Source organism: Garra rufa, chromosome 1 (assembly GCF_049309525.1).
Source record: "Garra rufa chromosome 1, GarRuf1.0, whole genome shotgun sequence".
Classification (NCBI taxonomy): Eukaryota; Metazoa; Chordata; class Actinopteri; order Cypriniformes; family Cyprinidae; genus Garra; species Garra rufa.
In genome coordinates, this window is record NC_133361.1 from 32,283,106 (window position 1) to 32,338,596 (window position 55,491).

At 36.0% G+C, this 55,491-nt stretch overlaps 1 protein-coding gene across 1 annotated transcript; it reads left to right on the forward strand.

The window, feature by feature from the left end:
- The first annotated feature begins 4,068 nt into the window (after window positions 1-4,068).
- rnf216 (ring finger protein 216) lies at window positions 4,069-41,759 on the forward strand. The gene is made up of 17 exons (XM_073833163.1): window positions 4,069-4,173; window positions 4,976-5,116; window positions 5,207-5,343; window positions 6,280-6,876; window positions 6,984-7,060; window positions 7,150-7,252; window positions 8,060-8,221; window positions 10,179-10,293; window positions 10,388-10,524; window positions 10,665-10,715; window positions 10,981-11,118; window positions 14,655-14,803; window positions 15,298-15,376; window positions 33,642-33,739; window positions 35,486-35,708; window positions 41,044-41,119; window positions 41,205-41,759. The coding sequence occupies exons 2-17, from the start codon at window positions 5,050-5,052 to the stop codon at window positions 41,495-41,497; spliced, it is 2,502 nt and encodes an 833-aa protein (XP_073689264.1). The 5' UTR covers window positions 4,069-4,173; window positions 4,976-5,049; the 3' UTR covers window positions 41,498-41,759.
- Window positions 41,760-55,491: the final 13,732 nt, after the last annotated feature.

Consider the following 55,491-nt stretch of genomic DNA (forward strand, 5'->3'; position numbering starts at 1 on the left):
TTACGGTAGGAAATTTACAAAATATCTTCATGGAACATGATCTTTATTTAATATCCTAATGCTTTTTGGCATAAAAGAAAATTTGATAATTTTGACCCATACAATATTTTGTTGGCTATTGCTACAAATATACCTGTGCTACTTAAGACTGGTTTTGTGATCCAGGGTCACATATAAAGGACTAAAGGAAATCTACATTATCTCTTATTCTGATGAAAGCCTGATTTAGGAGATCCCACCTGTTAGCTAATACATCTGTTGGTTTCCCTTGTTTAGTAGCTTGGCAGTTATAATTGCAGGGCTATGATTTCAATGATTGACATTTCAATAGATTCTCCTGCTAAGATGCTGGAAATGTCTAAACGTGATTGACGACTAACTGGGTGAAACCATTTATAAGAATTTTAATGAATAGCTGATATGTTTGTGTAGTCATTTACAGATGAAGCATTCAATCTGGAACAGAAATCGCTTTTTTAATGAGTATACAACAGCGTTTAGCATATGGCACATGAGTTGAAGCCCACAGGTGCTACATACCTCGCTTTGAGTTGGAGAAGTAACGACTGTGCTAGTAGTTTACGTTGGTAGGATCCCATGTTTAGATTTCAAGTTCATTCTTCCATACGGCGACAGTCGTCGCCATCCGATGCATGCTTTTCAACTTACACTGACCTACTTTGAAATGCCCTCATCATTTTTGTCATTTAACTATAGTAACCATGATTTTTGGTTTGATTTGAAGTAAAACCATGGTAAATTTTTGTATGGAAGGTAATTAGTTTTTGGCTAAATCTATCTATCTATCTATCTATCTATCTATCTATCTATCTATCTATCTATCTATCTATCTATCTATCTATCTATCTATCTATCTATCTGTCTGTCTGTCTGTCTGTCTGTCTGTCTGTCTGTCTGTCTGTCTGTCTGTCTGTCTGTCCTTCTGTCTGTCCTTCTGTCCTTCTGTCCATCCGTCTGTCTGTCTGTCTGTCTGTCTGTCTGTCTGTCTGTCTGTCTGTCTGTCTGTCTGTCTGTCTGTCTGTCCTTCTGTCCGTCCGTCTGTCTGTCTGTCTGTCTGTCTGTCTGTCTGTCTGTCTGTCTGTCTGTCTGTCTGTCTGTCTGTCTGTCCGTCTGTCCGTCTGTCCTTCTGTCTGTCCGTCTGTCTGTCTGTCTGTCTGTCTGTCTGTCTGTCTGTCTGTCTGTCTGTCTGTCTGTCTGTCTGTCTGTCTGTCTGTCTGTCCTTCTGTCTGTCTGTCTGTCTGTCTGTCTGTCTGTCTGTCTGTCTGTCTGTCTGTCTGTCTGTCTGTCCTTCTGTCTGTCTGTCTGTCTGTCTGTCTGTCTGTCTGTCTGTCTGTCTGTCTGTCTGTCTGTCCTTCTGTCTGTCTGTCTGTCCTTCTGTCCTTCTGTCTGTCTGTCTGTCCTTCTGTCTGTCTGTCTGTCTGTCTGTCTGTCTGTCTGTCTGTCTGTCTGTCTGTCGCCGTAAACATTGTAAGGAAGAAATGTCCCCCAAATTGTTTTTAATACAGAAATAAGTCGTTTTTTGTGGGAGACTTCCGGTTCATTAGCCGCTATAAGCAAATAATAACAAAGTGCAGTAAACGGTAAAACGTTTTGCACAAACCAGTGTGTTCATAATTAAGATAATTCATTAAAATAACATGGTAAGGCACGCCAGTTTGCAATATTACAGTTTTTTACAGACGCTAGGACACATTTCTCAATACTTAGGTCACTTTTGCAAAACTCTTCACACAGTGAGCACAACAGAAGTCTATGTGGGCTAAACTGAGGATCAATTATCATTGTTTTGGCACAAAATGCATTCAGTGACTACATCTCTCAAATTTCATGAATTCTTTTCTCACTCAGACACAACAACTGACAAAAATCTTTGTACGTACAGGACATTTCGCACATGCTTACATACTGTTTTCAAAACTGTTAAACTTATGTTCAAAACAATAGCATAATGCAAAACTGAATAAGACAGCAAAATTCAACAGCAATATTTTATTGAAACATATTTCAAATCTAAAAATGCAGTAGATTAGCATTACTATTGTATCTGTAGATGGTGTGTATACACATTTTTGTATTTTGGAATTACTTAGTGCAAAAAAATAAAAATAAATAAACAACATAAAATATTGACAAATTCTGCATCATGTCTGATTCATTCCAGTAACATACATTGCAGTTATAAACAATATATGTTGCAATTATAAACAGAGATGTGTCCTTGTTTTACACAAGAAAACACTGTGTAATGCTACATGTTGTTAGTGTTTTTTAGGCCATTGTTTTGTGGGTGACAAAGTGTGTTTGTCGGCTGTCAACCTTTGCTAGTGTTCTGGAAGAATGAGTTTATTTGAGACCTGAATAAAGTGTTTTGGTAGTTGTAGTGCATTTTGAATGTGAAATGAACTGCTTTGCCAAGCTGAAAGTCGGTTAGGAGAATTGTAGTATTGTAAATATTGAGAAATGTGTCCTAGCGTCTGTAAAAAAATGTAGGCAACAAAACGAGCTTGTACAGCTAAAAATAACATAAATTTACAAATAAGGTGTATAGCTAGCTGGCTATCTTAATAAATGAAGTACAGTACAGTACAGTACAGTAAAATTTCAAATGTGGTTCAAAATGTGTCGTTTTTTGCCTCAAAAAAACAAAAACAAACAAACGAAGGACTGATAACAGTACTTCTATATTTTCACCTACCCTGTCTTGTGGATTTAGGAACAGTGTCTGGAAAACAATGACGATAAAGTATTACATCCATAGATAGTGTTGCTCAGTAATTGATGTCAATGGATCTTACTATCCTGAAACTTTCATTGGCCTATCAATCATGGAATATAGTCTGTCAGTTTCCATAAAACAATGAATTCAAAGTAATAAACAGACAGTCAGATGTATTTTTTTGTTTCTTTTATAGCACTTTATCTATTTGTGTCAATAGATTTCAATTACAATACATTTTTTTATTGCGAAAATGTACATACTCAACAAAAATAATATACATACAACATTATAGCAAGAATAAGAAAAAGAAATAACACACAAAGAGCAAGAATCAACAGAAAAATAAAGTATATTACAATAATAAATACTTGGAGATAGAGAGGCAAAGAGTTTCAGACTTTCTATTTAGATTTTTAAAATACTTAAAACTCTGAAACATTTTTACAAACTCACAAAGAAATACAAAAAGGAGGGCTTACATTTTTTCCATTTACATATATGAATATGATATTTACCCAACAATAAAACAAAGTTGACAACATCTGAAAAAATAGAATTTAGATCACACTTAAAAAAGATATCTTGCATGACAAATTAAGATTTTTTTTCCATTTTTATTGGAAAAGATCAAAATCACATCTTAATACAAAGCCGAGGCCACCAATATTTTTGAAAATATGATTAGGAATATGGTACCATATTGAGTGAGGCTTTGCCAAGCACTCTTTAAGCCATTTTATTCTGAATGTACCAAGAAGTGATTCGAAATCGATGGCTTTCAAACCTCCTTGTTCATACTCTTTAACCAAATGGAATTTACGTAAATAATAACAATATTGAATTCACAGATTTAACTACTTTTGGGGCAGTATATCGAGCATAGGTTAGATAAATAAGTTTTGATATTACCTCAGTTTTTGACAATAGGATTCTGCCCAATATAGAATGATCGCTAGATAACCAATGATTTACGGATTTTGTCATACCTTCTATCTTTTTGTTCGGAAATTCTCTATTAACTAAATTCTTGGTAATTTTGACAGTCAGATGTAATTTGTGAATTGCATTTTGAAATGGTAATATTCTGGTGTGAAGTTGTTTGACTTTCAATGAACAAATTCCCTTAGGTTCATGTGTATCTAAGCAAAAAAATATGTGTTGAAAAATATGCACTTTGACAATCGGTTGTGAGTTTTGAAAAAGGTTTCACCCAAGCGATTATAAACCTGTAAGAAGGAAAACAGAGACACCTTGAGGGCATTCAGGAATAAACAACAGACAACAGAGAAGAACTACAACTCCCATGACCCTCCGCGGTTCCGCCTACAGCACGACGCTGGTGCGTCTGGCGTCACACTCTGGCTTGTTTTGGCCGTTTGTTTCGATATCCGGCGATCAAACGCTTTCGATGTGCTGGATATTGTGACTGAGAGGTACGTGCAATTTATCAAGCAATCTTCGTGTGTTCTAGTCTTGCTCGAGTGCGTTTGTCCTCACGCCTAAATTGGGATAAAATACCCTGCTGAGCACGAAAATCTGTCTTGTTTAAGTGATGTCAGCTGGCGCGGAGGGTTAACGCCAAACAGCTAGCTGAGCCTCGCTAGGGACTTTAGCGAGTGGAGATTTGTTTGTTTCCTTCATCCTACTTTTATCCTACTGTCTATTTTACTTCTCTGTCAAAGTCCACGTTTTAAAAGATAAGGGAAAACGAATGATCATAACATCAACAGGGTTTCTCAGCACTGCTATGCGAGATCTGCTAGTCTGTTCTGCCAATCTGCTGGAATTAACAGGCTGTGTTTCAAATCTAGTCAGCAGACTACTTAGACAGCATGTTTGGGTGTCATGGCGCATTTGATTTGAATCTTTATAGATAAACAAAACAGGAAACACACTAAGTTTGTGCACACTTAATGAGGTAAGTTACTCATTGACAGCAGTCGTTTTAAATGTAAATGCACTCATTCCTCAAGGACATTTGACTCCTTTACTTTCATTTTCCCTGTGCGTTGTACTTGAACTTAAGCTGAGTAATTGTCATGAATATAATGTTCCTTTAAAAATGCTTTAAAATGTCAGTCATGTTTGGAAACTACATCATTTCGTGGGAAATGAGATCTTACAAGCACACGCACAGATGTATCCAATCTAAGTGCATCATTAAAAAACATGACTGTGTTTATATCATAAGCATGATGTAGTGATTAATATGCGGTTATGCTTGTCTCATTTCAGGTTCCTGTGTGTGTGCATGGGTGTTTGTGTGAGAGGGAGAAGGTGGACGACTCAGGGAGTCTGTGTGTCTTATCATGGCTGACGGGTCCAGTGATGATGATGTCATCCACCTGGCTAGTTTCAATACCCATCGCAGTCGAGGTACTAAAACCGAGACTTTATTTTCATCTTCATTAGAAGTAATTGTGGTATTCTGGGTGTCCTGACCATTTTGTTTTGTATTTTTGTTAGCTAAAAGAGTTAGGACAAGGACGTCCTACATAACCATATCCTCATCATCAGATTCTGATGATGAACCTGTCAGATTCGTACCAAATGTTCCCGTCGTGGTCAAGGATGATGAAGAGGAGGACGTGCGCATCTTGGAGGTAACTGGAACTGTGTTCTACTTTGCAGGGTGCCTGTGTTGTATTCAGTGCTGCTTATACACTTAGCAATGCATGTCTGTGGAATTCATGAGTATGATAATACCACATGTTAATGGGTGGGAGTTAGCAGGGACCTGGTGATATGGTTTTAGATCCATATGTGACCCTGGACCCCAAAACCAGTCGTAGCATGGGTATGTATGTAGCAATTGCCAAAAATACATTGTGTGGGTCAAATTATCGATTTTTCTTTTATGCCAAAAAGCATTAGGATATAAAGTAAAGATCATGTTCCATGAAGATATATTGTACATTTCCTACCATAAATATATCAAAACTTAATTTTTGATTAGTAATATTCATTTCTAAGAACTTAATTTAGACCATTTTAAAGGCAGTTATCAAAGAGTTTTATTTTGAAGATTGTTCATAAATGGGAATCTTATTAATTCAGCTTTCAAATGATGCATAAATCTCAGCTTCCAGAAATGTACCCTTGACTGGTTTTGTGTGTAATGTAGCTGTAAAATATTATTTAATTAAAGTTGTTCCAAACTGTAAATATATTGAAAAAGATATTTAAAGGTTGCATTTGCATTTTGCTTTGGTACATTGCACAGTATAGTAGTTTAGACCTTCCACCTTTTTTTCTCCACTATATGGAGAAAAATCCTGGAATATTTTCCTCAAACTTTTTTTTTTGACTGAAGAAAGGCAGACATGAACATGTTGGATGCCATGAGGTTGAGTAAATTATCAGAAAAAATACATATTTTTTTGTTCTCAGGTAAGCGACAACTACAGAGAAAGAGTTGAGAGAAATGATCTTTCTGCTCAGTGCTTACATTCCTGATTTCCAGAAAATCGATGTGCACTAAAACATGATGGGTGGTTCCTATTCAAATATTAATTGTACCCTCTCTTTCCATCTGGCAGCCACAGCCCTCACCTCATCGTGAGCTGATCCGACCGGCTGCCAAGTGGGGTGCGAGCACCTTCCCGAGCCAGGCATCTGGATCCAACAGACATCCTACCAGCGCACACGCTCCTCATCCTTCTGTAGTCACCGCACATCCTACATTAGGAAACCAAGCCATAGGTGTCTTAACCACGGACCAGAATGCTGTACCCTCGACGTCTAGAGAAAATGCCTTGCACAGACCTCCAATGCCTGTTAAGGACTCACTGCCCCTTCCTAAGGACCCTTCAACCAGCGCACACTCAGTGAATCAGGCAAATTCAGTTTTTTCAGCTCCACCCAGCACTGAATCAGGTCAGTCAGGTGTGGCCAACAAAATTGAAGTGGTCGTCTGGCCGAGAACTGAAAGGACCACAAAAAGGCCTCGGACGCCACAGGAGACTGTGCTAGTAGAGGTCAGACGAGACGAGCAGCCGGCAGCGGCGGCCCCTCTCTCTCCTGCACGATTACCTGCGCCAGCTGACAATGAGAGGCCTGGACCGTCAGCGCCCAGAGAACCCGTAATACAGCAGACGCCTGACAGGACATCCCTGGATATACTGGTGAAGGGGGTGGTGAGTCTTCTGATCAGCACCTTATGTTACACTATCACACTGTTCATAATGTGCTTCAAAGGTGAGGTTTATTTTGATTGATTTTTTATTTGTTTTGACATTTTCAGATGGACCTTTTCCCCGATGTGCAGGATACATATGTAGCAGAACTGATAGAGGGAGGTGACCTGAAAGACTTAAATGTGTAAGCACAAACCTTTTTCATGCTTGCTTGCTTTTCTATTTTGTTCACATGTGTTTTTTGTGAGACATTGTTTGGGTTCTCTGTCACAGAATATGCAATATATTGTTGGAAAACCCTGATTATCCGAAGAAAGCAAACTCAGTTTTGACACAAAGCAGTGTTCTTCTTGAGACGAATGATTCTGAGACGCAGGTTTGCACAATATTTTCATTAGAACACACTACCAGTCAAAGGTTTTTAATGTTTTTTTATATATAAGCATGCTTGTTTTTGATCCAAAGTACAGCAAAAACTGTAAAATTTTGTAAAAATTTAAAATAACTGTCTGTTTTCTTTTTGAAAGTATTTTAAAATGTAATTTTCAGTATCATTACTCCAGTCTTTAGTGTCATGTGTTCCTTCAGAAATCATTCTAATATTCTGATTTGCTGTTCAAAAAACATGTATTATTGTTATGTTGAAAACATTATCACTTTTGATCAATTTAAAGCATCCTTGCTAAATAAAGTGTTAATTTCTATAATTTCTTTCCCCCCCCCCAAAAAAAAGAAATTACACTGACTCCAAGATTTTGAATGGCATAGTGTATAATGTTATGCAACCGTTTTATTTTTATTAGATGAATGCTGATCTTTGGATCTTTCTATTCATCAAAAAATCGCGAAAACTGTTTTAAATATTGATAATAAGACTGGAGAAATGATGCTAAAAATGTATCTTTGATCACAGAAATAAATTACATTTTACAATATATTTAAATAGAAAACAGTAAAAACAGTTATTTTAAATAGTAAATATATTTAAAAAAAGTTACTGTTTTTGCTGTACTTTAGATCAAATAAATGCAGGCTTGGCTTGAAAAAAAAAAACATTAAAAATCTTACCGTTCAAAAACTTTTGACTGATAGTGTATGTATTGGGTGTTGTAACTACTCATGTGTTAAATGTAAAAATGTAACTAATATATTATAATTTACTTACTTTTTCTCTGTCATGCAGGAAAGTGAAAATTATTTTGATTATTTCAAACTAAAGACTGTTGGCCCAGAGGTTGTCATTCAAGCTGCAGACATGCTGATGGGTGACTTCAGAATGTTGAGCTGTCAGGATATCAAATGGGCCCTGAATTGCCTCAAAGGACACTATGCAATCACCCGAAAGGTGTGTACTTTATGGAAAATTAATTTCATTTCAACAAGGGCTGTGACTGCAATTATGATGATTAATTGTCTGTTTTATGACTTTGATGATGAACAATTGCTGTACACTTTTTTTTGTGCTACATTTAAATTAAAGTTACAAGTGACTGTAATTAACTAAATACTTTGGTTGTCATCTGCAGTATAAGATTAAAGGAACACTCCACTTTTTTTGGAAATAGGCTCATTCTCCAACTCCCCCCGAGTTAATAAGTTGAGTTTTACTGTTAGAAATCCATTCAGCCGTTTTCCTATTCTGGCGATATCACTTTTAGCATAGCTTAGCATAGATCATTGAATCCTATTAGACCAATAGCATCGCATTCAAAAATGACCAACGAGTTTTGATATTTTTCCTATTTAAAACTCGACTCTTCTGTAGTTATATCGTGTACTAATACCGGCGGAAAATGTAAAGATGCGATTTTCTAGGCTGATAAGATTAGGAACTACACTCCCATTCTGGCATAATAGTCAACATGACCGAAGCAGGCGGAGTAATATCACGCAGCACCTGAAATTAGTTCCCAGCTAGGTTAGCATTTGCACATGTGCTGCGTGATATTACTGCGCCTGCTTCGTCCATGTTACGGCAACAAACTTCCTTGACTATTATGCCGGAATGGAAGTGTAGGAGAATGAGCCTATTTCCAAAAAAGTGGATTGTTCCTTTAATACAATAATATATTTAAATTTTCAATGTACAACATTTTGTAAATAACAGAAACACTCACAAAAAAAATGTCCATAAATGTTATTCTGATAAATTTTCTCTTAAATTTCAGTTCCATGTCCGAATTTTCTGTTGAATTGGACTCCAGGGTCAGAAATGAACTATAGAATACCCAGAATTGATTTTCGGGGGCATTTTTTACATTTGTGAGGGCAGTTTTTATAATCATCTGATCATTATAAAACCTGTTGTCTTTAATGTCAAATACTTACATTTACCCAATTGCTTTAATCAATATTTTAAACTGTTGTCAATAACAGTAGACTGTTTAAAATTTGTACCTGTTATACATATAAAAAAACAGGAGCTCATGGGGCTGCAATATTATGAAAAAACATTATTGTAGTTGATTGCTCTTTATATTGTAATAATGATTATCAATATCGACATAGAAAACAATATTACATTTTTTTTTTTGTTTCGTTTTGGGCAGGTCACATTCTGGCTTCATAGACAAACATGTCTGTCCATGACATTAGCCAAGTCTAGGACAAGTTTTGCAAAAAAGTGTAGACAAAATAAATAAACAATAGACAGACTGCTGCTACTAGGAAAGCACCAAGCCCCTTCATAATTAAAACTGTTTAAAAGGAATTGTTTAGGGTTGGTTAGTTTGCTAGTTGTCAGAATGCCTTTAGACATGTATTTCATTGTCTGTACTTTAGTATCATTCATATATTATTCCATTCAGCCCAACTTACTTTCACCTGAAAAACAACTGCAAATGTAACACACTATATGTCCCTGGACCACAAAATCAGTCTTTAGTAGCATGGGTATATTTGTAGCAATTGCTAAAAATACATTGTATGGGCCATAATGATCAATTTTTCTTTTATGCCAAAAATCATTAGGATATTAAATGAAGATGTTCCATGAAGATACTCCGTAAATTTCCTACCGTAAATGTATCAAAACTTAATTTGATTAGTAATATGCATTGCTAAAATATTAACAGCTTTGAAGGCGATGTTCTCAATATTTAGATTTTTTATGCGCTCTCAGATTTCAGTTTTTCAAATAGTTGTATCTCAGCCAAATATTGTCCTATACAACCATACATCAATAGAAAGGATATTTATTCAGCTTCCAATATTTTTACATAGACTTTTATGACCAGGGTCACATATTGTTTGTTTACTCTAGTTATTTGTGTGTCATTAATCTTTCTGGTAACTCCTTAAAGGCCTTATTCGAAGCCCTCAAGAAGTGGCAAGAGAACTCCACTGACCCCTCAGGGAAGAAGAAAAGAAGGAGAGAGCCAAATGAGCGCGCCTTCATAGACTTCAAGTTTGAGCAGGGTGATTACAAATGTCTTTGTTTTTTGCATGTCTTTCAAACACAAAATAAAACCAGGTAAACGGTGAAATGCTCACTGCATCTCGTTCATCTCAGGTTCTTTTAAACTGGAGAGAAAGATGTACTTTCTGGAGAAGAATCGCAGATGGAGCCGGGGTAACGAGACTACACTGGATCCGTCGCTCGTGAAAGAGCTGCAGTTCTACGAGCAGAAAGCAAAGGAAATGGCGGAGGTACTTGACACGGCTCACTTCTTCAATTTATTTCTAATGGTTCCTCCTGAAATAACCCAGTGAAATAGGGTTGTGGTGAACTGAGCTGACAGGCTGTTAATTGTTGAAATAATTACGAGGGTTCTTTCCCCCGCTTTCAGCATGAAGATTTTCTGCTGGCTTTGCAAGTGAATGAGGAGCAGTATCAAAAGGTGGGTGTGAAGAGCCAGTTTATGTACGTTTAATTCTCTTGTAATGACATGTCAATCCACATCATTTAAAAAAAAAAAAAACTTTACAATTTAGAGTGTGAGGGTTATTTTGTCCCTTTCAACAGTTGTAAGTTATTGTGTAACACAGACAGCCCCAACTCTAAAATCAGATTAGAAGAACCTTGTCTTGCCTTGTAATGTGGTGTTGATTACAATACTACACATTGTGTGGAGAGCATGTGACATTTTTGACCTGTGCTCTCAGGACGGGCAGTTGATTGAGTGTGGCTGCTGCTGTGGGGAGTTTGCCTTCGAGGAGATGACCCAGTGTACAGATGGCCATTTATTCTGCAAGGAATGTCTGGTGAAATATGCCCAGGAGGCAGTGTTCGGCTCAGGACGGGTAAGTCATCTGTTCAGACTGTTCAGTCTCTGACGTTACCTTTTTGTCTTTTGAGTCATGTATTACTGGAAACTGCATCAGCGGTCACAACCAGTATTATGTCAGTGCAGTGTTTCCCACAAGTTTGAAGGCAATGTGTGGTGGTCAGCCCGAGGGGGGAGGGGGGGAGGTAGCGGGGGTTAGATGTTTGGGGGGGGGGTTTGCGATTGGATCCCCTAAAGGGATTTCCTAATTCCTAAAGGTTAATAATTAAAAAAAAAAAACTGTTAATAATTAGTTAAACAGAACTTTATTACATTAATTTAACACCATATACAACAGCCTACTTGCTGCACACTTTTGTTAGGGCACCTTATTTTGCGCCATATTATTGATATTTAACAAATCTATTTCTTTCTCTCCCTGACCTTGTCTTTCTGCTTGAGCAGCACTAGTTGAAGCCTGAAAATATTGTAAACAATAGCATAACTAATTACACTGGTCGGACTAAGCTCTGTTTCAGACTGATACCTCCGGTTCAGGATGGTCCTCATCCTCAACACGTGCCTTTTTCAGTCGCGGAAAATACTTTTCAATACTCATCTGGATTGAAGCAGCAAACATTCAGTGTAAGAGTAAAGAAACGACATAATTTATAATACGTTTATTTGATTCACAGCTGCTACATATAGTGTTTTGACCTCGACAACCCAACTAGGCTAGCCTACATTTTACCGAAAACTTGCGACTAGTTAACTTTCTAAAGAAGGCGCAATCGCGTTTGCTAAGGGTCGGGACTTACAGTAACATCAACACACTGAAACTATTGTATTCAGAATATAAAATATTTTATAGCACTTTTTAATCTGAGATTGTGTGTTAAAAGTGTTCACGAGATACCAACCTTTCGCCAGCCGTCTTCTCTCCACAGTTGATTTAGACAGATGTGGTGTGCACGGAGGGGAGGGGCTGTGTGTGCGTTTGAGGGAGACGCGTGAGTGACAGAGAGATGAAGAGAGATTATGGAAAGGAAATGCAGTTGAACGAATTCGCTGCGTGTTTTAAATAGCGTACAAAAGAATAACGAAACGCGATATGTGACGGTCGGTATTGATTTTTTTTTTTTTTTTTTTGGTCGGTGTTGAATCTGTGGCGGTCGGAATTTAATCTGTGGCGCACCGCCACAGATTCGTCTATGTGTGGGAAACACTGCAGTGTTTTCAGGCATTGTGCACAGTGTTCATGTTTTGTTCTTATAAAATTCCCGTATTTCGGTTTCATGTTTGTCCTGTGCTTTGTAGGTGCTTCCCAGTTTATCTTTCAACTTAGTTTCATTTTCATTCTAATAATTATAAACAAAAGGCATACTGTTTAAATTCACCTTGATTATTGGACAAAAAATAGCAGACGTTTAATATTTTATGTATAATGGAGTAACATGCATACAGTGTTTAGACGCATTTATTGCTATTCAAAAGTATGTGGTGAGTTGTTGGTGAGTGTTTTTGAAAGAAATGCTAACCAAGATTCAAAATCAAAAATACAGTAAAAACAGTTGTTAAAAGTTTTAAATTAAAAACGATTACATTTGAAAATAACTGTTTTCTATTTTAATGTAGTTTTAAAATGTGATTTACTAATGTAATAGCAAACCAGAATTTTCATCATTACTCCAGTCTTTAGTGTCACATGTCACCTTTAAGGGGGTCGCACACCGAACGCAAAGCGCAGCACCGCGTCGCGTCGCGCCACGTTTTCTATGAGCATACGCACACCGGCGGCGCCATTCGGCGTCTGTCCGCGGCGCCCAGCTACGACTCAGGAAGCTGTTCAAATTTCTGCCGCGCCACAGAGCGCCATCTGCATAGTTTTATATTAAATAACATCATATTTGTCTCAAATCGTCCTATTAGATTAAAAAACAAGATACCACTGCTGCAAAATACTACTTACATTAGGTTTACAGCTTGAAAAAAATGTAAACCTATATAATTCATTCATATTTTATTTTCTCAATACATTTTTTCATATGCAAAATCTAAAGTCCTATGTAACATTTGCCTGTCGTAATTACATTCACTGTCTTTGACTGCCACCTACTGAATTTACAAGGTCACAACCGTCACTTGCAGTTCAGAACTACACTGAAAAATGAGCTGACACGTATAGAATGTGCGCGTCCGGTGTGCGATACCTCCAGCTGTCCTCGGCGCGACGCGACGTTGCACTGCGTTTCTCGTCCGGTGTGCGACCCCCTTAAGAAATCATTCTAATATGCTGATTCGCTGCTCAAGAAACATTTATTATTATCAATGTTGAAAACAGTTGAGCTGCTTGATATTTTTTGTGGAAATCATGATTTTTTATACAAAATGTTGAAAACAGTTGAGCTGCTTGATATTATTGTGAAAACCATGATATTTTTTAATACAAAATGTTGAAAACAGTTGAGCTGCTTGATGTTTTTGTGGAAATCATGATTTTTTGATACAAAATGCTGAAAACAGTTGAGCTGCTTTATATTTTTGTGGAAAACATGAGGTTTTTTGATGCAAAATGTTGAAAACAGTTGAGCTGCTTTATATTATTGTGAAAACCATGATATTTTTTAATACAAAATGTTGAAAAAAGTTGAGCTGCTTGATATTTTTGTGGAAATTTTGATATTTTTTGATGCAAAATGTTGAAAACAGTTGAGCTGCTTTATATTATTGTGAAAACCATGATATTTTTTAATACAAAATGTTGAAAAAAGTTGAGCTGCTTGATATTTTTGTGGAAATTTTGATATTTTTTGATGCAAAATGTTGAAAACAGTTGAGCTGCTTTATATTATTGTGAAAACCATGATATTTTTTAATACAAAATGTTGAAAACAGTTGAGCTGCTTGATATTTTTGTGGAAATCATGATTTTTTTTTATACAAAATGTTGAAAACAGTTGAGCTGCTTGATTATTTTGTGGAAATTTTGATATTTTTTGATGCAAAATGTTAAACAGTTGAGCTGCTTTATATTTTTGTGGAAAACATGAGGTTTTTTGATACAACATGTTGAAAAAAGTTGAGCTGCTTGATATTTTTGTGGAAAACATTTTTTTTGATGCAAGATGTTTAACAGTTAAGCTGCTTTATATTATTGTGAAAACCATGATTTTTTTAATACAAAATGTTAAACAGTTGAGTTGCTAGATATTTTTGTGAAAACCATGATTTTTTTTTTAATACAAAATGTTGAAAAAAGTTTAGCTGCTTCATATTTTTGTGGAAACCATGATTTTTTTTTTAATACAAAATGTTGAAAAAAGTTTAGCTGCTTCATATTTTTGTGGAAAACATTTTTTTTTTTGATGCAAGATGTTTAACAGTTGAGCTGCTTAATATTTTTGTAAAAACTATGATTTATTTTATACAAAATGTTAAACAGTTGAGTTGCTTGATATTTTTGTGAAAACAACTATATTTTTGATACAAAATGATGAAAGCAGTTGAGCTGTTACATTTTACTGACCCTAAACCTTTCAATGGTAGCACTCACTGAATTTTGTTTGTTTGCAGTCGGAGTTGAGTTGTATGGATGGGAGCTGCACCTGTTCCTTCCCTACCAGTGAGCTAGAGAAAGTTTTACCTGAAAACATTCTGTGCAAATATTACGAGCGACAGGCAGAGGAGGCCGTAGCTGCCACCTGTGCCGATGAACTGGTCAGGTGAGTTAAACATGTTGATAGACAGTTATATGACTTTACTTTATCTGTAGAACATAATAGGAGGTATTTTGAAGAAATGTCTAAGAATGTTAATAGTAGCTAGCGCTGTCAAGTCCTAAAAGGGCAAAAAAGTAATCCACTAAGTAGTGTGACCCTGTACCACAAAACCAGTCATAAGGGTCAGTTTTTTGAAATTGAGATTTATATATCACCTGAATTAAGCTGAATAATAAAAAACATTGGAAATTTACTAAATATGTTCATGCAACATGATCTTTACTTAATATCCTAATGATTTTTGGTATAAAAGAAAAAAATATTTTTGACCCATACAATGAATTTTTGGCTATTGCTACAAATATACCCATGCTACTTAAGACTGCTTTTTGGGTTCAGGGTCACGTATAGTGCTTTATATTTCAACAAACTTGTGATTTAAATGATTTATCATTCTAATTCCTAACAACACTATTTTTCCTCACTTTCTTTTTAAGGTGTCCATTTTGTAACTTCCCAGCACTGTTGGATAAAGACATTTCCCTGTTCAGCTGCCCAAACCCACGCTGCAGAAAGGTTAGTCAATTTCTTGTTGCAGTGACACCTTTATGAAAGTACTATTATGATCTAGATCAATTCTCTCTTCCTCTGTCCACTTCTATATCTGAGCCCCACTGTGGTCACTTGGTGGCGCTATAGGTCCGTGGAAAAGGTCACAGAGTCTATGGGTTGCAGGCCCCATAATGAACTGTGCTAGAGTATGTGAAACTAATGGTATTTTTTCATTGGCTGGGTTTACTCTGCTGGAATTAGTCAGGTCAGGGCAAGAACAGAGACAGTCATTCATTATGTCTGCTATAAATATTCATCTCCCCAAACCCAAAACAGAGCTTGACCAGGGTCATGGAAGTTTCAGCAGAACTAGATGAATCAGTATTCCGGGATATCACGGTCTCATGATGTTTTGGAAATGATAACAGGGAAAATGTGTTTTTTACCTTTGGGACATGAATCACAGATCACAACCTGTTGTTGTGCTTTTGAGAAGCAAGTTTAAAGAAAAAAGACTGAAGTGTATTATTAAGTGTTTGTTACAAGCATCTGCTGAAAGGAGATTTTAGCTTAACTGCATTTTTCAGAAGTGTGATAGCTTAGATGTTTTTAAAACGATAAACCTTAAGCTAGGGATGCACCGATACCGCTTTTTCCAGTACTCGCCCGATACCGATACTTTTATTTTTGGTACTTGCCGATTCTGAGTACCGATATTTTTAAATTTACTGGTAAATTAGTAAAATATTGGGTAGAAGAACTAAAATAATATGTATAATGGTAGTTTGTTAACTTCATTTTATCAAATATACACAGTCAAACCAAAATTTATTCAGACACCTTGAAAATTTCTCACATTGTCACAGTTTATTCTCCTATAGTTTAGAAAATGGTAATAAAATATGACAAGAGTTAAAATGTGTCAGAACAAATTCATCTTGATAATGTCAGATAACTTTAATAGAAATAGAACTAGTGTCCCACACCCACTAGTAAAAAATATATAATAAAAATTACATGTGGTGTCTGAATAATTTTTGGTTTGACTGTATATCCTTCAGTTATTTCTACACTTAATTATGCCCATTAAAATGTATTTTACAAGTTTTTGTTACTTTCACTGTTCATTTTTTTGCTCTATGGTACATCATCTTTAATTCAATAGCATTAGAGCTCCATTGCAGCGGCTTATTGTTTGTTTTTACCTTTTCATATGCTTAATGAGGCCTAAATTCCTAAATTCATGTTGAGATTAATGTTTTAAATCTACATTTTTAACGCAGAAATATTAAAGATTTAAATAACTGCCAGCAGGTGGCGGCAAAACACTGATTTAATTACTGAATCATATCATATTCATTTGATTCGTTCGAACGGGTGGTTCATTCAGGAATACAGCGAGTCACTGTCTTTATGAATGGGAAATTGAATCATTTCACTAGATTCGTTTAAAAACGCACGTTCATTCATAAATGAAACACCGCTGTGTTTGAATGGAAATGCGCAGCGGCTCAGTTGTGACTTGTTTCAGGCTAATTTTGACGACGAAATAGAGCAAAAGCAGGCAATGTAAGTCACCTAATAATAACTTAGTTTATTTAACTGCTGTATTAAATCAATATCTCATTTACAAACTCCCTTAAAAATTACACAAAAATCTCACAAAGCTCTATTATAATCAACGATGCTGTCTTTACTGCACAATCAGTCTCTTATTTACACTCTCTCTCTACGCTTTATTTATGAAAAGATTCGTGAGACATGTCTGTGATATATTACACAATGTTGCAAAAACACGTAAAAACCTTTAAATCTCCCCTGAGCGCAAACACAAATATGCTCCTAAATATTATTTCACAGTCGCACGCAGTAATTTTTGCATTGTTTTCATTACTTGTTTTTGACATATCCGACCGAACTACAAACTTTCCAGTGATGTCTGTGAGAAAGGGACATTCATTTGACAAGCTCGCGCATGTGCGCCACCGCGCGCTCAATCCAGCTGCGTGCTTTGCTTATCAGCTGTCAGTTATCTTGCGCTCATCAGCTATACAGGCATTACTGAATGTTTAACATTATATTAATTTCATACATATACTTAGTAGACATCCTTAACCTCTAATGACTCCATTCTGCTGTTTGTTGTTCTGTGGTCGATGTTTCTTTGTCTGAATATGCACTTGTCACAGCTGTGTGGTATCGGCGTTTGGTATCGGGGGATTTTAACGAGTACGAGTACAGGAGCTCAGTATCGGCCCTACTTTAAGCATCAGTAACTCAGTGGTTGTTTGTGCTAGATTTCTAGAACTTATATGGTAGCCACATTTGTCTACTACAAATAAAAATCACTTGGACATGTACTGCATAATCACAGATTATGTGAGTTAATATCAAATACATAGAGTTCCGTTGTTACAGCCTACCTTGCTACTGGGGTGAGTTGTAACAAAAGCTGGGGATAGATGTAACAATGTGAAGTAATTTGCTGAAATAAAGCCCACCCTTCCAATTAAAAAAAAAACTTAATTGAAGAAGAAACAATAATCAGTTTTTTTATATATAATAAAGTGAACCAATTAAAGTGACTTGAAAGTATTGAACTTTCTTTAATCAAAATAGTAGATCAAAGCTTGAGAAGTTTTACAATAGCTTCTCCAACGCTGCTTACAAGCACATTTGATGTTTTGTCTTGAGTCTTATCTGTGTTGGGCTGTGAGGAATGTATCAGGCAGTGCCAGGACACAGAGAGCTGTTAGTCGGTCTGTGTGTTCATGAATTTCAGCTGGCAGGCGGAACATGTCAAGGACTCTAAACTCACAGCTACTTTCTCAACAGGCCTGAGAGGATTGCAAGAGCCGCCCGCCTGCAGTTTGTCAACCTCCATTTCTCTCGCTCTGTCTCTGTTTGTCCCTCCATCACTTTTAAAGTCATAAACGCATGTGGGAGGGCTGTGATCGTGAGCGCCTTTCAAACATCATGAAAGCTGTAGGTGTGTGTACACATACATTGTAATTTAATGTAAAGTATGTTTGGAGTTCCTGTCAGTTTGAAGCAGACCATTTCCCACATCACTTTGAGTCAGAGTGACAGAAGAAAAGGTTTCTCATAAATTTACTTGATATTCGCAAGCAGTGAAGCATTTAGTATATGCTTAGTGGTTAGGAGTTGACCTGAAGGTCCAACACAGTATTCAGATATTCAGTTGTGTTTGTATTTTTTTGAATGTCTATGTAGTAAATCTAACGGAAGTGGAATAATGGCATTTGGACAATTGAATTATTGACAACTTGTGCATACCAGAGATATAATGGTACATTACTTCATTAATTTTTAATCATTCAATGTCCTTTCAGCAGTTATCAGTTGATTATAGTCAGGGTAAGTCTTATTGATGGTAGGCATTTCCCTTTAAAAGGCTGCCATCAGGAATGTAACAGTATTTTTGTGTTTTCAGTCATATAACAGTTGTCCGCTGGGTGGCGCTCTTGTTCTGTGAAGCCAGTGCAGTTTTATTCTGCCGCACATCTGCTGCTGATTACATGGCTAAACCCCACCTCACGCTTCTGCAACAGCTCACAGCAGGGCGGGAGAGGGGGGCAGGGGAAGCCGCTCGAACGACCATATCTTTGGCCTTCCTCTCGGCACAGCCGATAGATTTAAGTGTGCCATCAGGCAGGACCTCCATTTTCCCCTCCTATCCGTCTTCCTCCTGGTGGAGTCACAGGACTGGACAGGGGGGAAATTGAGAACAGTTGTGTGGTATGATTTCATAATGTGACCCATTTTCATTTCCTCTTTCTGGCTCTCAGCATGGCATTCCTGTCGAGATGGAGAACTGGGCTCTCGTGCACAGCAGTGCTTGACTTGGCCAGCGTTAGGAGGACTTTTCCAAAGCTGTGCTTCTAGGGAACAAATTTGTTGGATGTTAATCTGTATAAAATGACAACCTCCTAAAGATGTATATTATAGCAAGGAAAATGTGTGCAGTGCTGTGGCATAGTGGTTAAACATCTGGGCTGGTAATTGAAAGGATGTACGTTTCAAAGGGTTGTTCTATGAAACATCACCTTTGTATGTCAAAATGGCTGTCATGAGAAAATAAGACACACTTCACTTAAATGGATAGTTCACACAAAAATGAAAATTACCTCATTAGAACAGCAGACAGTTTATCTGTTCAGTACATACAAGGGACTCATTAAGAACTATCACTAAACAAAAATCACAGCTGTGGATCATTTCGGTAACAACACGGTATTAAAAATCAAGGGGATGTAAACTTTTGACCTCAACTGTATTATAACTAAAGTGTACATGTTAGTACCTAAATGGTACATATTAGTACTTTTTGAAATGGCAGCAAATTTGTAATCCACTTGAAACCGTTGTGAAATCTGCATGGGGAAATCACTATCACATGAATTCGTATTAAATGACTGGGCCACTTAAAGCACGCTTATGTTACAAGTTCTACCATTTTGTGGACCTTTACCCTGACTGTTAATGTTCAGGGTGACGTCTTCCCATTTCTGGTCATTTGGTATGGAGATATTTGCAGCTGTCTAACCCACATTTGTCCATGGTAGGAAACAGTCGGCTATGGAAGACTCTGGAAATCCCAGTGCCCCATTAAGCACTTCAGTGCTCATGTTTCAGCACACAAGTTTTTTCCCTCCAGTCTCTTTCACTTCTGATGCCCCATTTGTCTGTTAATGTGTGCCCTCAAGTTCCTGTCTTTCATGGTGAGGAGACATCCTCTCCTGTGCCCTTCTCTTCGCTCTTTTCCCTCTGTGAAGATGAAAGTTGTATAACTGACACACTTTCCCCTTTTCTGTGGCTCCACCCCTTGTAGTGGATCAAGGACCTTCATTGGTCAGACCCAGATCCTTCAAATTTGAAATGCGGTACGGTTCATATTTGACCCAGATTTTTTTTTTTCTTTTTTTCTTAGGTTTTCACATTTCAAAAAATGCTGTTTTTCTCACAGTGATTGGATGTGTTGGTTGTGGTTTTCACATGAAGATCTGCCAACATTCCCTACTCTCTGGCTTTACTGAGTGAATTTTGTGTTTGCACTGTTTATTTTCCATGTATCCATGTTTCTTAGATTTGCCTTGATGGGACAGCTGCAGCTGCAGTATGCGATTCCAAGATTTTTTTAATAGTGCCATATTTAAGATTTTATACTGTAACTTTCAAATAATCCAGCATTCTCTACCATTCAAAAGTTTGGGCTTGGTAAGATTTGTTTTTACATTTTTTATGCTCACCAAGGCTGCATTTATTTGATCAAAAACACAAAATTATTAAAAATTATTATAATATTAAATAACTCTTTTCTATTTTAATATATTTTCAAATTGTTTAATCCTATGAAGATAAAGCTGAATTCTCAGCATCATTACTTCAGTCTTCAGTGTCACATGATCCTTCAGAAGTCATTCTAATATGCTGATTTGCTGCTCAAAAAACGCTTATCATCAGCAATGTTGAAAACCATTGTGCTGCCTAATATTTTTGTGTTAGCCATGATACATTTTATACATTACAACATTATAAATGTCAGTTTTGATTCAGTGCATCCTTGCTGGCAACACTACTGACCCTAAACATTTGTACAGTAGTCTATATATATTACACTTTAGAGTGCATTCCATTGAACGGATCTGGTTCAGACATGCTGCATACTCCACTGTAGATTTTATAAGGAGCTGTGTTTGCTCAGCCCTTCCTCAAAGTACACATCATCAGCCAAACCCTAAAATCTCGAGCGTTTCATCAAAAATGCTTTTGTGTTCTAGCTTTATGATATGTTGCCGTGGCTTAGGGATGTTTGTGTGTGTTAGCACACGCTCTCCCTGAGGCTGATTCAGGCCTGTGCTTTTCCAGAACAAGCAGCCCCCCAATCAGATGCTCAGCAAATCTCCTCTTCTGCCTTATAAGGCCAGCTGCTGCTGCAGGCTGTTCAGGAGAGAAGCTTATTCACAGAGTGCCTCAACAGATGTTGCAACAGTTAACACTTTGTACTAGTATATGCTGCTTTATTTTGGAGAAGTAGACATGTATGCAGTGGAATGTGTCTTAGTAGCTGCGTGGTTATGACAGAAATCATAATGTTGTTTATTTCCTTTGAGACTACTGTTGCGATTATTAGAATTTACGATAAAATGCTTATTTACATGCTCCTGTTTTATTATAATCGATGAGTGCACAGCAAACTAACAAATTGTCTTGCAGCAATTTGAGTCAAGCCATTTAAAGGGATAGTTCACCCTAAAATGTAAATTGTCATCGTTTACTTACACTCATGCCATTCCACACCTGTGGAGCATAAAAAAATATTCACCATAAGTGTATGGTTAACAACATTTTTTTTAAAGGAGAGCTATTATGCCCCTTTTTACAGTATGTAATACAAGTCTCAGGTGTCCCCAGAATGGGTCTGTGAAATTTCAGCTCAAAATACCTCCCAGATCACAAAGAGGCCTATTTTGAGTGAAAGCAGAAACATGCTGTTTTTGTTCATGTCTCTTTAAACGCAAATGAGCTGCTGCTCACCGCTCCCTTTTCCAGAATAGGACTGTGCCCTTACAGCTCGTACCTCAGTTACTCTGCTAAAAAACATCTGTTTGGTTTTGATTACTATGTCTATCATGCTGAAATCATGCGTTTTAAACCATAATTGTTTAAACTTCTGATATAGCGTTCACATATTCGAAACACGCACACAGAAAGCGGCTGTCAAATGGCTTGTGAGTACTAAACTAAGTTCTCTTTCATATCTTATTGCACTTGAACTATCAAATACGCACAAGTTTATGTTAAAAACACACAGGAGTTACAAAAACAGTCGGTTATGTCTGTGAAGGTAAACAGTTGGGAAAGAAATCGCTGTTTGTATTAGCAGCAGTGTAATATACAGTAAATAAATCAATATTCTCTGCTCTCTTGTCAGAACAGTTAGCATGTTTTTCTCAAACTTTTGCCATTGTGTTAGAACTGGTACACCGTTGTTGCTTGCGAAAACAAAATGACAGCACTAGGGATGGAAACATGTGAATTAAGGGGTGGACATATTACAATAAGATCCCCTTACCACGTCACGGGGGGAGCGAAATCTGACCTCTAACTTTTATTTACATTCTTGTAGGAAAATGCTTACCAAACAATTACTGTGTTGTCCTTGTTTCATATTTTCTGGCTAAATGCACTTAAACACGGGAAAAAGTCAGATTTTCATGTCATCTTTAAAATATCTTTTTTGTCTCGCAGATGATAGGGATTTGTTCACGGATGCCCCCTTTATAATCAATAAAACTGTCTAGACTCCAGAACAAGTTTTTAACTTTTTCACACCGTATTGATTATAATCTGAGCTTTTTATTTTATGTCGTTCACTTGCTCATTAGAACAGGCCTATTGACTGTTTTAGATTTATGATTACATACATGCATTACTGGCACATTTCTGATTAAATACAATGGGAAAAAAAAACAAATAAACAATGAATGCTGGTGGCTTTTTCCAAGCATGTGGATGTGGCTGAGTCCAACAGATGAATAGACTAAATTTACACACAAATATGTTCAGCTAAGATAAAACTAGCGTGACTACCTAGAGCTGTGGTTTCGGGTTATAAAGTTTCAGCTTAAATGAGACGTATGCACACAGCGTTTAACAGGAAACCGGGTTGTTAGTTTTGGTGAATCAGATTTATGTTACAAGAATATGTGGCATGACCACAGTTATCACCTTAGGCTTGTTTTGTCGAGATAAAAACTTGCCGTTAAAGCCGTTTTCCTCTTGTCACACAAGCTGTTTTTCCAGTTTGTTGTGGTACTTTGATCGCTGTGCTAGATGTCAACCATTTTCTGGCTTAATTACAGAAAATAGACCTTTACGCGGGTGCAGATGGGCGCTACATACATCCTGTGTGGTTAGAAGGTTCCTGTGGCTCAGGTGGAACATTATTTTAGTGATAAATGACATCTGCAAAGTCACATTTCTTTTACAAATGAGATTCCCTGTACTGTGATTCATGGCACTCTAGCCTGTCTAATGTCTAACCACCAACTTTTATTCATTTATTTATTTTTTGCTTGTTCCCATAGTACTTTAATAAAAGGGTCGGATGGCTGCTTAGAAATTGTGAAAGAGTATTGTCAACCGGGCTATAAATTTCTTCGGTTGCTCATAAGTGCCATAAATCATACACTTGCTTTGAAGGAATCTGCAGTGTTTGCCAACACAGATAACAACTGTTGCATAACAGGGGCGACCTGTGTGAATCTGAGACTGACTCCACCCCGTTTTGAGAGTTTGTGTGCGCACCCTGCTGATCAGGAAGTGTCAGCCTTGCCTTGCAAGGTATACTTTGTACCAGGAAGCGCTGTTAAAATGATGTCAGCGTGATGTCACCGCTGTATTTTTAGTCATGTATATAAACAGAGGAATCAGTGTGTGTTCACACTCCTGACTGTGAGAGTCACCTTAACTGAGAGCCGCAGTCACTTCCTTTAGTCAACTCCTTTTGCGTGTGTACATGCAAACACGCCATTTAGTGACAAACTCTTAAAATCATTATCAAGAAAAGATCATTTAGGAGATAATTTAGCCATTTTGTTTTTAAAAATAATTGTGTTTGTGTAGAGGGATATATACACTACCAGTCAAAAGTTTTTGAACAGTTTTTAATGTTTTTTAAAGAAGTCTCTTTGACTCCCCAAACCTATTTGATCCAAAGCACAGCAATTTTACTATTTAAAATAACTGTCATCTATTTGAATATATTTTAAAATGTAATTTATTCCTGTGATCAAAACTACATTTTCAGCATCATTCAGCATTACCCAATTTTTCAGCTTCACATGATCCTTTAGAAATCATTCTAATATGCTGATTTGCTGTTCAAGAAACTTTTTTTTTTATTATCATCAGTATTTAAAACAGTTGAGTACAGGATTCTTTGATAAATAGAAAGATCCAGAGATCAGCATTTATCTGAAATAAAAAGCTTCTGTAGTGTATATTAGAGCTCTTCACAGAGGACCCGAGACCCGAGGACCCGGGACCCGTACGGGTTCGGGTCTATATTTTAAATGGTTAGCCGGGTCCGGGTCGGGTCCAAATCTATTACTTCGGGTCCGGGTATGTTTAACTTGTGTGTAATACCCGAGTCGATCGGAGAACATCGCACCTTCCAGTGTCAGTCACCACTTTGCACGTGTTTTGTAACTTGCGTCTTGTAAAATTATGATAAGAAAAGTGTGAGAAGGAAATAAAAAAAAAGAAGAAGATTAAATAAATAAACGCATGTCGCGTCGCGTGACCGCAGCAGCGAGAAGCAGAGCGCAGGAGGAGTTAACGTAAATGGACGGTCGGTGATCATGGATTCCTTCATGAGTGATGTGAAATAAAAAGCCTTGCACATTTATTTATTTCACATGAGCAACAAAATATGAAATCGAAAATGAACAGTCACATTAATGTTGTCTGTGATGTTTACACTGCATTAAAATAACGCGCATGAAATGTTTCTATGGCAACCAGAGCTGGCGACTTTTACCAAAGACCAGAGCCATAGAGAAACTCTGCCAAAGACTATAGAATACGCCTTATTCAGCCAGCCGCCATTTTGAATCGAAAACGAGGCTGTGAGGGATAGCAGTCCAGCGGCGCCCACTGTGGCGTATTGTTGCGTCCCGGGATGTAGATCGCATAACCGTAAAATAATACGTCATTTCACATTTTTCCACAGGACAAAGAACTCCAGAAAACGTGGATTGTTCGACAGGACATATAACCTAACTTTCAGGTAACAATATTGCATTTATTTAAGAAAATGACTGTGGAAAGACTGCTAATTTCTAATGTGAGCATGTTTATCTTCCTTTAAACGCTTATACAGAGTTTTTCAAATGATAATGATAAGCGTCTTCCCGACCTTTATTATGAAATTACGATAAACATGACGTTTTCCTTGTCTAAAGCAAAACAGAAACAAAAAATAATGTTCTGAATATCATTTTGCGATTTTAAAAGGGGTTGACCCCAAACTCTACACGGCAAACTAATAAATAAATGTTATCTTTTGATCGCTTTGCATAAAAATAAACTTTCTACCCACTGTTTTTTTGTATGACTTAACATGTTGTCTGAAAGAGGCTTATGATCTAACTGCAGGCTCTTAACACAAACTATTAAGCATGTTAATTTTTAAAACGTCATTTAAAAATAATATCTTTTTCATTTACGATCGCAAGGTTTTCTTTTCGTGAGGTCTTTGGGACGTTCTAAAACGCTTAACGTGAAAAACGCTTAACGTGGCTTAACGTACGTAAAAAACGACCAGGAAACCCTAAATTTCTGTCAAACCTTACTTGGAACTAACACTAACTACTATCGAAAGAACGAGTCCTTATTCCATAGATAAAGTGAAGAATATCACGTTAAGCGTTTTCTCCCCCATAGAAGCCCATTATAAGGAAACAGCTTAACGTGGTTTAACTTACCTCAGCAGCGACCAGGGAAGACCAAACTTCTGTCAAATTTTAGCTACTTATAATAAATACTTTCTGCTGTCAAAAGAACGAGCTCTTATTCAGCATATAATGTAATCGCCCCCCCAGGGAAGTCCATTAAAAAAACGCTTTAATGTGGCTTAATGGAGCTGAACGACCGGCAAAAAACTAATTTTGGTCAAACGTTACATATAATAAACACTGACACTGCAAGTATTTATTATGTATAACATCAGAAATTTGGTTTTAAGATACGTTAAACCACGTTAAGCTGTTTCCTTATGGACTTCTATAGGGGACGCTTAACGTGATATATTATCTTTTTATGCTGAATGAGATCTCATATTTTGACAGCAGCAAGTGTTTATTATATGTAACGTTTGACCTAAATTTGTTTTGTGCCGGTCGTTGTTCAGCTCCATTAAGCCACATTAAAGCGTTTTTTTAATGGACTTCTATGGGGGGCGATTACTTTATACAGTATGTCGAATAAGAGCTCGTTCTTTTGACAGCATAAAGTATTTATTATACGTAAAATTTGACAGAAGTTTGGTCTTCCCTGGTCGCTGCTGAGGTAAGTTAAACCACGTTAAGCTGTTTCCTTATAATGGGCTTCTATGGGGGAGAAAACGCTTAACGTGATATTCTTCACTTTATCTATGGAATAAGGACTCGTTCTTTTGATAGTAGTTAGTGTTTGTTCCAAGTAAGGTTTGACAGAAATTTGGGGTTTCCTGGTCGTTTTTTACGTACGTTAAGCCACGTTAAGCGTTTTTCACGTTAAGCGTTTTAGAACGTCCCCGGTCTTTGAGTTCAGGTAAACACAGACGGAGCTGAACCCTCCTTAAGCTTCCTAATTCCAGTCAGTGTTTTTGAAAAACAATCCTGAGTAAAACGTTGAGCACACTCTTGTGTTCTTTGTAATCTATACAAAATGTAGATATTTAGTTTAGTTGTTGTAGTAAAACATAACATTTTAGCTCTGCGTAAACTTTTAAAGGAAGATAAACATGCTCACGTTATAAATTAGCAGTTAGCCAACCGGCTAGTTTCCACAGTCATTTTCTTAAATAAATACAATGTTGTTACCTGAAAGTTAGGTCCTATGTCCTGTCGAACTTTAATAATACACATTTTCTGAAGTTCTTTGTCCTGTGGAAATTAGTGAAATTATATTTTCTCTTTATTTTTATGACTAAACAATCTACGTCCCGGTACGCAACAATATGTCACAGTGGGCGCTGCTGGACTGCTATCCCTCACAGCCTCGTTTTCGATTCAAAATGGCGGCGGGCTGAATAAGGCGTATACCCTTAAGGCCTTAAAGGTCCACTGAAGTGCCTTGAAACACGCAGCGTTCTTCTATGTGGTGACGTTCTTTTAACTGAAACAAAAACATATCGCTAAGCCCCGCCCACTAATTTTGAACAGCCAATAGCGTTCCATTTATATCTGCTCGGGGCAGAGCCGTTGAGCTCGGTAAAGCCGCATTTGTAAGCTTATGACAGCCACAGACTAATAAATTACCCCACAGATTCAATATGAAACTCTTGCTAAAACGAAATAGTGATAATAATCATGCTGAGGCTGTGTAGTTTAACACATGCCGAGTCCGACCGCGCATATGAGCGCATATGATCTGCTCCGCGTCTCTGTGTAGGGGGCGGGACACTACGGACTCTAGAGAGCATTTTATTGGACAGAACGTTTGATCTGAAACTGAAGTGCGCGGTGATATCATCAAAATCCTTGATTCATATTGGCGGAAGTGACGAGAGTGTAAGTTTTGAATGCCCATATCTTGTAAAAGCGAATTTTGTCACTGCTTTGAAACACACTAGCTTATAGATAATCTTAAAACTAATATATTCATACTAAAAGCCAAAAAACTTTAATTTTGATTTCAGGGGGACTTTAAAGGTACTTTGCTTTTACTCTGCCATAGTACACATAGCATTCTTTCTTACGTTTATAATAATACGGAAGAACTATCTTGTTATATTTTAATTTTTTGGTCAGTCTCGGCTCAGAGAGCACAGTGATAATAGAAAATATGGTGGAAAAAATACACTCTTTTCAGAATAAGCTATTTACGCTATCAAGCTGTCTCGTGCTATACGTGCGAATTCCTCCTTTAAGTTTCATAAGATGACCACTAGGTGGAGCTCTAAACATATGTTTTGTATTGCTTTATCTTACTGAAGAAGATACTGTTATTGAAGATGCACGCAGTAAAGTTTACCGCATTCATTGTTCTGTGCCTTTTTGGAAAAAAATGTTTAATTATAAATTAATAATATTAATTAATAATAAATTAACTAATAAATAAAACAATTGCGCCGAGTCTTTATTACAATCTGCAAAAGTATCGTTATTGTAGTTCAAAAGGGTAAACACAACGGTCGAAGTTGACTTAGAGAGAAAAAAGTATTGCATTGGTCATTCGTCACCGACCGTGACCGCGAGTAGCCTGCCCTAAAGTAACTATTAAAGCTGGAATAGTGGATTAAAAAGGGTCTTTCTGTCGGCAAGAGAGAAGAACAGCCTAACATGTACTGAAGGAGGTCTGTATGCAACGCTACTAACAGTAGTTTACGCCAAAAAAGTTTTTTTTTTCCTTTGCAACTTATTTATAGTTAATAGCAGTTTGCTGTGCAATATGTGCCGTTCGGGTACAGTCGGGTCTGTGTCTTCCCAGCCGAGTTCGGGTCCAACTAGTACATTTAAGGTATATTTCGGGTCTTCACGGGTTCGGGTCCCACTTTAAAATAAAATACGGGTCCGGGTCGGTTCCGTCCAGGACATTTACGGGTCTCTTCGGGTTCGGGTACGAATTTTTGGACCCGTGAAGACCTCTAGTGTATATACACACTATATATAGTTTTTTTTCCATGATTCTTACGTTTATAGCCTACAGTTCGCTAGAAGAAATGACTCTAAAGAGAAGAATTTTAAATATATGCACTATATTACATATTCATATTTTTACTTTCTTCCTTTACCTAATTTTATTTACTTAATTTTTAATGAATATTTGAATAAATCATGAATTTGAGTTTTTAATACAGCCACCATTTAAATGTTTATATTTTAACAACAAATTGAAGTAGAAACATAATTATGCAATTAAAAAGTTGATATAAACCTACCTTATAGTTAATGTATTAACTAACATGAACAATACATTACGGTATTTATTTATCTTTGTTAATGTTAATAAAAATAGTCATGTATTGTTTGTCCATATTAGTTCAGAGTGCATTAACTAATGTTAACAAACACAAATTGTGATTTCAATAATGCTAAAATTAACATTAAGATTAATAAATGCTGTAAAAGTATTGTTAACTTTTAGTTTATGCTAACTAATGTAGTTAACTAATGAACCTTGCCAATAAATTGTTATTATTTTAAATGATTAAATAAATGTGATTTAACTAATTGGTTAAACTTTATTTTTAGTTTTCAGCTAAATGAAAACTTTCATTTAGTTTTTTTGCATTACTATTTATGGCTTAAATGTGTTTTCAGTAAACAATTTTAATGATTGATTAATTAATGTGTTTTAAATAATTGATTATTAAATATACTTTGTTTTCAGTTCTAATTTTCAGAAAATAATTTAATAAAAAAAAAAAAAAAATTATGACCGAACATAAGAAATTGGTATTGTTGCAGTCTCTAAAAAAACAATATTTAACCCAACCTTCTGGGTAGTTTTAAGTAAGCTATTGCTTGAAAGTTACTATGTTTCTTAAAATGAACTCAAAAAAGGTCAATAAATGAACAAATCTATATTAAATAATAAACATTTTTTTACATTGCTTATTAATAAACATTCACCTTTTGATTATTGCTGATGCCTCTAGTAATTATGTGTCTGGCTTTAAATTTACAACCTGTTTAAGGTTCATTTTAACCCAGTCATATAGCCAGTTTTAAACAATAGTTGAGTTAAATAAAACTACTTGTAAGTCGCTGGGTTTGTATTCAACCCAAAATCGCCACAAGTCTGAACATGTTCTATTTCAAATCTGAGAATGCTATCTGTAAAATGAAATATTCATTTTAATAAAAGACTCATCAGTTAAATGGTGTTGGCCCTCCCATGTTATGCTGTTGTGCTCCACTAGGGGGCAGTACACTACTGTAGTACTGTCTGTCACACCTCCTCATGTTTGCATGCTTCATGCCTCATGGCTATTGTCTGGCCTGATCTTTGCATCATTCACCATTTCCACTATAGATTGTGGTACAGCTTTTTCACAACGATACTGATGAATGATGATTTATGTTTTTACAACATGCAGCCTGAGGCTGAATTTCATAAATATATTTCTGAGGAAGCCACTTTGCTCATGTAGTTCATCACATAGGTACGTTTCTCACTTGAGATGACACCCGAGGGGCAGGAGCAATTGTTCTGAGGGCATCTGCATTACACTAAGTTGTCATTTATCATCTGTCACTGTCATTAATATTCAGCTTTATCGTTAATTATTTATGCTAATGGTATTTACCATGGGGATTGTTACCAGGCAACAATGGTTTATGGGATTAGAGAGTGGCCACATGTGCTCTTTCTCTGGTTTGCAGACTGAAACAGCTAATGTTTATGTTAAAAATGCATGTAGCTCTGCTATATGGAAATATTCTACTTGGCTGCAGTCAAATGTGATGAAGCACCACAGGAAATGTAGAAGTGTCCAGCACATGCTAATTTAATAGCCAGGTTTGTGTCTGTGAAAAGCGTAGGCGTTTACATGGTTTCGCTGCATGTTGCACTCAGATGTCCTTTCCAGTCAGCTGAAAGGCAAAGCATTGTGGGCAGGCATGGCTAAAATGGAACAGATGAAAATGTTGTTCCTAGGCAACCAGACAGACGACGAATCACATCCAGAGTGGAGGGCAGGGAGCTGTGCACCCTCAGTCTGCGCTAGCTGCTTTCTGCTATTTTATAAAGACAGTTCAGATTATATAGCCTTTTGCTGGGCCTTGGTCATTGCTTTATTAGTATAGTTTGCAAAGGAAAGCTATTGCTCATACCTGTGTTTTGGGATGTGAATAAACCTCTCTAACCTTTAAATATTAGATTTACAGGCATGTTACACTGTTTATAGGCTCATGATTAATTACTCAGATCGTGTTGTTTGTTAAGGAAGCAGACTTAGTATTTTCTCTTCTTTTCCAAAAGTCACATAGCCTTGCATTAAAGAAGAAAGTACACCGTATTAAATGTGAAGTGGCTTTGTTTGACTTTTAGATGCCACAGATCATCCTATTGCAAGGATTTGCAATTCTCCTATCCAAGTATTTAAAAGCAGCTATATTTTTTCATGTATAAACATCAGATTAATACAGTGAAAAATTATTATTATAAATGTAGATTTTATTTGGAAAATAGTTTGTTGCACAACTACATTTTTTTCCTGGCCACTATAGTACTGTACTGTTGTCTTTATTCATTCTTTTAATTTTTTTTTTTTTACAAAATTTCTTTTAGTCAAATTAATTTATTGATTTGATTTTAATTTCACATATTTTTTACACTTTTTACACTACCACTTAAAAGTTTAGGATCAGTAAGTTTTGTAATGTTTTTAATAGAAGTTTCTTATGCTCATCAAGGCTGTGTTCATTTGATCAAAAATACAGAAAAATATGTAATATTGTAAAATATTATTACTATGTAAAACATTGTTTCCTGTATTAATATACATTTACATTTAATTTATATCTGTGTATAAAGTTTTCAGAATCATTACTCCAGTATTCAGTGTCGCAACATCCTTCAGAAATCATTCTAATATGCTGATTTCTAATCAATGCTGGAAACAGTTGTGCTGCTTAATATTATTTTGGAACCTGTTATACTTTTTATCAGGATCAATAAAAGGTTAAAAAGAAGAGCATTTCTTTAAAATAGAAAGGTTTTCTAACAATATGCAGTACTGTTCAAATGTTTGGGGTCGGTAAATATTTATTCTTTCATTTTTTTTTAAAGAAATTAATGCTTTTCACCAAACATTAATAAAAAGTGACAGCATTGATTTACATTGTTAGAAAAGTTATTTTGAATAAATGCTGTTCTTTTTAATTTGTTGTTATCACAGCTTCCAAAAAAAGATTTGTCCGCTCAACTGTTTCCAACATTGATAATTATCAATAACATTGATCATTTTGAAGAATCATGTGACACTGGCTAGAGTAATGGTTCTGAAAATTTAAATTTACAGTTGTTAATTAAATTTTTATTTATATTACAGATATAAATTAGAATGATTTCTGAAGGATCATGTGATACTTAAGACTGGAGTAACAGCTGATGAAAATTCAGCTTTGCATCACAGGAATAAATCACATTTTGAAGTATCTTAAAATAAAAACCATTATGTTATATTGTAATAAAAAAATTCACACTGACGTTAAAAGGTTTGGGATCATTTAAGGTTTTGCTTATCAAGGCTGCATTTACTTGATCGAAATGTTTAAAATAATGGTTTTCTATTTTAATATATTTACAATTTTTAAATCGTTTTACTATTTAAAATAATTTGTCTATTTTAAGAATTTTTAATTTTCATCAGCGTCATTACTTCAGTCTTCAGTTTCACATCACATCACATCCTTGCTGAATAAAAGTATTAATTCTTAAAAAAAAAAAGAAAGAATACAAATGTACTGACCACGAATTTTAAATTGTAGTTCATATTGTTACAACAGATGTCTATTTTAAACAAATGCTGTTCTTTTTAACTTTTATTTTTTTAAGAATCCTGGAAAAAAATCAGCATATTAGAATGATTTCTGATGGATCATGTGACACTGGAGTAATGACGCTGAAGATTCAGCTTTGTATTTAATATGTATTCACATAGAAAACAGTTTTTTTACATTTGAAATAATATTTCACAATATTACTGTTTTTTTCTGCATTTTGATCAAACAAATGCAGCCTAAGAGCATAAGAGACTTCTGTAAAAAAAAAACAAAAAAACATAGAAAACATCAACGGCAGAGATACCAGACTAGCATTTGAAACCAGTGATACCAGCAAAACTTTAGTTGGGATGAATATGTAAATTTTGAAAACAAACAGTAACATCTGTAAAAAAAAAAAAAAAAAAAAAAAAATTAACAACCTTGTTTTTAAAGAGACAATTTGAATATTTTTACCAAGGTAGAACTCTAATCTTGTAAAAACTTACCTTTGGTCTTTCATAGTATTATACATTTAGATCATGATAACCACAGGTAAAACCACATAGAGTACTACCACGGTAAAAAGTAACAATATGGTTTCCAGCCATCTAGAATGGCTTTATGGCATTTATTCATTTTCACTTCAGTGTTGTTGAGAATGTTAGCACCATTACATCTAGCTTTAAACTAGTTGTGCTGTCTGTCACCTTGTGTTGACCGTAAATCTGTGTCAGGCAGGCCACACATAATGTTTGATGTGTGATCCGCAGCTATATTGTGTGCCATAGTACTGGTAGCCAATACGGTGTATTGACATTGTGATTAATTCCAGAAGGGTCGTACCAACAATACTAGCGTGTTATGTGGGGTAGGAAGCAATATGCACCTCTGAAACAATACTGGGAACACCGGCTCCTTCCGTGTGCACAAACAGAGGTGACTGAGCAACAGAAACGTGACCTTTTTCCCACTGGATGAATGAAATATAGTCCAGGTGTTTCTCTTTCCACTGTGCATTTCAATTGTGATCAATAACACAGATGTTTATTTTGTGTCCCCTTCCTCAGGAGAGTTGCAGGAAGTGCCATGTGGTGTGGAAGGAGCATGCGGGAAAGACCTGCGAGCAGGTGCTGGAGAGGGATGAGATCCGGCTGCGCGTGGCCTTGTAAGTGCCCGACTTTAAACTCTTAGCATAGAGCAAGCTTGTTAATAATTCATCCGTGCACTATTGAGGGTACTCGATAGTGTAGCGAACCACCTGGGAGGTCATTAGCATCCTTGATGCTGAGTCGGCTGTTTCCCCAAGCTCTTCTCGTGGCACGTTAAAACACGCTGTATTTGACAGATTCCCTTGAGTGTTATGTTTGCAAATACACATCACCCAGAGCCGCCCCTGCAGTGCGCAGGAGGCATTTATGAGGAAGTGTACTGGAGCGTGGGTGTCTGTGCAAACTGATGCAGTGTGAAAGCAGCCTATCACTGCTGCTCAGTCTCTGGACTGGACAGGATGTGATCGCCTGGCTTCCTTCCTGTCATACACACAAATCAAAGACTGTGTATCCTGTTTACCCTAAACCTTTTTTTGTTGCCTATATTTATAGACACAGGAAAGTGACCCTGACTGAGGGATTGAATTTCACGGTGATGATATAAATGTTTATTTTACAGATATTTAAAAAAAAAAAAAAAATTGTCTAAAATGCTTCAATTGTTGTCACAGAAATATATTTAGTCAAGCAATTATGTTTGCTTTATTTGCTTTTAAATGAAATTTCTATTTAAATAGTGTGACGTATTATGTCAACATTGTATCATTAACCTACATTTGAGGTCAAAAGTTTACTTACACCTTGCAGAATCTGTTAATTATTTTACCAAAATAAGAGGAATCATACAAAATGCATGTTATTTTTTTATTTAGTACTGACCTGAATCAGATATTTCACATAAAAGACGTTTACATCTAGTCCACAAGAGAAAATAATAGTTGAATTTAGAAAAATGACCCTGTTCAAAAGTTTACATACACTTGATTCTTAATACTGTGTTGTTACCTGGATGATCCACAGCTGTGGTTTTTTTTTGTTTTGTTTTTTTAGTAATAGTTGTTCATAAGTCCCTTGTTTGTCAAGAACAGTTAAACTGCCTGTTTTTCTTCAGGAAGGCAACTAAGGGACTATTCAACTATTACAGAAGGTTCAAATGCACACTGATGCTTTAGAAGGAAACACAATGCAAAACACAATGGCAAAATAAGAAAAATTTGCACATCTTCATTCTGTTCAAACATTTTCACTCTTGGCTCTTAATGCATTTTTTTTCCTTCTGGAGCATCAGTGAGCATTCAAACCTTCTGCAATAGTTACATATGAGTCCCTCAGTTGTCTTCAGTGTGAAAAGATGGATCTCAAAATCATACAGTCATAGTTGGAAAGGGTTCAACTACACAAAAATGCTGAAAAACCAAAGAATTTGTGGGACCTGAAGGAATATTCAGAAGAGCAGCAGGCAGTTTTAGTTGAACAACTATCGTTAAACCAAAAAAACACAGCTGTGGATCATTCAGGTAACAACACAGTATTAATAATAAAGCGTATGTACATTTTTTAATGGGGTCGTTTTAATAAATTCCACTATTATTCTTTAATGGACTATATGCAAACGTCTTTTATGTGAAATATCTTATTCAGGTCAGTACTAAATATAAAATAATATGCATTTTGTATGATCCCTCTTATTTTGGTTAAATAATTACAATTTTGCAGATTCTGCATGGTATGTAAACTTTTGACCTCAAATGTATATCTGTCGGCCACTATTTAAATTAAACTGTCTAGGTAGGCAGTTCACTAGGTTTTGGAACAGAATCTGCATGTAAACGGAACCCAATTGTCATTTGTTTTATTTCCAGTGAGGAAAAGATGACCGCTGCCCGTGTCAGGAAGTGCCACAAGTGTGCCACAGGTCTGGTGAAGTCGGAAGGCTGCAACCGGATGTCGTGTCGCTGCGGCGCCTTCATGTGCTACCTCTGCCGGGAGCCTATTAACGGCTACAACCACTTTTGCCAGCACGCTCGCTCACCTGGTGCCCCCTGCCGACACTGCAAGAAGTGCTCTCTGTGGACGGACCCCACGGTAAATGATGACACACTACACTTTCACAGCTTTTGTTTTGAGAGAGGCTCAACGTCCTTTCATGCTTAACTTTAGCGTGCGATCATCTTTGAAATGCAGCAGACACCTTTACTTTCTATACATCTTCTCGGTTTACAACAGGTTTAGTCTTCCAGTTTTAGTGTAAAACATGTTAACGCCTTTTGTTCTCTAACCTAAGGGTATTTGTACTCAGTTGAACACTCCTGTTACATGAGCTACTTCTGCTCCTTTTTGACCCTCATTTTATAATGTGTTTGGAGCTTTTTTTTAATTAACAGAACAAAGCATTAAAAACATTACATTTATATTTTAATTTCATTATTTTAAAATCCACATTAACGCATTAAGTGGACAGCCCTAAATAAAATGCATTGATAGATTGTTTGTTATAAGAGTCAGCCAGTCTGGGGATAAACAGCAGGTGATATATGGTGTAATGTAGAGGTCGACCGATGTATCGGTTTTGCCGATTAATCGGCACCGATAGTTGATTGGCCGACCTATCGGTTATCGGCAAAAATCCTTGCCGATAGTTTTTCCGGGTTGCGTTCTTTGCTGAAGCGGCTCACGCTCCGCTCCGCTGTCATAGAGTATGAGATGTTAAGCCCCAGACCAATGTTTAATGTCAGGATTGTTACCATATATTTGTATTGATTTATATCCAGCTGGTGATATTCTTAGCCAGCAAAGTTGCAGATTTAAGGACGTGACGTGAGAAAGCAAACTGTGTTCATTCAGCCGACAGAATCCTGCCGAGTCACAGCGCGCCATAGTTTTACAGATTGCAGATCTGTCCCAAATCATTGTTAATGTTGACCCTGGGCTGGAAGATTAAGTATTTTGCATTTAAGCAAAATATTTTTTTTATTTCTGTAGCTCTAATAATGTCTGTATGCTTCATATAGAGCTATAATTTATGTTTTAGCCTTTTCGTCAGGCAGCGGAAGCATGGTAGTTACGCACTTTATTTTACAATGCCATTTTCCGGTTCTTATTTTATTTTAATAACAAATCAACAAAAATATCTATTCAAAATTAAGATAAAAAATACACAAAACGAAATTCGTTTAAGAAGGGATTTTCCACAAATAAAAACGTACGAAGTGGTCAAAAATTGTGTCTGAGCCTCTCCAATTCTCCCGGCCTATTGCCGTCCAATTCATACCACGTCCTTTATGACATTTACAAATTACACAAACTTCTTTCGTAATTAACATATTAAACTGAAACAAAACAAATAATATTTAAAAATAAATGTATAACATAAAATAAATTGTTTCTGAAATGGCTGCAATTAACGATATAGATCGCACTTTCTCTTTCCGTTTGATCTGTTCTTTAATCTAACCTTTGCTGCTTTTTTTATCATTCTTGAAGTAAACATTTGCCCGTTTGGTGATTAAATAAACTGTTTTAGATTTCTGCTTGAACTACACAACATGTCCTGTGTGTTTGATACCTGCAAGTTATCCGTTAACGCAGCGCTGCACTTTTATCCGGTTTCATTAAGGGTGGGTGAAAAAAAAAGGATTCTCGGATGCATCGCAATCCTCTCTTCAATGAGCGTGTTTTCCCGCATATGGCACATGTGCGCGCTAGAGACGCGGCGGGCTTCATTGCACAGGATTTGCACTGTGAGCTACATGTGCATTGTTTGACAGTGTGAACTTTCAACCGCAGTTTTTTACTTTACATATGCCTTCATTTCTGTCCTTTGTAATGCAGTACTATTAGATGCACAAAACTCACGCACTGACAGACTTTCACTTGTGCTTTGGGTTTGTTCGTAAAAGCTCTATTGCTGATGCGGTTAAATGCACTTGCATTTTCGAATACTTTTATACGAAACTGATGTACCGTACACAGTCAGTTATGTTTTTAGAGCAGGACAAAACATTTGATAAATCGAAATAGATCTGTGCATTCGTTTTAATGCAGCCTGTTAAAGAAGCTACTGTCTACGATCTCATCAGTAATAATAAAATGATAAAGAAAAAAGAACACTTTAATTGTTTAAAAAAGAAGCCTGCTTATATAATGGAAAAATCAATTAGATATAAATTGTAAATGAAAATGTAGCCATGTGCAGTAATATTGAAAACTGAGAATGTGACGCCTGGTTATATTTAGTTGATATTGAAAATCGTAATTAAATTGAATCTTAATTTTAAGATGGCAGTAGGCCTACTGACATACAGAGATTCCAAATATAAACAAAAGGCATAAAACCTGCAATTTTACATATTGTTAAAATGTAAAGATTCACACCCCTTTAAAATGAGCCCATTAACATCAACTAAGATTGATGAAAGCTGTAGAATAGAAGTGTTGTTCCTTGTTAGAGTCTGTTAATTTCAACATTTACTGTAATATTGTTAAATTTTGAAGTTTATTTTGTTAACATTAATGAACTATGAAATAACTTTAATGATCAATATATAATTAATATGAATATTTTTATTTATTTACAAAGTATGGTTTAGTATATATTTTTTTTAAATAGTAGAGCACTATTTTAGTTGCCGTTCAGTATCCATTTTCAAAAACTATCGGTTAATTAATCGGTATCGGCCAGTGTGGTCCAACCTAGCTATCGGTATCGGTAAAAACCAATATCGGTCGACCTCTAGTGTAATGGCTTTGTATACAGCACTTTTTGAGATTATAACATATGAGAGGTACTTGAGTGGAGCATGCTGTTTCTCATGCGTGTTGATAGATTAGGAGTGCTGAGAGGTCTCTACTGCGTAAATACCACAGTCAACCGTCATGCATTAGCCTCATATTATATAATAGACTGCTGAGTGCTACATCTTTAGCACCGAGACAGTAGAAAGTGCTCATTTATTATTGACAACATGCTGTTAAATTTTACATTTGTTAATCATAAAAGGTTGTTATAGATAGCTTCGTGGTAGATGGACAGATAACACAAATATTATTGTAATATTATTATTTTTAAAGGGATAGTCCAACCAAAAATGAAAATTGTCAATTATTACTCACGTCATTTTGTTCCAAACCCGTTAGACCTTCGTTCATCTTCAGAATACAAATTAAGATATATTTGGTGAAATCCAAGAGCTTTCTGACCCTTCATAGACAGCAACGCAACTACCACGTTCAAGGCACAGAAAGGTAGTAAGGACAATGTTAAAATAGTCCATGTGACATCAGCAGTTCAACCGTAATCTTATCAAGCTATGAACAAACTTTTTGTGTGCAAAGAAAACAAAAAGAACTTTTTTTTTTCAACAATATTTTCTCTTCACATGTCAGTCTTTGATGCACATTTAAGACAGTACCATGATGCACAAAATGTATTCTCATAGCTTCGTAAAATTACGGTTGAACCACTGATGCCACATTAACTATCTTAACATTATCCTTACTACCTTTCTGGGTCAGTTGCGTTGCTTACGTGCTTGGAACGACATGAGGGAGAGTAATTAATGACAGAATTTTCATTTTTAAGTAAACTATACATTTAAGAGGAATGAAACATTTGCATATCCTCATTTAACTATTTAAGACAAAAGTTATCCAGCAAAATGTTCCTCTTTTTTTACACTCTACACACTAGATTTAAAATCAAATTCATGTTTTATGAATTATTGAGTTCACCTGTATACGTCCTCCACATTGTAGCTACTTGTTTAGGAAAAAATTGTAATCAAGAATGAAACATCATTCATTTATATACTTTATAAAATGAACCTTTTAACACATATTCTATTATTATACACTACCAGTCAAAAGTTGAACAGTAAGATTTTTAATGTTTTTTTAAAGAAGTCTCTTCTGCTCGCAAAGCCTGTCATTTTTTTAACAAAGCACAGCAAAAACAGTAAAATTGGGTAAATATTTTTACTCTTTAAATAACTGTTTTCTATTTGAAAATATTTTTAAATGTAATTTATTCATGTGATTTTAATTTTCAATTTTAGCATCATTACTCCAGTCACATGATCCTTCAAAAATTATTCTAATATTCTGATTTGCTGCTCAAAAAACATTTATTATTATTATTATTATTATTATTATGTTGAAAACAGCTGAGCAATTTTTTTTTTAGTTTTCTTGATGAATAGGAAGTTTAGAAGAACAGCATTTATCTGTAATAGAAATCTTTTGTAACATTTAAAAGTGTCTTCACCACTTAAAAGCATCCTTGCTAAATAAAAGTATTAATTTCTTTCCCCAAAATAAAAAAATTACACTGACTCCAAGCTTTTGAATGGTATAGTGTATAATGTTACAAAAGCTTTTTATTTCAGATAAATGCTGATCTTTGGATCTTTCTATTCATCAAAGAATCCTGAAAAAAAAGTACTCAACTGATTTAAATATTGATAATAATGATACCAAAAATGTTTCTTGAGCAGTAAATCAGAATATTAGAATGATTTCTGAAGGATCATGTGAGCTCTATATTTGAGCTTTTAGGGAGGGGTGAAGCAGACCACAGTAAAAGAAAGCGCTACACTGGATTTATAACACAAAACAAAACGAAGGCATCATTGTGAAGTGGAATGTGGCCAAATTTGAGCTCCGTTTAATTGCTGGAAGCCAAAGTCATAATTGAAAATGAAATTGCCCAGCCCTACTCCACACCATAAAAGAAGGATGAGAAGAAAAGCTTAATTGGTTCAGACTTCATATGTACCATGAACATGTTAAGTTGGAACACTGGGTAACATGAATGAGACTGAAAAGCTAGTGTTTGTACTTAATCTGTGGTCACTGTCAAAAAGAACGGACATTATGCTCACTCTCGCTTTTCTTGTTTTGTGGGACCAATACATTTAGATTTGGCACAACTTGAGGATGAGTAGATGATTTTTGGGGAAACTATCCCTAAGCAGCGGGCGTGATTGAGAAATCCTTTTCCGGTTGATCCAGGAGTTCCACTAATTATCCGATTAAGGCGATTGAATCGTGTTTCTGTGTGAAGAGCGCAGTCAGGGTGCCGTCCCGCTGGCAGCCCGGGGGCTGCAATTACCCCTCCATTCAGAGCCGTGCCTAATCACCTGGCACCGCTCACCAGGCTGACTGGTGAACTTGAGCCGTTTTGTGTTTGCCCGATGAAGTGGACTCCTCCCAAGTTCATCTGATGTCCCATTTTGGTCCAGGCTGTGGTCTGACGTGGACATTGGCATCAGATTGTTTCTGGCGGGGTTCGCTGGTCTTTTCACATGATTGAACAGTAACCGGAGAGCCTGATTGCCGGGCCTTTATTGAAAGGCTTTTTTGTTTCCTTTACTTTTGTATTTTTCCACCCTTTTTCACTTTCTTTGTTTCTTCCAATCCACAGCAAGACGATGAGCGAATCATTCAGGAGATTCAGAAAGAAGGTGAAGCGGAGTTAAATAAGAAGACCAATCAGTCAGGTCAGTGTTCCTCAGCTGGATAACTTTAGTCGGCCGACTAAACCCAAGTGGTTTCTAATGATATTTTGTAATGTCTCCCCTTTAGAAAACACAGGGAAGAGAGTGGGACCTCCCCCCGAGCCCATCCCAGCGAAGCGCCCTCGGGTTACACTGCAGGCCCCTAACGCAGCTCCTCAGGCCGTACGCGCCCCACTGCTCATCCCCCAGGTCATGCTGCCTGGCCCAGCGCAGCGTGTTTTCCTTCAGCCCATTCCAGCCCCCTACGTGCCCCCGTTGCCCAACCTTCCTCCGGTAAATTACAACCCACGTAACCTGAACTTTGACTTCAATATGCCTATGCACTACGGACCACCGCATCGCTTCTTCAGACCTCTTTGAGGACTCCATGGTACAAAGCACCACATTCGAACTACTAAAAAAAAAAAAAATCCAGGCTTCTGTCTTAACTGTTAGCCCTTGCTGTTTTTTTTCTACGTATTTTGTAACGGGACCCAAACTGATTTTCTGGAGAGTTTTAAGGATGCCTGTTGGATTTGCTTCTTTGTTGAAAGGCATTTTTTTGAACAGTATACAGAGTGAATAATACGAACGCCTGTTAGTTTTCAGTTCAATAAAACAAAGAACTTGATGGAAATGTGAAGATTGTTTGTGAAATCAGTCAATGTGGGCTGCTTTCGAAAGTTCAAAATATATGTTGGTTTGGCTGAATTCACTGCAGTCAGCAAACCAGTTTAATATTTTTCATCCAGGGTTTTTCTTATTCAACATCTTCCCTCATGGAAATGCCTAGATCAGCGGTTCCCAATTCCAGTCCTCTCGCCCCACCGCTCTGCACATTTTGCATGTCTCTCTTAGTTAACACACCTGATTCAGATAAACAGCTCATTAGAAGTGAGGTCCGTGCAGGAACTGCGATCCGATTGACATGGTCCCTGCAAAGTGTTCATTGCTCCCTGCTCCCTAAGCGGGGGAAATCTGTTTACTATACTTCGAAACATTCATTCACATATTTGACCCTGGACCACAAAACCAGTCATAAGGTTAAATTTGACAAAACTGAGATGTATAGATCATATGAAAGCTCAATAAATAAGCTTTCTATTGATGTGTGGTTTGTTAGGATAGGACAATATTTGGCCGAGGTACATCTATTTGAAAATCTGGAATCTGAGGGTGCAAAAAATCAAAATACTGAGAAAATCACCGTTAAAGTTCTCCAAATTAAGTTCTTAACAATGCATATTACTAATAAAAAATTACATTTTGCTATATTTATAGTAGGAATTTTACAAAAAATCTTCATGGAACATGATCTTTACTTAATTTCCTAATGATTTTTGGCATAAAAGAAAAATCAATAATTTTGACCCATACAATGTATTTTTGGCTATTGCTACAAATATAACCCAGCGACTTAAGACTGGTTTTGTGGTCCAGGGTCACATATTTGCACTATGCCACCGCATGTAGCGTCTTCACACACAGATGAAACTTACTAGAGAAGTGTGACATAAGTGCATCTGTAAATAAATGCATTTTAAATTTACGTCTCGCACGCTTTAATGACCTTCAAATGGAACACATACGCTCGCTTCGAACTAATGAATAATGGCGGAATATCCTGTGATGTCCACTTCGAAGGGCAGTAGCGTTGGAATAGAACAAACGTCGGAAGCGATGCGTGAAACACAAAATGTGCAGAGCGGTGGGTCGCAAGGACTGGAATTGGGAACCGCTGGCCTAGATTGTTAGTTTAGATGGGTATTGATGCCATTTCAGATCTGTAAATCAAACTGTAGGACCGGTTTTGCTACTGATGTTTACACTACTGTTCAAACATTTGGAGTCGGTAAGACATTAAGAGTATTGAAGGAATAGTTCACTCAAAAATCAAAATTCTGTCATTAAGACCTTTATTCATCTTCAGAACACAAATTAAGACACAGATATTCATAATGAAATCCGAAACACTGGCCCTGCATAGACACGTGTTGTGATCCTCTTGTGAACGCACGTCAAAAACTGACACACAAAAAAGGAACTACTGAATTAAGTTTTCTTTGATTGCAAAACGTATTCTCGTAGCATCATAACATTATGGTTGAATCACATGGACTATTTTAACAATGTCCTTTCTACTTTTCTGGGACTTGAACTTGTATGTTGCGTTGCTGTCTATGCAGGGTCAGAAAGCTCTTAGATTTCAACAAAAATGTCTTCATTTGTGTTCTGAAGATCAACTTGCGGGTTTGGAACGATATGAGGGTGAGTAGTTAATGACAGAATTTACATTTTTTTTGGTAAACTATCTTTTGAAGAAATGAATACTTTTACAAAAGATTTCCCTTTAAAATAAACAGGTTTTTAATAAGGATTAAGCAGCACAACTGTTTTTGACATTGATGATAATAGTAAATATTTTTGTTTTGAGTAGCAAATCCGCTTAATGATTTCTGAAGGATCCTGTGACACTAAAGACTGGAGTAATGCTGAAAATTTAGCTTTGCTATCAAAATAATTAATTAAATGTAAAATACATTACAATACAAAACGGTTATAAATTGTTTCACAATATTACTATTTTACAGTAACTTTCTGACTAGTCTAGATCAGACATTAGTTTTAACTCATACGTGTGAGTCACAGTCATTGCGATATTCACAATTTCATATTGGCATAAATTGTAAAGATTTAATCTGTTGCCCCACCCTAGCTGGGATGCAACATGTAGGAGCTTATCTGGTTTGCATCACAAAAGGAAGTAAAGGAGAAACTGTAAGCAGATGTAAATGTGATGGTGGACAATATTCAAATTTAAATAGATAACAGACATTTCTTTGCTCTGGTGTTTCCTCACTGTGAGCTTGACAGTCTCGCTCAATGTTTTTAAAATGAGATCTATTGAGTTATTTTTATATTTGCGATTACAGTCCTTCGGTTTCCGTGTTCATACATCCCAAAAAAAGACCAAACATGAGCAAGACCAGATGAAATATTCCAATTATATTTTCTGCACTGATATGGGGGGAAATCTAAAGGAATGTGCAAAGATGGTTAATCGCCATTGTAGCGATGCGTAAAGCACCACTTTTTCAAAGTAAGCAGGTTTATGTTGGTCAATTTGTGTTTAAAGTTAAAAGTCCTTGTAAAGCAATATTAAATATGTGTTCTGAGATTGTCACACCACAGAAAAAATGTGTTATTAACCACCCAAGCAAATTTGAATAATAGAAAATATGCCAAGTAAATAAAATAAGTTGTCAAAATCTTGATCAAAAAAGCAGTATTCTCTGTTCTTAAACACTAGGAACGTGACCGCCAGTGTTGCCAAGTTTTCACTTCTAAACCCGCACAGTTACTCAAAAATAGCCCAAAAGTAGCTCAATCACATTTCAAGGGCGGTAAAATACATGTTTTATGGCAGGGTTAATGCTTAACGCATTATCAAATTGATGTTTTTAACATATTAACACAAAGGTGACTGCAAAACCTGTGAGTGACAACTGTTCTAGTTTTGCACTTTTCAGTTTTCTTTTGAGTTCTTCAGTCATCTGACAGAATCATTCAGGAATGGTTGTTTTTGATTTATATAGTGAAGCTGTTCAGAAATGTAAGCTGTCAGTGCCAAAGATTAATGCGTTCTCAAATATTAAGTTGTTGTCAATCAGCACGTAGGCCCATGATGCTTGTGAAGTGGGTTGTTTATTGTGTTGTATTGCGTGACCCGTCCATTGGCGTGACTGGAGTGCAGTGGGTCTCCCGCAGAGAGTCCCGTCCTCTTGCCCAGAGCTCCAACAAAGAGCCACAGCTCTTGCTCACTAATGGAGCCCACAGGATCCTCACCTCCAGCTCTCCTCCCCGCTGGCAGCAGCCCTTCTGCCCCAGGCTTTATACAGAGCCCTCACGCCTCTTAAAACACATTACTCATCCTCACAGAGAGCACGAGGCTCTCACAGAAGCCCTTTCTTTAGGGAAATCTAAGGGATGGTTTGTGGAGATCATTGCGTGTCAGTCAAACCAGTAGTTCCTTAAATCAATGCTGAGGTGAAACACAATCAGGATAATCTGGTCATCTTCTCCCATCTGTTGTTGGTGGTGTATCTGAGCACTGGTGTTTCCACACCTGACGCAGTGCAGGCAAATGAAGTGTCTCGGTTTGACATTATAACCTCCTAATGGGTCAGCAGATGGACAGTCTTTGGGCCTGTAGGCCTACAGGTGTGAAGGGTTGACCCTGGCAGCTTGCACTCAATGCGCCCACAGCTCAAGAGCTTCCTGAAACTGGATCTGTGCCTCTGAATCTTCTGCGTCATGTTGCATCAAATCTCTCAGTCTAAAAAAATAATTTATTTTGGGCATTGATGGTTCCTTGAAGAACCTTCAACATCCATGGAAGCTTTCCATTGGACTAAATGTTCTTTATAGTGGAAAAGGGTTCTTTACATTATTACAATGTGTTTTTTTTTTTTATAACTGTTCACTGAAAGGTTCTTCGGGGAGCTAAAAATGGTTCTACAGAAGCCTCTTTCCGCCACTGAATAAAAAATCAAGAAAGGTAATTGTTACTTTTTATCTCCCAATTCAGACTTTTTTTTTCTCTCGCAATTGCGAGTTTACAGCCTTTTTTCCACAGGGTTACATGATACAGACTTACAATTTATATCTCACAATTCTGTTATTAAGATAGTTATTAAGACAATTGTAAGAAAAAAGTCAGAATTGCAAGATATAAAGTCGTAACTGTGAGTTATAAAGTTAGAATTGTCAGACTTTTTGTCAGAATTGCATGAAAAACTCAATTATAAAAAAAGTCAGAATTGCAAGATAAAAACTGCTTCCAATTCTGAGTGTTCCTCTGAACTGCGAGTTATAGTCACAATTCTGACTTTTTTATCATTGTGTGATAAACTCAATTATGAGAAATAATCTGAATTGCAAGATAAAAACTGACTTTTTTCTCGCAATTCTGACTTTATAACTCACAATTGTTTATATCTTAAAATTCTATAAAAAAGTCAGAATTCTGAGATATAAAGTCAGTTCAAATTTTTTCTCACAATTGTGAATTTGTATCTCGCAATTCTGACTTTTTTATTGCATTGCAAGTTTATATCTCGCAATTCTGACTTTTTTTATAGAATTTTAAGATATAAACAATTGTGAGTTATAAAGTCAGAATTGCGAGATATAGTCACAATTCTGAATTTTTGTCAGAACTGCGTGATAAACTTGCAATTGTGAGAAATAAAGTCAGAATTGCAAGACAAAAACTTTTTTTCCTCATAATTCTGACTTTTTGCTCAGAAAAGTGAGATATAAACTTGCAATTGTAAGTTATAAAGTCCAGTTTTGAGGGGAAAAATAACTTCTCAGAATTGCGAGTTTATCTCTCGCAATTCTGACTTGATAACTTGCAATTGTGTTTTATAAAGTCACAATTGTGAGATATATACTCGCAATTCTGAGAAAAAAGTTGTGTGCAATTGTGCTTAAGTTTTGCAATTCCAGCTTTATTTCTCAGAATTGCAAGTTTATTTCTCGCAATTGTTACTAATTATATAGTCTAGTTTATATCTAAATTTTGAGAAAAAAGTCAGAATTGTGAGGAAGTCAGATTTGTGAGATAAAAAGGTGCAATTACCTTTTTTACTAAAGGGACTTTTTGTGTTGATTACATAGAAGAATCATTTTGGGTTCCTCAGAGAACCTTTCAGTGAACAATTCTTAAAAGAACTGCTTTTTCTTTATGTGAAGAACATTTTAGTACTATAGTAACTGAATTTTCATTTTATGAATTCTGAAAGTTTTTTAGGGGGAAATGCTTCTTGTGAAAACCTCCTTTTGGAACTATACATTTTAAGAGTGACATTGTAGTTGGTGGATATGGATCAGGTCCATTTGAAGATGGATTAAAATTCCCGATGGTTCTGATAATGTACGATGATTTCTAGAGGGATGGTCAGTGTGTAATCACCCTGAAGGGAAGTTGTTAAGATTTCCTTCTTTTGTGTTTGCTGGTGTTAATGGTGTGAAGGGCTGGACTTTGCAGTCATGAGAGTGTCATCATCCCCCGTTGTGAAGCCCTAGGCGGTGGTCACACATAGCAGTGATTTCCTGGGGTCAGTGATGATCATGTGACTGCTGCTGTTCATGATATCATAAACTCTCCGAGACTAGGTTATATGTTAGGAAGGAGATGCGAGGATATAAGAAGATATAATTATTTGTTTGTTTGTATTTTGGTACTGAGCTCAGGGTCAGATGTTTCTAAATGGCCTTTGTTGCTCTCATATTCATATAGAATATACACTGCTGTTCAAAAGTTTGGGATGAGTAAGATTTTTAATGTTTTTAAGTCTCTTCTGCTCATCAAGGCTGCATTTATTTGATTAAAAACACAGAAAAATCAGTAATATTGTGAAATATTATTGCTATTTATAATAGTGGTTTTCTATTTTAGTATATTTAAAAATAGAATTTATTCCTGTGATTCAAAGCTTGATTTTCATCAGCTTTGCATCCTTAGATTCTTCAGAAATCATTCTAATATGCTGATTTATTATCAATGCTGGAAACAGTTGTGCTGCTTAATATTTTGCGCAATCTGTGATGAATAAAACATTATTTAAAATAGAAATCTTTAGTAAGCTTGTTTTTTGTTTTTTTTCTTTGAAACAAATGAATGCTTTATTCAGCAAGGATGTGTTAAAATGATAAAAGGTGATGGTAAAAATATTGTTAGAAAAGATTTCCATTTTAAATCAATTCTGTTCTCTTTAACTTTTTATTCATCAAAGAATCCTGGAAAAAGTATTAGAGTTTCCAAAAAAAAAAAAAAAAACTAAATTCTAACATTTGATAATAAATCAGCATATTAGAATGATTTCTGAAGGATCATGTGACACTAAAGACTGCAGTAGTGATGCTGAAAATTCAACTTTGCATCACAGAAATGAATTCTATTTTAAAGTATGTTAAATTAGAAAACCACTATTTAAAATTGCAATAATATTTCACAACATTGCTGTTTATTCTGTATTTTTAATCAAATAGCCTTGAAAACCAGAGAAGGCTTCTTTAACAAACATTAAAAATCATACTGATCCCAAACTTTTGAGCAACAGTGTAGCTAAGCAATAACACAACTCTCTGACATTTGGGAAACAGTCTCTGGTGTTTTTTCAGCCGTTCTTCACAATGAATCATCTTTGGAATTTAGTGTTAAACCAGTTCTGGAGCACATCCGCGATTGTTCATCTGTTGAGCGTGTGAGTTTCATTTGCGTTAGCTAATCAGTTTAACCGATTTTTACGTAGTAAATATATCATTTATTTTGGTTATAATTTGCATATGTCAGTCTTTTCCTTCTATAACGGAAACATGATTTTGGCATACAAACAGTAGGCCTTTTAGTATTTCTGCAGTATGTACACTATCATTCAAATGTCTAGGGTCAGGGCTTTCTTTTTTTTAAAAAGAGGAATACTTTTATTCAGCAAGGACACATTAAATAGCTCAGAAGTGACTAAAGATACTTAAACACTTTACAATAAGGTTCATTAGTTAACATTAACCAGGGGCGTAGCAACCGGGGGGGACGGGGGGCACATGTCCCCCGCACTTTTGTTGATCTAGCACCAATATTTCCGCCATTGTCCTCTGATTTGTTACTTAGATTTGAGTGAACTAACATTTAGTCAATCACAGCGCAAATCTCTTGGGTGTCCTCAAATTGCCTCTTTGGTGCTGTAAAATGCCATTGTTCTTCTATTTAGAATTTATTATACTGTATGAACATCACCATACTGTCCCCCCCCCCACTTTTAAATTGGCTCTACGCCCCTGACATTAACTACATCAGTTAACATGAACTAAGAATGAACAATACTACTAAAACATTTATTTTTAATGTTAATTTCATTTACTAAGTAATGCATTATTAAAATCACAAGTGGTGTGTTAACATTAGTTAAAGCACTGTAAACTAACATGAACAAACTAACATTTTTTTTTTTAAATAATATTACCAAAGATGAATAAATAGTGTAATAAATGTATTGCTCATTGTTCTTTCATGTTAGTTATGTTAGTTAATTGGTTAAGTTTTACCAGTATTTCTATTTAAAATAAATGCAGTTTTTTTTTAACTATCTATTCATCAAAGAATACTGGAAAGAAAATGTGGTTTCCACAAAATTTTAAGCAACAAAACAGTTTTCAACATTTCTAATATGAGAAATCATTAGAATGATTTCTGAAAGACCATGTGACACTGAAGACTGGAGTAAAGTTCATCTCTAACATCACACAAATAAATTACATTTTTCATTTCAAAAAAGAAAACCGTTATTTAAAATGGTAATATTTCACAGTATTACTGTTTTACTGTATATTTGATCAAATAAATGCAGCCTTGGTGAGCCGGAGAGACTTAAATCTGATCGATTTGAACCGAATTTGAATAGTACTTCACACTCTTAAATGGATAGTTCACACAAAAAGGAAAATTCTTTACCCTCAAGTAGAAGATTCTATCATTTATTCACCTTCAAGTTGTTCAAAACCTTCATGAATTTCTTTCCTATGTTGAACACAAAAATTATTTTGAAAAATTTGGGTAACACCACAGTTTCTGGTCTCAAATGACTTTTTAATATAAGTTTTTCCCATACTATGGGGACCAGCAACTGTTTGCTTACCCACATTCTTCACATTTTTTGTGTGTTTAACAGAAGAAAGAAATTCATACAGGTTTGGAGCAACTTGAGGGCGAGTAGGCTAAAAGATGACAAAATTGTCACTTTTGGGTGATCTATCCCTTTAAGCTTCCACATCAGGTGAGATGAATAAGTGATAATTGCAGAAATCATTTGAATTGCTCGCATTCTTGATTCTGTATTTGATAATGTTGAAATCTTGTAGATAAAAAGTAACAGTTTAAAATATGCATTTTTCAAGGTAAAATATTGCAGTGACTACTACAGTTTTAAATGTTAGTCATCAGAGAAGTCTACTGTTTCCGTTACTGTTAAAAAAATATATATTTGCCAGTGTACCTTGTGTTCCTTTCCATGCGTATCACAAAAATGCAAATTCATGGAAAACTTTAAAACCACATGCGTAATTTGAGAAATGTCCTGACATTTGTCACAGTGCAAACATTGTTCTTTTCCCACCAAACGTTGCCTTCACATCTGTGCAAAAGCTGTTGTTCTGCTCTGCTGTTTATTCAAATGCTGTACGCCAGTCTGTCATGTCAATCTAAATTCAGCTTCTGTGATCTGACCCGCACATGAGAATGATGACATGAAACAAAAAAAATCCCTGCCTGCCCACCTGAAAAGCTGCAGCTCCAGCCCCACCATCAACCCCCACAATAGAGCCCCTTCAAATTACATGCTCAGAGTTACCATGGAAACATTGGTCCTTGTGTCAGCCAGACTAGATCATTTAACCCTTTCAGCCTCTTTTCTTAGTTTCTGAATGGAAATGCTCAAGGCGTCGTTTTCAACAATCACATTTAGGCTGTATCTGTAATCTAATTATATATACATTCATGAAGACTAATTAGTCTACCAATCAATCTGGTGCAGGCACAAATGTCTGAGTGGCTTCCTGTTCAATAAACCTAATTTCCTAATTTTAAAGAATAGGACTCACTCTTTGTCTTTGTCTTTGTATGATGGAGGGGTCAGTCTACAGTAGCAGTTATCAGATTTTTGGAGTACATTTTACAGTAAAATACTATTTAAAAAAAAATGTTTAAAGGCCTGTTTACTCCAAGAACGATAACTATCCACCTTTTTCTTCAACAAGGAAGAGACTTCCAGTTCATTAGCTGCTGTAGGGAAATAAGGAGAAGAATAACAGTGTGCAGTAAACAGTAAAACGGACGGCACTACAAACCAGTGTGCTTATAATTAAGACAATACATTAAAATAATATGGTAAGACACACCAATTTGCAATATCAAGCAGCAAAACAAGCTGTTTTGTACAGATAAAAATAGCTGGATGCAGATGAGACCGGAAGCCAGACCCATAAAATATGGATAAAGATAACTATATTAGTGTTCACACCAGTGAACGATATCGCCTGCGTCTGTGATCCTGTGATAGCAGGATTGATTTTTAGAACTATATATTTATTGTTGTCTGTTATCTATAGTTATCGCCCTTGGTGTGAACAGGCTTTAATAAAGTCCCCATGAAATCAAAACTGAAGTTTTATGGCTTTTTGTATGAATATGTTAGCCTTAAGGTTATATATAAGCTAGTAAACAATGACAAAATGAGCATTTACAAGACATGTGACCTTGGAGCACAAAACCAGTCTTAAGTATCACGAGTATATTTGTAGCAATAGCCAAAAATACATTGTATGAGTCATAATGATACGTTTTTCTTTCATGCCAGAAATCATTAGGATATTAAGTAAAGATCATGTTCCATGAATATATTTTGTAAATTTCCTACCATAAATATATCAAAACTTAATTTTTGATTAGTAATATGCATTGCTAAAAACTTCATTTGAATAACTTTGAAGGCGATTTTCTCAGTATTTAGATTTTTTTGCACCCTGAAATTTCAGATTTTTCAAATCCTAACAAACCATATATCAGTGAATATATGTGTATTTATTCAGCTTTCAGATGATGTATAAATCTTAATTTACAAATATGAATAAATAAGCTTTCCATTGATGTATGATGTGTTAGGATAGGACAATATTTGTCTGAGATACAACTGTTTGAAAATCTGGAATCTGAGGGTGCAAAAAATTTTTTTAAATTTAAATACTGAGAAAATCACCTTTAAAGTTGTTCAAATGAAGTTCTTATCAATGCATATTACTAATCAAAAATTAAGCTTTGATATATTTACACTCTTAAAAATAAAGGTGCTTCACGATGCCATAGAACCTTTTTTGTCTAAATGGTTCCATTAAAAAAACCTTTCTGGTTCTTTCTGGCAAATAAGGTTCTTCAGATTATAAAAAGTTAAGCAAGAAATGGTTCCTGGTGGAACCAAAAATGGTTCTTCTATGGCATCGCTTGGAAAACCTTTCGAAGCACCTTTATTTTTAAGAGTGTACAGTCGTGGCCAAAAGTTTTGAGAATGACAAATATTAGTTTTCACAAAGTTTGCTGCTAAACTGCTTTTAGATCTTTGTTTCGGTTGTTTCTGTGATGTACTGAAATATAATTACAAGCACTTCTTCAAAGGCTTTTATCGACAATTACATGACATTTATGCAAAGAGTCAGTATTTGCAGTGTTGGCCCTTCTTGTTCAGGACCTCTGCAATTCGACTGGGCATGCTCTCAATCAACTTCTGGGCCAAATCCTGACTGATAGCAACCCATTCTTTCATAATCACTTCTTGGAGTTTGTCAGAATTAGTGGGTTTTTGTTTGTCCACCCGCCTCTTGAGGATTGACCACAAGTTCTCAATGGGATTAAGATCTGGGGAGTTTCCAGGCCATGGACCCAAAATTTCAATGTTTTGGTCCCCGAGCCACTTAGTTATCACTTTTGCCTTATGGCACGGTGCTCCATCGTGCTGGAAAATGCATTGTTCTTCACCAAACTGTTGTTGGATTGTTGGAAGAAGTTGCCGTTGGAGGGTGTTTTGGTGCCATTCTTTATTCATGGCTGTGTTTTTGGGCAAAATTGTGTGAGTGAGCCCACTCCCTTGGATGAGAAGCAACCCCACACATGAATGGTCTCAGGATGCTTTACTGTTGGCATGACACAGGACTGATGGTAGCGCTCACCTTTTCTTCTCCGGACAAACCTTTTTCCAGATGCCCCAAACAATCGGAAAGAGGCTTCATCGGAGAATATGACTTTGCCCCAGTCCTCAGCAGTCCATTCGCCATACTTTTTGCAGAAGATCAATCTGTCCCTGATGTTTTTTTTTTGGAGAGAAGTGGCTTCTTTGCTGCCCTTCTTGACACCAGGCCATCTTCCAAAAGTCTTGTCCTCACTGTGTGTGCAGATGCGCTCACACCTGCCTGCTGCCATTCCTGAGCAAGCTCTGCACTGGTGCCACTCCGATCCCGCAGCTGAATCCTCTTTAGGAGACCATCCTGGCGCTTGCTGGACTTTCTTGGACGCCCTGAAGCCTTCTTAACAAGAATTGAACCTCTTTCCTTGAAGTTCTTGATGATCCTATAAATAGTTGATTTAGGTGCAATCTTAGTAGCCACAATATCCTTGCCTGTGAAGCCATTTTTATGCAACGCAATGATGGCTGCACGCGTTTCTTTGCAGGTCACCATGGTTAACAATGGAAGAACAATGATTTCAAGCATCACCCTCCTTTTAACATGTCAAGTCTGCCATTCTAACCCAATCAGCCTGACATAATGATCTCCAGCCTTGTGCTCGTCAACATTCTCACCTGAGTTAACAAGACGATTACTGAAATGATCTCAGCAGCTCCTTTAATGACAGCAATGAAATGCAGTGGAAAGTTTTTTTCGGGATTAAGTTAATTTTCATGGCAAAGAAGGACTATGCAATTCATCTGATCACTCTTCATAACATTCTGGAGTATATGCAAACTGCTATTATAAAAACTTAAGCAGCAACTTTTCCAATTTCCAATATTTATGTAATTCTCAAAACTTTTGGCCACGACTGTATGGTCGAAAATTTACAAAATATCTTCATGGAACATACTACTTATGGCTGCTTTTGTGGTCCAGGGTCACATTTAAAAAAAAAAAATGTGTGTATGTTCTTTTGTCCTATATACTGAGTGTATTTTCTGAGGATCTTACTGACATATTGTGGATTTCAAATCTTTTTATAGCCTGCAGCAAAGATCACATGCTTTCAATTAGTTTTTCTATCTGCATTTTAGATACTGAATCCCTTTCATTGTACAGTATACAGTGTCCCTTCAGTTACAATTTTAGGCTCCTTGAACTTCAGTAAATGACCTTTTTGTTGTTCCAATAACTCAGCAGATGGGATCACCATCATTTTGCAAACTGCTGCTCCAGCAATAACACCAAACAAAAGCCTCATTGACAGAGCGGCTGCCAGCTTAAAAAAAAAAGACAGAGTTGAAGTCTCAGGAGAAAACTAATTTCTCTCACTCTTTCACAGCAGGGTAAGCTTTCAAAACAAAGTCAGGAAGTTGCGCTCATATTTCACCGAATTGTGCTTAAGCTTAGTAACTATTAGCTAGATAAAGCTATGTGGGCCATTCTACAAAATTGGTGCAAACTGCTGTCCCACAAACCAAAAGACACATTTAAAAAGCATTGAAGTATTCAAATCTTAGATGTTTACTAAAATCCTCCTATTATCTACTGAAACCCACAATAATATTTAAAATACTAGTATGATATTGAAATAAGTTTTGTTGTTTATTGTTGTTTTTAAAAGTATCTTTTGATTTTTTTTTTAAAAAGTGAAGTATATATTTAGGTTATTTTATATTTTCTTTATAAATTATGAAACTTCTGCATTTTCATGTCACACTCACTACCGAAACAATGCATGTTTTAGTCCATTGGCTAAGACTGGTTTTAACTACACCCCTACATTTATGATCAGAAATATTCCCGTGTCCTTCTCTCTTATAGCTACAAGGTGTAAGTAGACAGGCCCCATCATTTTGAGGTAAATGTGTTTTTGTGTAACTTCAAAGAACGTCACTACCTTTTTCTAAAATATTAAGCACTATTCCATAACATTTAGTTTTTATATGTGAACTACTGTTCTGAACTGTGCTAACTAACCATGTGCTGATTAGCATCTTTGAGCTAGGTTTGAAAGTATCTAAAATTGTGAACCAAAACATTTAGTGGAGTTTCAGTTGAGACATCTTTGTTTCTTTTGGGTGTTATCCCATAAAATTGTCACGACTGAAACGTAATTCTTTTGGTAGTGACAAAAGGAAACACATAATCCTCATATTTGGGGCAAATAAAATTTTAATAGTTTTGCATTTTTTTTTTTTTTGTTGTATTTTAGTTTGCAAGTTAAAATTCTGCAATGTGATGTGGTTGCATTATTGTCACTACCAAAACATGGGATGTTTTGTCAAACATAAAGTATACTGAATTATCTGCTATGATTTGCTTTAATGTATATTCAAACTAATGAATCCTTAATTTTGAAATCAGTATGATCAACTTTTTGAATTCAAAATACAACAAATCTCATAAATAACACTTGAAATATAGTTTGAAAATGTAATTTATTCACTTCTGAAAGAAAATAATATAATAGCAAAAATATATATTTATAATGTAAGCTAAATCTTAATAGGTCAATATGACCCTTCTAATTAAATTATTATTACTACTGTGCTTTGGTAATGATAAATTTGGGAAAAATATTCCAAAACTTT

Bases quoted from the DNA above. Each gene is read 5' to 3' on its own strand.
- rnf216 (XM_073833163.1), top strand. From the start codon at position 5,050: ATGGCTGACGGGTCCAGTGATGATGATGTCATCCACCTGGCTAGTTTC. The intron at 8,222-10,178 runs GTGTGTACTTTA...AACTCCTTAAAG, and splicing joins ACTATGCAATCACCCGAAAG to GCCTTATTCGAAGCCCTCAA. The intron at 33,740-35,485 runs GTAAGTGCCCGA...TTTTATTTCCAG, and splicing joins ATCCGGCTGCGCGTGGCCTT to TGAGGAAAAGATGACCGCTG.